Genomic DNA, 72,089 nt, shown 5'->3' with positions numbered 1-72,089 from the left:
ATTATCTCTCCCAGTGAACCCATTCTTGCCCAGCAAACTTAAATTCACTAAGCCTCGCTGGGCGACCAAGGCAAATTTTGCGCTTGGATTTCATCTGGTCTGTCTCGCCCCAAGCTCACCAAAGCTCGCCCGTCGAGTATCTTTTCCTTCGCCAGCTCTTGCCCAACGAGCATGCCGAAACTTCTCATATTGGCTTTGTTCCTTGTTCTTTGAATTGTGTCTTTTTCTATGTTTTCTTGCAACACTTTCCTACACATTAACATACATATCAAGGATACCAAAGTCAATTGCAATTTATATGACATTTGTTGCAAACATAGAGAAATTAATCCAAGAAACCACAAAATAGTTCAAAAAATGCCATGTTTTTATCTATTAATTATAACCCAATTTCGCATTCATCAAACTCTCCCCGACTTTGAAATTTGCTTGTCCTCAAACAAGAATTTTACTAACCTAAAGGAACAAGAGAAATTATCAAGAAATCATGATCAAACAATTTTTTACAAACGGAACAAATGCATGATTCAAATTTTAAAAGTACAAGTAAAGTAATGCTTACCACTATACTACAGCGAAACCATGATCATGAAACACATTCTAAGCACAACACACAAGTAAAAAATCTAAAGCAATACATATTAAAGAATGAATCACACCTAACACACAAATTCATCAAGGGATGAAAAACAAACGTGAGAGACTTAATTCACACCCAACAATCTTGCCAACATCTTAATCAAATTATACATTCATCTAAAAACTCATATTGAAAGCATAAAAGCACATATCACTAAGGACTTTAAAGGGTTGTAATGTGGCTTGTGTAACAAATAATGATCTTATCTCAAGGTAATTGTAACAAAAGCATGCTTAATCAAATGAGAGTGATCATTTCTCACAATCTCAAGCATTCACAAATTTCATTCACCTTTCTCTTTGCTCAATTGTTACACCCTTTAACATAACTTATTAGCACAAAACATTTGATCTTTTTTTTCTTTTTCAAGACTTTTTCTTTTATTTTTAACTTTTATTTTATTTATTTATTTTCAAATTTTTATTTTTCTTTCTCAACCTCTTAGCAACCCAGTTTTTCTCCCCAACTTGAATACAATCAAGTCTTGCAATGTGAATGCTCCCAAAATTTCTAAGGAAAAGGTATAAATTCAAACCACAATTCATGGTTGAAGGTTCAAGGAAAAATTCAGAATTCAATGTAAAATTAGTGATGAACTACTCTTTGTGTCCAAAGGAAAAATTGCACAGTTCAAGATTGATATAGATTTGGATACTAAGGCTTAAAGGGGTTAACAAATTCTCAATTCATGGTAGGTTACTTTTGATCAAGTGGTTGTGCTCAAAACCAAACAAAATACCTTGATCATTTTAGTGTTTTCCTACAAATCAACATGAATGCAAGATTAAACATAATTCAAACGAGTTAAAACAATAATTTTTGTCGCTTGTGCATATAGTAGACAATGGAAAGTTTCCTCACATTTGGTTATGATCTAAAGTGATTCAAACATAAGCATGTATAGAAAAAGAATGAATAACATGAAATTTGTACAAAGCTTAAGTTTCATATTCATGTTGTGTTATAGAAAGTATTAAACATGTACCTTAACAATGTAACTTCCTTTCAAACTTTTATCATTACCATGACATTTTCTTATTGATCCAATAAAACTTGAAACATTCATTCCACGTTTCTTCAATCTAATCTAAATCAAGCTTAATAATAAACACAAAATTTTCTAAGTTATAACAACTACAAACTACTAAACTACTAAACACATAACAGGAAAGCTATAAAAACTTATAAACATTGGGTTGCCTCCCAACAAGCACTTATTTTACGTCATTAGCTTGACGCCTTCATTTATTATATGCTCCTCCCTGTCTCCTCTTTTGTGTGGCTAGTTGTTCACTAACAACTACCCTAACCAACACTTTAGCAAAGGTGAAAGGAAACAAAAATATATCCAGACACTTGAAAAAACTTGATGGAAAACAAGTATATACAAACACTTCAAAAACATTATGAAAAACAAGAATATATATACAATATAAGCAATTATGGAAAACAATTACAAAGAAAGTATATATACAATATATAGAAGTTTATATACAAGTATCTATACAAGTATCTATACAATATGCAAAAATGTACAAAACTTTAAAAAAGATAGAAACAAATGCGATGCTTTCAATATTTAAACACCAATCCCCAACAATAGCGTCGTTTTGTTGATTGCAGTACGAGTGCTCTCATGGGTAAGTAGTTTTTTATCGTCTACATATAGATTAGTGCGATATCAATTTCGTTCAACAGTTACTAATATTTTAAGCTTATGTTTGCAAGTTTTAATTTAAAAGCTACGCTATATAAAACGAATAACTGAAAAATAAAGTTTGAAAGATGTGAGAACTTGTCAGGATTGAATTTCATCCAACGATCAAATATGTAGTTTACCAATCAATTATACACAATCTAAACATTTATCAATATCACCAAGTACCTCCCACAATAGAGTTCATGTCTAAACTTCCGTCGAGAGTTCTATCGTATTGTTTAATTGACAATCTCTCACACTATTAAACAATGCAGAGCATGAAGACTCGATACTCCCGTGAATGTTAAATCTAAATCTATGTCTAGAGTTTAGCGCTAACAAATGATTATCCTAGATCTAGATTCGAAGAGTATTCCTCAATAACGGTTCCAATCAATAGATAAACAAGCAAACAAGGATAACATCGATATAGATTTATGAATAGATTATACATAACACAATGATTAATAAAAATACATACTAAAAAGTGAATTTACATCCAATCCCAACAAGAAAGGTATTTAGCTACACAAAGTAGCTATATACAAAGAGAAAAATGAAGAGGAGCAAGCATCCATCGTGATTTCCCAACAATAGAAATGAATCCAACTTCGGATCTTCAAGAAGCACCTTAACTTGTTGTTCCACTCTATCCAAAAATGACTTCTATTGTCTATTCCAAAAGAGCGATGAAAATAATATCCGAAAAACTAGAGAGAAGAAAAAAAAGGTCACAAATATGATTTGGACCTATTTATACAAAGTTGAGAATTTTTGTCTCTCCCGATGAAAGTCACATTTATGGCCCATCACTCAGTCAGAACGCATCAAACTGCCCTTGAGCCAAATATCTTGTCTCGCCCAGCGAACCCATTATCGCCCGGCGAACTCAAGTTCACCAAGCCTCGTTGGGCGACCAAGGCAACTTTTATCCCTGGATTTCATTTGGTATGTCTCTCCCCGAGCTTTCTCAAGCTCGCTCGACGAGCTTGCTTTTCCTTCGCCAGCTCTCGCCCCGCAAGTATGCTGAAACTTCCCATCTTGGCTTTGTTCCTTGTTCTTTTGATTGTGTATTTTTCTATGGTTTCTTGCAACACTTTCCTTCACAATAACAAATATATCAAGGATACCAAAACAAATTGCAATCTATATGACATTTGTGGCAAACATAGGGAAATTAATCACTGAAATCAAAAAATAGTTCGAAAAATGCCAAGTTTTTATATATCAATTATAGGCCAATTCGGTACTCATTAAATATTCACTTACTGCAACAAACCAGGTCATACCATATATGTTTGTTATCATAATCATGGACTCCTGCCAAATCATGGCAAGAAACAAGTATTCTACTAATTCATCCAATGCTTCCAATGGTGATGTGCAACCTGTGATTCTCAATGGTGGAAAAGGTGCACCAAGTGACCAAGCTACTAGTATCATTTAAAAACAATATTCTCAAGTGATTAGTTTGTTCCTAATCCAAGTTTGTTACGACAAACAAACTTGTAGCTACGCATACATGCACAATCAATTTTTCAATTCAATTATACCTCACCAATGTCTTTTGTAGTCCTGATTTTTTCTTAAATTTACTATCAATTTCAGGATTACGTAAATCTTTTAATTGAATGTTTTAATTTTTTAAAACAAGTATATTATTTTTGATGTGTTATCCTAGAACACAGTTGGTTTAGCTAGTCAATCTGAAGGCTTGTACAGACTGTTGATTGATAATGGTTCCCTTGCTCAAGATACATTTCAACTAAAATCTACCACCCATAGAATTTCCCTTCCCAAACAAATTTTTTCTAGTGTATGTACTGATGACTGTAAATTGATTCCTCTTTGGGCCTTATGACACTTTAGACTAGGGCATTTATCCCATTATTGATTGTACAAAATGTCTCAGTTGTATCCACAAGCCATTCATTATAATAAATCCATTTGTAGTGTTTGTCATTTTTCTCGACATAAGAAAAATCCTTATAATTCAAGTTGTTCTAAATCTACTCATAAGTTTGAAATGTTTGACCTAAACATATGGGGTCATATAACCATTCATTTAATCCATGGACATAGATACTTAGTCCCAGTACTAGATGACTAAAGAAGGTTTTTTTGGTTTATATTACTCAATTCTAAAGTTGAAGTGTCTAACCATGTCAAACAACTCATCATTCTTATAGAAAACCAGTTTCAAACTTGTCCAAAAGTTTTGAGGTCTGACAATGGACCCGAATTTCTCCTAACACTATTTTATGATTCTAAAGGCATGGTGCATCAAAAATCTTGTGTTGAATATCCACATCAAAATGGCATGCTAGAGAGGAAACATCAACATTTGATTAATGTAGGAAGAGTATTTTTATATCAGTATAATTTACTCAAAACATTTTGGTCTTATGCAGTTTCTTGTGAAGGTTTGGTCATCAATCGAGTAAACACACCTCTACTCAATCATAAATCTCCATATTGGTTCATATATAACACATTACATGATACAAAACAAATAAAGGTCTTTGGCTCTCTTTTCTTTTCATCAACATTATCCAATCATGGATCTAAACTTGATGTTAGAGCTAGAAAATCTATATTTCTAGGATATGTTATTGGAAATAAAGGATTAATTCTGTTAGATATCCATTTTCTTGTCATTTTCATTTCCAGAAATGTTACTCATCATGAACACATGCTACCATATCAAACTTCATCTACTTCTGCAACTCAAATTGAGAATATTTCAGTGACATGAGCCACAAGTCAGACCCAATTCTACTAGATCCTCATGCCATCCATATACACGCCCCTTCCACTCAACCACACAATCAATAAAACTATGAATATTCACCTCACACAATCCCTATACCCAACCCTCCACCTGTGAATCATAATCATGTCTAGCGTGTATCTTCATAAGTAAGACACCAACCATCACATTTAAAAGATTATGTTTGTACATCCTTCAATGTTACACAAAATCAGTCATCTTCAGGTACTTCTTATCCTATTTATAATTTCATTACATACTTTAATCTTTCCCCATCTTAATATCATTTTAGCCTCTCTCTCACCACACACACTAAACCTAAAACTTTTACTAAGGCTTCTAAGTTTGAATGTTGGAATCCAACTATAAAAGTTGAGCTAGACGTCCTTGAGAAAACTAGTACTTGGGAATTGGTGGATCTTCCATCTAATTTGAGGCTAATAAGATTTAGACGGGTCTGCAAAATCAAATATATGTTAGATGACATCATAAAGAGATCCAAGTCATGAATTGTTGCCAAAGGATATAATCAAATTTAAGGCTTAGATTATCCAGACACTTTCTCACTAGTTGCAAATCTCACAAAAATTTGACTTGTCTTGGCTTTAGCTTCTTTCAATAATTGGAACTTATATCTACTTGACGTATATAATTCCTTTTGCATGGTGAGTTGCATCAACATGTATTTATTATGATCCCTCATGGTGTTTAAACTTCCAAACCTAATCAGGTTTGCAAGTTGGTTGAATCTCTCTATGACTTGAAACAAGCAAGTAGACAATGCTATGAGAAGTTAGTTTCACATCTAATTTATCATGGCTACACACAAGTAGTTCCAGACCACTCATTGTTTGTCAAAAAGACAACATCCTCATTCATTAGTTTGCTTATTTATGTTGATGATGTCATATTAGCAGGTGACTCCATGATTGAATTCCAACATATGAAAAATGCTCTACACCAAGCTTTTAAGATGAAAGACCCTGGTATACTCAAATTTTTCTTTCGATTTAAGTTTACACATTCCAAGAAAGGAAACTTTATTTTCCAAATAAAGTACTTCCTTGAATTGTTGACTAATTCAGAACTCCTTGGCTATAAACCTGCTAACACTCCACTTGATCCATCAATCAAGTTATGCAACGATAACAATCAATCTTTTGAAGATATCCCAATAAATCAAAGGCTTATGGGAAGGTTAATCTATCTCAACACAACTAGACCTGACATCACATTCATTACTCAGCAACTCATTCAATTCTTGTCGAAACCATCCATGATACACTACAATGTTGCATGCAAAGTGTTACGTTATTTGAAACACTGTCTAGGCCGAGGCCTCTTCTTCCCTAGAGATTCATCGATTAACATAACTAGATTCTCTAATGCAAATTGTGCAGGTAGCATAGTGTAGCGGTAAATTCATGACCATTAAGCTATGGATAAGCTCAACGTCAATAAAACCAGATTCGACACCGCGCTTTTTATTGTTTCCAAAGGAAAGGGGAAAGGTATGAACAAAATCCAAAGATATTAAGTTTTCAAATCAAAACTAGTAAAATGCCAGAGATTACAAGTAAGGGGGTTGGTTACACGGAGGGAAGGTGTTAGCATCCAAAGTGTCCTAGGTACTCCTAGGGAGCCCTTTTCTATGTGTTTATGTGTTTTTGGCATAAATGATGTTTGGTAAAAAGTAGCGCGTGGGGATGAGAAAATAATTCATTGATTATATTTTTGTATTTGACAAGACCTTCAGTCTTGTGCCCACGTACCAACATAAAAATAAGGGATCAAAACCTCGTAGTTCGTGGTAACAATTTCAAAGTTGGTGAATTGCTTTTTAATCAAAAGGTTAATAAGAAAGGCACATAGGGACAAAAGTTTGAATGGAGTTGTTAGTTATTTTTGTCTTTTGAAATTTTAAGTCAATATGATTAAGTTTATTTACAAATTTGATTTAAGAAAAGAAGTTTAAAAATTCAATGGCATAAGGCCAAAGTTTCTAATCATTAAAATAAAGTCTAAGTTTAAAATCACAAGCAAAGAAGGTTTTTGAAAAGGGGGAGAGATTTTGAAATTTAAGAAGTGGGAGGAGATGAAGAGGCTATCCTAGGCATAAAATTAAAAGTTAAAAGTTGAGAAGATCTGACCAATGGGATGTAATCCAACAGACAAGAATGTCATATAGAAAACCCACTTTCCCTTTGGACTTTGAATCAAGCAATAATCAACAAGAAATTAGCAATATCCAGACATCATGAAGATCAAGGCATCAAATAGAGATAGCCACATCCAAGAAAGAAAATCCCATAGCTAGCAGTCTTCTTTGTCTTCTCATTTACCAGATGAAATATTCCTTGATCAGCTCAGAACAAAGCATCAGACACAAGATCAAAATAACAATTAGCACTAAGACAAAGTAACAGATGAATTTAAATAGAGCCCAAGGCTTGCATCAGATGAAGGCGCTGTTCAAAATAACTTGATCTCAAAATGTTAACATTGGTCAAGTCTTTTTTGCATAGGTAATGTTGCCTAACCTAAGTCCAAGAGTTCAAATCAAGATCAACAGTCCACCAGATATTTTTTAGGGTTTTTGTTGTTATTAAGTATTTTAAGGTCCTAATACCACAATAAAAAATCAAAGTACACAAACAATATATATAATCACAAGATATGACTCAAATGAGCAAGTGAAAATGACATAAGTATAAACAATTTAAATGAGGTGTAAATGGCAATGACTGGTAAATGACTGAAATTTAAATTGCATAAAGTAAATGACTTGAAAGTAAAGCAATATTAACAAGAGTTAGTCAAATATTAGTCAAAGGTTAGTCAAGTGTTAGTGGTGTTTTTTTTAATTGATTAAGTCATTCTTTGGAGAACACTCAACCATCCATTCACAAGCATGGATCCTTGAACCAAGACATCTTTCATGAGAAGTAAAAAAGGTCAAGTTTCCACACAATACCATGAAGGATGGGAGACTTACAATCTCACTTACTAGAATGCTATGCCTTTAGGGTCAAATTTAGCTCTACACTAACCAATCGTAATTGGACTTATGTAGAAGTCAAAACTATCTGAGGCCGAGCAATAAAAATTTAGGTGTTAATGCATGTTAAAGATTTGGTATAATGAACCAAACTCCTAAAACATATCAAACACTAAAAGAAAAGTTCCAGAGGCTATAGACCTATCTCAGTCATACTTGTATTGGTTCATCTGACACAAGGTCATTGATGAATCAATTAGCCTTAAGACATTAGAGATTTCATTGTTCAAATGAGGGAATGGGAAAGAATAGCGATGAAGAGGGAATGGAATGAGAGAAACACAACTTGATCATGGGAGGAATTTTATCAAATTAAAACCATCCATTCATTTTGGAAGATGAAATGTACATTTCATCAATCCCCTAAATCCAATGGTTTTAATCCAACAAAAGTAAAATTAACCTTGACCAAGGCCCAAACAAATAGTGAAACATCACAAGACCATAAAAATGACTCAACATAATTTTTATACATTTAATTAATTAAAAATCAATTTAAAAATGAATTAAAATACATTTTAGTTTGGTCAAAATCTAAAATCTCTTCAAAACACCAAATAAATGGCCAGGAAATTTATCATAGGTGAAACAGGGTCAAAGGACCTTAGGAAAAAAGTTTCATGATTTTTGAAAAGTCGGAAGTATTTTTAAACAATAAAAAATATGCACAAAACAATTTAATTCATGAAAAATATCAAAATTAATCCAAAAAATAATTTTAATTCAGAATATGAAAGAGAAAAATATTTAAAGATTTTTGGTGAAAGTCCCATATTTTTTGGATTAAAAATGAAATTTTTATGAATAAAATAAAATAAGTGGATTAAATGTAAATTCAGAAAATACAAAAAAACGAGGGTCATCACATCTCCCTCATTAAATGAGGTGGCAGATCTGATGGTCAAGCGCGCACTTTCCACAAGCTACTTAGTCAACTGCGCCACACACTTGGTAATTAAAAGGAAAAGCTGAGATTAAAACATGAGACGATGATCAAATGGTTCTGGACACGCCAACACACCACTGGAGCTAGGGCTCCGGTCATCTTCTCAAGTGGACCTCACCGGACTGGTCCACCTTCATCTTAATGAAAAATGAAAAACAAGGACACTATTTCAAATAGAAAATGCTCATGATCTCGAATCTGGCCTCAATTTTCTGCAATTTCAAGTATATAAAAAGATACAGGGATTTGACTTTTAAGGATCATGAACTGAGTTGTTTCGATTTTATCTGAAAGAAACTCAATCTTGTTGCCTACATTAGTAGGACTTCAGCCAACCAAAAATCACAAAGAATAGTGAAGAATTGAGAGAGAATCGAATAGATGAAAATTCTGGAAAATCACCTTTGAATGAGCTTCAACATTACTTGATCTTGCTTCTAATTGGCCTTGGCTTGGCTTCAGAAGCTTGTAGGAGATGAATTGGATCAAAGAAAAGCTTTGACTCTTGGAGTTTCAATCTTAAAACAGAATGAGATTTGAAGCTCGATTTTCAAATGAAAACCTTCAAGATTATCCTTGATTGCTGAGGGTTTGGATTGAAGGTTCAAAGCTTGGGCATGAGGTCCTCAATTGTGAGGCAAGAGGGTTGTATTTATAGGCCTTGCATTTGATTTTCACACACTTCCAAAATTTGGCAAATTTAGCAATTTCATTGCATGCTTGCATGGGCATATGATAGGCCCATCAAATGATGCTATCAAGTCCAAAATTACCAATGTGCAATGCTGAAATCATGTCATGTACTCATGCAATGGAGATTGCAGAGTGAATGTGAAATCCATCCAAATGAAACCTTGAAAAGAACCCATGCGCAAGTCCTTCATTTCTTAGCCAAATGAGATGATCTTGGACCTTTTGGAAAGGTGAGATCCAGAGGAAAAACTTTCATGTTAAACACTTTTCCATTTGAAGCTTGGATCATGATGAATTTTGAGGTGGAAGTTTGTCTTCTTCCACCTTGAATAACTTTTGCTATGGGCTTCAAACGAAAAGTGTTTCTTCATCAAAGTTATAGCTCTTTAGATCCTCTTCAATTTTATAATGAATTTGACCTCATTTTAATTTGGCATGAAGGAGTTATGCATTTTAGAAGTTGAGGAAAATCACTTGTTCAATGGGAATGACCCAAAATGACCTATAATGTTTTTTCTTGACACATGAATTTGCAAATTGAATTTGATCTTATTCCAAGAATAAAAATTTGGAGAGGACATCTTGAGTTTGATCATGGAACTTGAATGGCTTTAATATCATAAAAATTTAGTAAGTTATGGTCCTTGGAAGTTGACCTTCTAACTAGGGTACATACAAAATGACATATAATCTTACACCATAAAAAATGATTTTTCAAGCAAAAATAGATCTTGACTTCAACATGAGAGTTGTTTGGAATCTCATAAGGAGTAACTTTTCTCTTGCAATCATTTTAATATGATAAAAATTATAGTATAGAGGGTCTACGAAACCCAAGTTTTGACCAATTAACTTTCTCTGGTCAACCACCATGAACCATCTTGCTACCTTGACATTCTCTTCATATATGAGACTCATGGAAGATCATATATGTGTAAGATGATGTAATATGAAGTATCCCTTGAAATATTTGATCAAATGATAAAGAAACTTGTTAAGGAAGTCACACAAGATACCCGGATGAATTAGGGCTTCCAAGGCAAACAAGCTTAAAGCTCTTGATGAATTCTTGATCAAAATGATATTTGAAAACCATAGGGACCCGTATATGATGTCTAGAACCAATATGCACCATCTCTTGATTAGTCTCCTTGCATTGAGGGTCTCAAACCCTAGATATGAACTTGATGGAGCATAGGTGAACACACACACTACCTACAAATTATGATACAATCAATTGTATTTGGTGACCTCTCCCAATGAATGATGGGTAAGGAGGATGCCAAGGTGTGATCCCAAAGCTAATGCATATGATAAGATAACATGAGGGATCTTAGGGTCAAAATTGGGGTCTTACACATAGATACTAGAATATATGTATCTGGTTCGTGCTTCTATATAGACTTATCTCTTATTTCATGGAGAACCAAAAAGCAAAATACCGTCTCACGTTCTTCCTTGGAACCTGAATATCGAGTTTTGATTGCAGCAACTTGTGAACTCCGATGGATTCTATATTTTATGAATGACGTACATATCAAATGTTCCAAGCCACACATCCTCTTTTGTGATAGTCAATGAGCCTTCCACATAGTTGCAAATCTGGTTTTTCACGAAAGAACCAAACATCTAGAGATCGATTATCACATTGTACATTAGAAGTTCTTGGTTGGTGTTAAGAAGCTTATTCCAGTTTCATCACAAAATCAACTTGTCGATTTCTTCACCAAAGCATTACTTCCAAAACCATTTCATGCACTTATGTCCAAGTTTAACTTGCTCAATATTTACCAAAGTTCAACTCGTGGGAGACTCTCAACTACTTTGGAAGAAGTTAGTGTTAGTTAGTATTAGTTATAGTTTGTTCTAAAGTTGGTTAGAAAGATAACTTTTATCCTAAGCAACTAGAATATCAATGTCTTCTAAATAAGCTACACTAAACGTTAATAAATGCACGAGGACTCAATCTCTACTTTCATTCTTCAACTTTATCCTTCTTCTTAAAATCATGAATTCATATAAGTTTTCACATTATAATAAGAAGATGTGATACTGCTAGGAAAGTTTTTAAAAGGCTGAAATTGATACCCTAAATCTGAGGAAGAAAAAATCTTTCGTAATCATAATGTAAAGCATAATATCCAAGGATATTTATAGAAGATGATCTTCTATTATTAGACTGATTAATAACTTAATCAATTCATAAGATCAAAGTTACCGTTAGAATACAAGAACTACTTTTCTATTTTATGTTGCACTGGTGATACTATTCACACGCGGTAATTATTGTTTACATTGTATCACCTCTCATTTCAAGTTAATGGATAAGGCATGGAAATTGACATTTGTTTACACTTAAAAGTAAATAAAATGTTAGCTGAGAATGGAAAACAATAATATATAGAATTAGTCGATTTCGCCTCTACCAAATAAAGATTATATATATATATATTTCCTTCGTCCCATATTATAAGCAAATTTCACTTTTCTAGATTCATTAAATAATTAATGTAGCTGGTTTATTATATAGATCAGATACATTAATTATTTAATAAATCTAAAAAGGTGAACTTTGCTTATAATATGGGACGGAGGGAGTATATATTTGTGTGTGTAAGATAGCCTAATCATTATGAAGTCTACATATTTTCACAAAGATCGTGAGAGTAATTAAGCAAAGTATAGTGAAATTTGACAATTTGATGATTTATTCGAATTCCTTGTTTATAGTGTCATTAACTGAAGTATATATTGACAAATAGACGCACTCTAAAGAGGAAAGTGTGTGTGGATAGAAGAATTGGAATATATCTCGAAGGAGAAAATATGAAGCTAAATGTGGAGCGTCGTGTACTTCAACTAATTGGAAGAATTATATACTACCCATGAAATTAGTAGAGCAATGCTATATTTTATAAGTCGCGATATTTTGTATAATATAACCAATATTTTCTATAAATATCATACTCGTACATTTTTCATAACATGCACATAGACAAACAAAATATTTATGCATTTTCATCTTTTTCTCCTTTTGCAATATCTTTTATTTATGCATTTTTTTATTCGATAACTTAAAAAAACTCATAATATTTTTGGAAGGATTAAGAAATTTATAATTGAGGAACAAAGCAATTTTTTTAGCATAATGGCTTGAAGTGAAAGAGAATAACACATGGAAACTATTAATCAATACTTCAATTAACTTTCAAATTCAACGTCTAATATCAAAATTTCGAAATTTGATTAGATGTTAAATAGTACTATTTGATATTGTTTAAAACATTTAATAATATCTATATAATTACTATAAAATATCTATATAATTGCTATAAAATTCACTAATTTGTTGATTATAATTACATTGCTGGATGGATAGATAGTGTAAAACATATTTACTAAATACTTGATACTATAACTAAAGAATGTGCTATTTTTCGATTCCACACATGGAAATTTTGTAAGGAAAGCATCTAGGGTTCAGCCATTACTTAAATAACTTGTCAGAGAAAATTAAGATCTAGTGGGTCATCATTATACCTAATAGTTAGGCCAATTTGCATATATAGAATTACATCCTTTCAATATTCAGTAAGGCCATGCATTGATCTTTCTTTATTTGCAGATGGTAGGAGAGAAGCTACTTGTAGTAACAAATTACTAGTATAGTACGCACCACGTGGTTTAATATAATATTACCAAACAAAAAGGACACACTATATTAAAATTGTAATACAATAATAGTACATTATGAAATTAAATAGTATAGGCTTTCAAGATCTTCTCCTTATAGTTTGCATGTGCTATTTCAAAACAAATCTATACTTGGTTATGAGTGTAATCAAATTGCTCTAGGAATCAGTGAATATTCCATTGGAAATTGCATGTTATAATTAAATCAAACTAAGTTGACCTATAGATTAAACATCGTTGGAAGATTAATTAGACATAAATATGTATATGATTGGAGATGATCATGATACAATTTGATTTCTCTGTCAGGGAATGTAATTTAATAAGAAGCAAGTTGATGACAAAAGTTAAAGGATACCATTCTAAATGGAAAAAAGAAAAGCTATATATAGATAGTTAACTAATTAATTAAGCAAGCAAGTGAACAAAGGTAAATAAACTGATCATAATCACTGCAATCATTATATGGTTTCTATAACTATATATAAAGCAATAAATATGGTTAGGGGGTGCTTCTACATGAAAGACTTGTGTGTGTCTTCCTACGTGCATGTTTGATAGGATCAGTATCTATAGTGAAAAATCATTCAAGTTATTACTTGGCCCAAGTCTATTGGCTATGTCACATGGTTTATACATTTTCAAAGGACAGTCCCCTACTAAAAATTTGATGAGATGGAGCATATCAGTGATTCCATATATGATTTGGACATCATATCTATCTTGAATGTCATTACTCATACGATGATAGTTGTACAAATAAATTTTAATATATAGGTGAACATCCTACGTTTTAGATTTTGATTTGTTTCCACCAGTTTACGTAAATCGGATGCAAATGGAATGATCGACGAATTGAGTTTTGTGAGATATTGAATCAAACTCTAGTATGGTCGAAGAGTAGCTTCTTGGTTCGACAATCCGACAGGACCATTAACATGTCGTCGAAGTCTATTCACATGTTGTAGTCGAAGTATGCTAGGATTGTTAGCATGTCGAATTGAGCTTGTTTGTTATGCTGAATTGTTTAAGTTAGTTTGTTCTCTAAGTTAGCTTGTGTAATGAGTATGTGTGTAAAAATCCTTTAGTTTAGTGTGCTAGTTTTCTTATAAATAGCATACTAGTCTCTCATTATTGCATAATGCAAACCTTAATTAGGGTGAGAGAACTTATTTGCTATTATGTAACACTTGTAATCTTGTTTTAAATAGAAAGTAAAGAATAACAGTTTATAACCAACTTGTTGTGTTCTTCTTGCTTTCCTTTTTTCTACCTTTGTGGATATCGTGCTGATCAAGAAACCTATTATAGTTTGTTATTCTGATATAATTTTCACAACAAATTGGTGATGTGACCATGGAGAAGATGTCGTTAACAAAGTATAAGATTGAAAAGTTCACCGGAGTGAACAATTTCGGTCTGTGGCGCTTGAAGATGAAAGCTCTACTGGTTCAACAGGGTTGTTTAGAATGTTGAAGGGAGCCGAAGCCATGAACGTTGTGTTAACGGACAAAGAAAAAACGATTATGGTAGAGAAAATCCACACCGCAATCTTATTGAGCCTTGGTGATAAGGTTTTTCGACAGGTTTCGAAGGAGACAACGACATCGGGGATATGGGTGAAGCTCGAAAGTTTGTATATGACAAAATCGTTGGTCAATCGCCTCTACCGGAAGCAATCTCTATATTCATTCAAGATGCATGAATACAAAGTTCTAGATGAGCAGTTAGACACTATGCCAAATAAGGGAAAAGAGGACGCTTTTTTTGGCCTATAACAGCGCTTTAAAGCGCCCTCTAATCTGGCGCTGGCATAGGTAAAGACAGCGCTTTTTTTCCTGGTGAAAGTGCTCTCTAAAGTGGCTCTTTAAGCCCTTTAAGGGCCACTTTAGAGGGCGCTTTTTAAAGACAGCGCCCTCTAAAGTGGAAACTTTTAAGGGTTTAGAGGGCGCTTTTACTGGAAAGCGCCCTCTAAAGTGGAAACTTTTAAGGGTTTAGAGGGCGCTTTTACTGGAAAGCGCCCTCTAAAATGGAAATTTAAAGGGTTTAGAGGGCGCTTATTTTGGAAAGCGCCCTCTAAAGTGGGTGGTTATTTATATTTATTTTTTTAAAAAGCGCTATATTTTTTTATTTATTTTAGACAACCTGTATATTGAAGCAGTACACCTAAAACTGTATATTCTTATCATTTTTCAACATACAAAATATTATAAAATAACAATGGGAATGACCAAAGCAAAAACATCAAAATATATTCTTATCATTTTTCAACACACAAAATATAAAACAATTCGAGGTATATGTTTTAAATCATAAACTAATGATTGAATATCTATTTTAGACAGTTTGCATCAGTGATTTACAGTACAAATTCATCTGGCACTGAAGTTTCTACAGTACTTGTTAAATGATAATTCATCTAGAAGTACAAAATATACAGAAAAAATTACTATGATAGTTGAAATTTAGAAGTTTCAAGTCTTAAAATCAAACTATAAGTGGGGGCATTTCAATTCAAGAACATTTCTCTCTTTCACAAGACTGTTATCAGAAATTGAATGGAAACCTATTTGGAACGTAAACCAGGGATATTTTTAAGACCCATCTTGCCAAGGACAAGATTAGGAATAGCTGGAGGGCTATCAAGCCTCATGCATCGACTGAACTCATTTGCAAGCTCCACTAACCTATACTTATCTTTCCCCACTTTCTTGTTAGAGTTGTAGTAACCAAGCCATGCCTGATATGCTGTTTCTTTATTTTTCATCTCCACATTGGATAGAGCCCTTTCCACCTGTTAACAATTTAAAATGTAAGTGCATCGGTGGAATCACAGTGAGTTTAATGAACTCGAGGTGGCATTGTAATTTTGCTAAAGCTTTAAAATTTAGCTTTTGCCAAAATCATGGTGACACACCACGATCCTGCCAAACTCGTAGCTAATCGTTGCTCCACATATTGGTTTGTTTGTCTAAAAACTAGCTAAAGTATTAGAAGAAAATCAATAATTGTCTCCCTTGTATATCCAAGTATACCTTTTTCTTAGTGTCAGGATCAACTGAAGGGACCAGAGCTTTCCCAATAGGTAAATCTTTTGCAGTAGCTAAAAAGAACTCTTCCCAAGGAGCTAGTAGCAGTATGCCCTGCCCTTCTTTTCCTCTTCGCCCCGTTCTACCTAGTCGATGTATATATTGTTCTCTATCAGCCGGTAGACCAACCTGTTCATTGTAGAAATGGAAGAAACATGACAATTTGAAATCAATAAAAGCGTTAAATAATTTGGCAAATCATAATCAAAAAGGCTTGCACTTTTAGCAAATGTATGTATTGAGTGTCCTTACGAGTATGCGTTAAACAGGACAGAAATTCATATGGACACGAGCATGCTGGTAATATAGTCACAAGTGAAACAAGGAAGGAGATCCAAATATACCTGTACAACAAGAGTAACATCTGGATAATCAACTCCACGTGCAGATACATCCGAAGTAACCAATATGAGACCCTTTGACTTCCGGAATTCATCAGAAACTCTGGGTCTATAACTCTGAGGCTTTCTTGAATGGATTTCTCTCACATTCAAGTTCAACTCCCCAAGGAGATCAGTAACAAGTCTTGTGACCATAGCGGTTGTGCAGAAAACAAGAACCTGATAAACCAATAGCTACATTACATATCCTCCAAATCCATGTAAACATGATTGTAAAAGTTAAACTTTGTTGTCAAATCACAGTTTACTAATCCAAAATACTAATCTAAACAGTTCATAGTGAAAGGACAGAGAAAAAATTAAAATACAGTTGGTTGCAGATTAGAAAGCAAACCTTGTAGTCAACATCATCTGCAATGTGCTCCTTCAGGATAGCATAGAGTACCTTTGATTGGTAGAAGGTGTTTTAGATATTGCTGCCTCCTTTATCTACATCGAGAAACAAATGGAACAGTTGGTGAAATTTAACCCATAATGCCTAGTCTCCATTGCTAGCATTGCAACACAATAATTATTGTTGAGAATACTCAATAAATGTATGAACCAAGAAAAATGAAACAAAAAATGAACAATAGCGAACGTCAGAAGAGAAACCAAGTAATATGAAGATTAGAAAAATACCTATGGTGTCAAAATCGAACAGCTAACAACGAATTAATAGAAGGAGGAAACGTCGTAGATCTAACAGAGGTGGAAGGAGAACGCCTTAGAAGTAGCGAAAATCGTAGAAGTGAGAATCCTAACGTGAAAAAGAACGAAAATAACAGAGAGTGAAATAACAAAACGCGCAGTATGTTATAATTTTAATGTTTACTAAAGGGGACCTTAGAGGGCGCTTGTGGAAAAAAAGCGCCCTCTAAAGGAGGCCTAAGAGGGCGCTTATGAAAGCGCTCTCTAAGGCTTTCCAAAAGCGCTTTATAAACTGGAAATGCACATGGACTTATAGAGCGCTTTTTTAAAAGCTCCCTCTAAGGGTAACCTTAGAGGGCGCTTTCTAAAAAGCGCCCTGTATTGTTGTCCCTCTATCTCCTCCTTATTTTTTCGCTTCACCTTAGAGGGCGCTTTATTACAAAAGCGCCCTCTAAAGTGCGCTGTCTATTCCAGTTGTTCGCTCCTTATTTTTTCGCTTCACTTTAGAGTGCGCTTTTGTAATAAAGCGCCCTCTAAGGTGCGCTGTCTATTCAAGTTTTTGGCATAGTGAGATATGTTCAACAAACTAATTATTTGAAAATATTGATGTCAAGATCGAGGATGAAGATCGAGCCTTGTTGCAGTTGTGTGTTTTGCCTAGATCATATGCTCATTTCAAAGAAACTCTCTTGTATGGAAGAGATTCTCTGACCTTTGAAGAAGTTCAATTAGCCTTGTATTATAAGGATTTGAACGAACAAAAAGAGAACAAGCCATCTTTCACTCGTGAAGGCATGTCGGTTAAGGAGAAGTTCACAAAGAGAGAAGGAAAGTTCGACAAGAAGAATGGTAAAAGTTAGTAGAAGTCTTATAATAGTGATACATATGGTATTCAATGTTATCATTTTAAGAAGGATGGTCATACAAGAAAAGTGTGTGTTGAACGCCTGAAAGATCATGGACGTAAGGATAATGGCAACGCATCAATTGTTCAAGATGATTTCGACTCATCTAATGTTCATGTGGATTCAAGCGACGACTCAAGTAAAAAGTGGATTATGGATTCAGGTTGCACTTGGCACATGACTCCAAACAAAGATTTGTTCGAGGAATTATGTGATCAAGACGGTGGACCTGTATTGCTTAGAAACAATAAAGCTTGCAAGATTGCTAGTGTTGGATCTATGAGTTTCAAGCTCCATGATGAGCCAATAAAGTTGTTGACTGAAGTCAGGTATGTGTAGCGGAAAATTCATGACCATCAAGCTATGGATAAGCTTAACATCAATAAAACCAGAGTCGCTACCACGCTTTTATTGTTTCCAAAGGAAAAGCGAAAAGTACGAACAAAACCCAAGGATAAGATGTTTTCAAATCAAAACTAATAAAATGCCAGAGATTACAGGTAAGGGGGTTGGTTTGACAAACGGAAGGTGTTAGCACCTAAAGTGTCATAGGTACTCCTAGGGAGCCCTTTTTTATGTGTGTATGTGTTTTGGTATAAAATGATGTTTGCAATAAATAGAGTGTGGGGATGAGAAAATAATTCATTAATTATATTTTGTGTTTGACAAGACCTTCGGACTTGTGCCTACGTACCAATATAAAAATGAGGGATCAAAACCTCATAGTTTGTGGTATCAATTTCAAAGTGAGTGAATTGTTTTTAAAAAAATTTAAGTTTGAAAGAGGCACAAAAGGCCTAAAACAGTTTTAATGAGTGTTAGTTCTTTTCGTATTTTGAAATTTTAAGTCAATATGATTAGATTTATTCACAAGTTTAATTTAAGAAAAAAGTTTAAAATGCAATGGTATAAGGCCAAAGTTTCTAATTTGCAATAACGTCTAAGTTTAAAAATCACAAGCAAAGAAGATTTTAAAAAGGGGGAGAGATTTGAAATTTAAGAAATGGGAGGAGATGAAGAGACTAATCCTAAGCAATAATTTAAAAGTTAAGAGTTGAAAAGATCTGACCAATGGGATGCAATCCAATAGACAAGAATGTCATATAGAAACCCACTTTTCCCTTGGACTTTAAATCAAGCAATATCAATAAGCAAGTAACAAAGTGAAGAGCAAGGAATCAAATAAAGATAGTGACATCCAAGCTAGAAACTTCACAGTCTTCTTCATAGTCTTCCTGTGTATCAGACGACATACTCCTTAAATGGCTTAGAATAAGGAATTAGACACAAGTTCAAAGTAACATCTTCATCAAGACCAAGTTGCAGATGAACTCATAAGGATTCCAACACTTGTATCAGATGGAAGCTCAATTCACAAGTTTGACTTTAGAATAGTTGGCATTGGCCATGTCCTTTTTCATAGGTAAAGTTGCCTAATTCTAAGTCCAAGTCTCAGATCAAATCCAACAGTCCACACAAACATTTTTTTAGGGTTTTTGTTGTTTATTAATTATCTTAAGGTCAAAAGACCACAAACACAAACAAAAAATGCACAAACAAGTATATACAATCACAATATATGACTCAAGTGAGCAAAGTAAAAATGACATAAACATATGTATAATGACAAATGATAAATGGCTTGAATTTAAAGTGCATAAACATAAATGACTTGAAATTAAAAGTTAGTCAAATGTTAGTTGATTAGAAGTTAGTGGAGTTTTTCCTTTTTATTGTTTAAGTCATTCTTTGGAGAACACTCGACCCTTTATTCACAAGCATGGATCCTTGAACCAAGACATCTTCCAAAGGAAGGAAAAAAGGCCAAGTTTCCACACAATACCATGAAACGGGGGAGACTTACAATCTCACTTACTAGAATGATATGCCTTTGGGTCAAAATTTAGCGCTATATTAAGCAATCGTAATAGGACTTATGTAGAAGTCACAACTATCTGAGACCGGGAAATAAATATTTTTGGTGTTAATGCATGTTATAGATATGGTATGATGAACCAAACTCCTAAAACATACCACACCCAAAAAGAAAATGATCAAAAGGGTGGACCTCATCTCATCCATACTTGTATTGGTTTATGAACCAACTAGCCTTAGGATATTGAGATGTCATAGGCCAATGAGAGGAGTGGGATAGAAATAATTGAAGATGAGGGGGGGGGGGATATGATACAAACACAAATTGGTCATGGGAGGAAATTTATCAAATTAAAATCATTCATTCATTTTGGGAGATGAATGGTACATTTCATCAATCCCCTAAATCCAATAATTTTAACTTAACAAAAGTCAAATCAACCTTGACCAAGGTCCAAACACATAGTCAAACTCCACAAGTTAATAAAAATAGCTCAAAACAAATGGCCAAGTAAATCTAAATCATAGCTCAAAACATATGTTTGATCAAAAATCTAAAACCTCTTCAAAACACCAAATAAATGGCCAAGAGATTTATCATAGGTCAAACAAGGTCAAAGGACCTTTGAGAAAAAATGTCACTATTTTTGAAAAGTCATAAGTATTTTTAAACAATTAAAAATATGCACAAAAACAATTAAATCATGAAAAATATTAACATTGAACAAAAAAATAATTTTAATTCAAAAAATGAAAGAGAAAAATATTTAATTAAGGTGGACCACATTTTTTGGATCAATATAAAAATTAATATGAATTAATGAAAATAAAGAAAATAAAATATAAATTCAGAAATTATAAAATACGTGGACCATCTGATCTCCCTCATTAATTAAGGTGGCAGATCAAATGGTCCAAAGTGCATGTTCCATGTGGTCATTAGTTAACTGCGTAACACGCGTGGTAATCACAACCAACGCTCAAGATTAGAACAAATTGAATGGATCATGTGGTTGGGAAGCTTGCCAACACATCGCCGGAGCCAGAGCTCCGGTCTTCTTCTCCAGTGGACCTCACCAGACTGGTTTACCTTCAACCATCACCAAAATGGAAACGAAAGACATGGATTTAAAGAAAAAAATGCTCTTGTTGCTTTGATTTAAAAAGATACAGGGAGTTCAATTTTGAGGATCATGATCTGAGTTGCTTCGATTTAACCTCAAAGCAACTCAATCTTGTTGTCTACATTGGCAGGACTTCAGACAACCAAATATCAACAAGAATAGTGGAGAAATAAGAGAGAATCGAAGAGTGGAAGTTTATGAAAATTCACCTTCAAGTTGATCCAATTCGGCTTGATCTTGATCTGGATTTGATTGCTTTCTCCTCCTCTTGCTTGCAGAAACCAAATGAACTGAAAATGGAAGTGAATTTCTGGAGTTTGAACTTCCAAACAGATGGTGAAATTCAAGATCGATTTCAAAGAAATCTCGAAAAATTCTATGGTAGTGAGGGTTTGTAGAGGTCTAGCAAAGTTTGGGCAAGATGTTGATGATGAATCTGAAGCTGTAAGCTTGTTTAAATAGGCATTATTTTTTATATTTGCACCACTTGAAAATTTGACAAAAATAGTAATTCACTTGCATGGGTGCATGGGCAATCATTTGGGCCTTGAGAGTGATGTAATCCAACTCCAAATCATGCATAAAGTCTACTGAACTTATAATGTGAAAGCATGCAAAAGCAAATGGTCATTTGAAGTTCAAACTTGCCAAAACACTTCCCATAATGAAGCCATGCGCAAGTCCTTCAATTTTGATCGAAATGAGATGATCTTAGATGTTTTGGAAAGGTAAGATCAAGGGGAACAACTTTCTTGTTGAACACTTTTTTATTTGAAGCTTGGATCATGATGAATTTTAAGGTGGAAGTTTGGGAAATCAAACATATTTGAAAATTTTCTAAGTCCCAAGTCAAATGTTCACTTCTCCCACCTAGAATAACGTTTTCTATGGACTTAAAATGAGAAACGTTCCTTCATAAAAGTTGTATATATTTCAAACCTCTTAAATTTGGTCACAAATTTGACCTTATTTGGATTTGGCATGAAGGAGTTATGCATTTTAGATGTTGAGGAAAATCACTTGTTCAATGGTATTGGTCCAAAAGGACCTATAATGTTTACTCTTGGCCCATGCATTTGCAAGTTGAATTTGCACTTCCTCCAAACATAAAAGTTAAATTACACATCTTGAAATTGATCATTCAATTTGAATGGATTACATATCATAAAAATTGAGCAAGTTACGGCCTTGGGAAGTTGACCTCCAAACTAGGGTTTAGACAAAATAACCTATAATTTTTCACCATAAAAAATTGACATTCCAAGCATAATTAGCTCCTGACCTCAACATGAAAGTTTCTTGTAATTTCATTTAGTGTAATGTTTCTCTTGGAATCATTTTCATATGATAAAAAGTGTAGGAGATAGGGTCTAGGGAACCCCAGTTTTACCAGTTGACTTTCTCTGGTCAACCACCATGAACCAACTTGCTAGATTGATATTCTCTTGACTTTTGGGACTCATGGAGGATCATATATGCATAAGATGATGAATTTTGGAATATACCTTGAAATATTTGATCAATTTCTAAAGAAACTTGTTGAAGAAGTCACATAAGATACCCATATGAATTAGGGTTCCCAAGGCAAACCAACTTCAAACTCTTGATGATTTCTTGATCAAAATAACATGTGAAGATTATGGGGATACTTATATGATAATTACGGCCAATGTAAACCAATTCTTGATTTAGATCCTTGCATTGAGGGTCTTAAACCCTAAATATGAGCTTGATGGAGCATTGGTGAGCATACACACTACCTACAAAAGAGTTAAACAATACAATGACATATTTTTGGTATTTTGGTTAATAAATAATGAAAAACAAAGTATGATACAATCGAAAGTGCTTGGTGATCTCTCCCAATGCAAACCTAATGAATATGGGGTATGGAGAATGCCAAGGTTTGATCCTAGTGTTAATGCATATGATGAGATAATATGAGGGATCTTAGGGTCAAAATTGAGGTCTTACAAGGACGTTCTAGCTAAGGGGATGAAGGTTAAAATCTTCGTATCGAATCAGTAGAATGGGCTTAAATAACAACATAGAAACAAATTTTGGTCCCTAAGAGACCTCATGATGCATATGATATGAATGCTAAAAAATAACCTCTGTTGGGAAAATTTTGCCTCAAGAGAATTTTTTTTAGAAAGAATCAAAGTCCGCAGGAGCGTAATGCATTCCAAATGGATAACTCACTAGGGAGACAAAGACTCTAGGGGGATAAGAGGTTGTGAGTAGGCCAGGCTAAGACTTAAAACTGCTGGGGGACACGAGAGATTCCATGAAAATAAGTCAATTGAAAGACTCAACCAGCAAATAAAAGAAACACCTATAGGGGAAACTAGTAAATTAGAACAAAGCTGAAATACCCGAACCAAGCAGGAAAAAGCGATCTCACTGAGGAAATACGCACTCAAACTCCATTGGGGAATAAATGATCTTCAACATATGAGTAACAGAAAATTATTATCCATAATCGGTTACTGGCTATGGGGATAACAAGTTCTGATAGAGAGAATATCCATTACCGGTTAGGGTAAACATATCAAGGATGACTCGTCGAGGACAACGAGAGGTGCATTCATTACCAATTACTGGGTGAGAATAATATGCCGAGGAAAAATCTATAATAGGATTTACAACTACTAGGTACTGGGTAGAAGACCAAAGAGAGAGAATATTCATCACTGGTTAAAGTGAACATATCAAGGATAAACTCAAATGGAAGAATATCCGTCATTGGTTAGGAACGACATATCAAGGATAGACTGCCAGAAAAAGTGGGGATTACATGTATCAGTTACTGGATAGAATACCGAAAAGAGAATATCCATCATCGGTTAAGATGAACATATCAAGGATAGACTCAGAGGGGAGAAATAGGAATTATATCTATCGATTACTGGATAGAAAACCAAAAAGAAGAATATCCGTCATCCGTTAAGATGAACATATGAAGGATGGACTCCGAGGGGAAGCAAGATTTACAACCACCGGTTACTGGGCAGAAAACCGCAAAGAGGAGGAAACCTGTCATCGGTTAGGATGAACATATCAAGGATTAACCCTCTGGGAACAAAATAGGGATTATAACTACCCTTTTACTGGGTATAATACCAAAAAAATAGAATATCCGTTACCAATTAAGATGAACATATCAAGGATAGACTCAAAGCAGGGGAAGAAAATATTTGTGATCGGTTAGGATGAACATATCAAGCATAGACTTCCTTGGGAAACGTGAAAACGAACCCGCTGGGTAAAAAGGTTACTTTTGTCGGGTATTGACCAAAAGCAAAATGCTCGCAAATCGAGAAGAATATTACCAGTTACTGGGTAATAGACTCTGAAGGGGACCAAAAGTATCTATCTAGGTAAGATCTGAAAAGAAACGGTCAATCAAAGACTCAACCCAATGAGGATATATCTAAGGGGGAGTGCTGTAAGACCCCAATTTTGACCCTAAGATCCCTCATGCAATTTCATCATATGCATTAACATTGGGATCATACCTTGGCATCCTCCTTACCCCTCTTTCATTGGGTTTGTTTTGGGAGAGATCACCAAACACTATGTGATTGTATCATACTTATATATTATCATTTTTACTAACCAAAATACCAAAAATATGTCTTTGTATTTTCCTAACTCTTTTGTAGGTAGGGAATGATCTCCATTGATCTATCAAGTTCATATATACGGTTTGAGACCCTCATGACAAAGAGCATAACCATTGAATTGATCAAAGAATGTTTATAAGCATCATATATGAGTTCCATTGATTACTACATGTTATATTGATAAAGTTTTCTTTAAGAGTTTGGAGGTGATTTTCCTTGGAAACCCTAGTTTGACTGGTATCTTGAGTAACTTCTCCAACAAGCTATCTCACCAATTGATCAAATTTCTCAAGGGACACTTCAAAATTCATCATCTTATGCATATATGATCTACCATGAGCCAGGAAAGTCAAGAGAATTGAAGGTTAGCAAGTTGGTTGATGGTGGTTGGCCAGATGAATTCATCTGATCAAAACTGGGTCTCCTTAGACCCTATCTCCTACAATTTTCACCATATGAAAATGATTACAAGATAAACGTTACTCTAAATGACATTACAAACAACTTTCATGTTGAGACTTAGAGCTAGTTTTGCTTGGAAAATCGTTTTCTATGTTGAAAGATTATAGGTCATTTTGTCTAAACCCTAATTTGAAAGTCAACTTCCCAGGATATAACTTGCTCAATTTTTATGAGATGAAAGATTTCCAAGTTTCATAATCAAATTCAAGATGCCTACTTCAACTTTTATGTTTTGAGTGAAAGCAAATCCAACTTTTATAAGCATGTGATATGAGGTTACATTATAGGTCATTTTTGACCTATACCATTGAACAATTGATTTTTCCAAACTTCAAAAATGCATTACTCTATCATTCCAAATCCAAATGACATGAAGTTTCTGACCATGTTTAAGGTCTTTGAAAGAGCTACAACCTTGATGAAGACACTTTTCTCATTTGAAGCTCACATAAAAAGTTAAGTAAGGTGGAATATTAAGGTATATGGTTGACACTTAGAAAAATTTTCAACATGTTAAAATTTCCAAAATTCCACCTCAAAATTCTCCATGTTCCAAGCTCCAAATGAAAAGGTGTTGAACATCAAACTTGATCCAAGCTTTTCAAAGAACCCAAGTTCATGCACTTTGGATGAGGTTTGCTAGGGCTGCATCATTGGAAAGAATCAATTGCATAAACTTGAGTTCACAATGCCTTGCATTCAAGCTTCATTCAGACCTCAATTGGAATCATTTTGGACCTTTTTGCATTGTATCATGGGCCTGTACATGACCATGCACTCGTGCCATCAACATTGATAATTCTTGACAGATTTTTGAAGTGTGCAAATATCATTCCCTTTGGTTATAAATACATGACCTCTGTGCTCATTTGAATCACACTTTGCGCGCCAGCTTTGCCCCCCATTGAAACCCTCTCATTCTAAAGGAAAACCTGAGAAATTTCAATTTGAAATTTGAGTTTTAATCTCAACTGCTAGAGATTCAAGAACTCTAGGATCCAAAGCCTTGTAACCTCTTTAATCACTTCTTGCTAGCTTCTCAAGTTTGATCATATCGTGTTTGGAGAAAGCAACATCAAGAACTACATAGCATTGAAGGTAATTTTCAGAAAACTTCATCTCTTAGATTTTCACTCAATTATACTCAATTCTCTTGGATCTTTGGTTGTCTGAATTCCTACCAACGTAGGCAAGAAGATTGAGTTGCTTAGAGGTCAAATCGAAGCAACTCAATTGACACACCTCAAAATTCAACTCCTCATATCTTTCTATATATGTGGAGTTAGTTAAAATTGAGGTTAGATTCGTGCTCTACGCCGTTTTTTCTTTCAGATCATGTCCTCCTTTTTTATTTTGGTGATGGTTGAAGGTGGACCAGTCCGGTGAGGTCCACCGGAGAAGAAGCCTGGAGTTACAGTTCCGGTCGTGTGTTGGCACGTCTTCAACCACATGATCTAGTTAAAATGTTTTAATCTCACGCATCCATTGTGATTACCATCCCTGCAGCGCGCTGACTCGTGTGTTTGGTGGAACGCGCGTTTTAGGCCACTTAATTTGCCACCTCAATTAATGAGGGAGACCAAGTGGCTCACGTTTTTTCACATTTAATTTTAATTCCTTTTATTTTTATTAATTCATATTAATTTTAATATTGATCCAAAAAATATGAGAGTTTCACCAAAAAATTTCAAATAATTTCCTCTTTCATTTTATTTTATTCCTTTTATTTTCATTAATTCATATTAATTTTAATATTGATCCAAAAAATATGAGAGTTTCACCAAAAAATTTCAAAAAATTTCCTCTTTCATATTCTGATTGAAAATTATATTTTGGATTCTTATTAATATTTTTCATGATTTAATTGATTTTGTGATTATTTTTAATTGTTTAAAAATACTTTTAAGTCTTTGAAAATTCTGAAATTTTTTCTGCAAGGTCCTTTGACCTTGTTTGACCTATGATAAATCTCATGGCCATTTCTTTGGTGTTTTGATGAGGTTTTAGGTATTTGACAAACCATATTTAATTTAAATGCATTATTTTAGTTTTTTTAAATTGAATAAATGCCAAATAATTTCGTTGACCTCTTGTGATGGTTTGTGTAAGTTTGACTTATGTTGTTGGGCCTTGGTCAAGGTTGATTTGACTTTGTCATGTTAATATCATTGGATTTAAGGGATTGAAGGAATGTACGTTGCATCTCCCAAAATGAATGAATGATATTAATTTGGTAAAATTCCTCCTTTGACCAATTTGAGTTTTAATCCATTCCCCTCCCTCTTCATCTCATTCCCATTATTTATGCATTCATCTCATTTGGCCTATGATATCTCAAAGTCCTAAGGCTAGTTGATTGAAAATTCAACATAAGTATGGATGAGATTAGGCCACCTCTTTTGCATATTCTTTTTTGTGTGTGGTATGTTTAATGAGCATAGTCCATTATATTATGTCTCAAACATGTATTAACACCAAAATTCTATTGCCCGACCTCAAATAGTTGTGACTTCTACATAAGTCCAATTACGATTGCTTAGCATAGAGCTAAATTTGTGACATAAAAAGGCATAACATTCTAGTTAGTGAGATTGTAAGTCTCCTCTTTTTCATGGTATTGTGTGGAAACTTGGCCTTTTTTCCTTCCTTTGGAAGATGTCTTGGCTCAAGGATCCACGCTTGTGATAAGTGGGTTGAGTGTTCTCCTAAGAATTTCTTAAAATGAAAAGCAAAAGCAAAATAATACTAACTTCTAACTCATTAACAACTAACTTTTAATTTCAAGCCACTTACTTTAATGTCGTTTAATTTTAGTCCTTATTCATTTGCCATTATTCATACCATTCTAATTGTTTATGTTAATGTAATTTTTACTTTGTCCACTTGGACCATATTGTGTGATTTATCTTATTTGTGTATCCTTTGCTTGTTTGTGTGGTCTTTGACCACTAATGTACATAATAACAACAAAAACCCTAAAAAAACTTTTGTGTGGACTGTTGGCTTGATCTTGGATAAATGGACTTAGAACTTAGGCAACATTCCTATGCTAAAGGGCTTGGCCAATGCCAACTTTCTGTGAAACCAAGTGCTTGCAATTTGAAACTTCATTTGATACATCATTCAAGATCCCTCTGAGTTCATCTGCAATATGATCACTGTGAAGCTATTATTTTGAAACTGTGACTTATGGAATTCATCTGTTACATGGGCTAATTTGAAGAAGATCATGGAGTGGCTATGCTTGGATGTGGCTATCTTTATTTGATGCCTTTGCTCTTCAAGATTAATATAATTATGCATTGGTGTGTTGCTTGATTCTAAATGTCCAAGGGAATTTGGGTTTCTATTGACATTCTTGTCTATTGGATTGCTACCCATTTGGTCAGATCTTTCCAACTCTAGACTTTTAATTTTGTGCATAAGATAGTCTCTTCATCTTCTCCCCATTTCTTAAATTTCAGAATCTCTCCCTCCCTTTTTAAAATCTTCTTTGTTTGAACTTGTTTTGTTCTAAACTTTGGCCACTTTGCAAAAAGATAGAAACTTTGATCTTATGCCATTGCATTTTCAAACTTCTTTTCTTAAATCAAAATTGTAAATAAACTTAACTATACTTGACTTAAACTTTTAGAAAATCCAAAAAAAAGAACTAACCCATTCAAACCATTTTTAGGCCTTTGTGCCTTTCTAACTTAATTTTTGTTAAAAGCAATGCATCCACTTTGAAATTTATATCACGAACTACGAGGTTTTGACCCCTCATTGTTATGTTGGTACGTAGGCACAAGTCCGAAGGTCTTATCAAACACAAAAATATAATTAATGAATTCTTTTCTCATCCCCCCCATTCTATTTATTTGTAAACATCATTTTTGTATCAAATACATATGCACACAAAAAGGGCTCCCTAAGAGTACCTAGGACACTTTGGGTGTTAATACCTTCCCTCTGTGTAACCAACCCCCTTACATGTAATCTCTGACATTTTATTAGTTTTGATTTGAAAACTTCTTACTTTTGGGTTTGTTCGTACTTTTTCCCTTTTCCCTTGGAAACAATAAAAGCGCGGTGGCGACTCTTGTTATTTGATCTCTAGCTTATCCATAGCTTAATGATCACGAATTTACCGCTACAAGTGGTTCCATCCAGACAAGTAAATGGGGAGGAAAAGAAATAATGATCATCCACGAGGAAATAACTTAGTGGGGAATGAGAAAGGTTAAATTCTTTCTGCTTAAGAGGGTTGGCACTCTATAATTGAAAGAGGACATACACACCAAATCTGTGTGGGGGAAAAAGATACCACCATAGCAGAGGATCAGAGAAATAATGAATCATAAAGTGCAAATAACGTAATAATGAAATCTGTGGATGTATATGTATATGTATATGTATCTGTATTTATGATGATTATGCTGACAAAACGATCACAAAGGATAAAACTGTCGCTGGTTTGAATCATCAATACAACAGTTGGCCAATCTCAACAGGAGGAAACCAACTAGAGAAAGAGAGGTGAAAGAAGAACGCGAATCAAACATCTCAAGGGCTTGAACCTGGCTAGGGGAGAGAGAAAATCAGTTAAGGATCTGCACCATCAACTCTACAGGGATTTTTAGGTCAACACCATATCAAATGGTGAGACAACCTCGTAGATGATCGGACAACTGCTATAGAATCCGTGCTGAATGAAGTCCGTTGGAGACTTGAGGGAAACAATAATCTGCTGATACAACGCGCCTACAACTCGAGGGAGGCATTCACAAACTCAGCTGGGGAAATCAACAAAACTCGGTTGGAGATGCAGAAATGATGTTGGGAATGAAATAGAGATCTCGCCAACTTCTTGGGTAAAACCAACAATGCTTCGCATTTTAGGGCTCACCTGTTCTTGGACCGCTCTTGAGATTCCTTAAATGAAATTGATTGCTTTTAAAAAGTAATTGCTCTTATTATTTCAGAAAACATGATTTTGATTTAAATCTATTTGGCTGAAAGATAAGTAAGAGTAGAAACAATTGTATAAAAAGCTCAACTTTATTTAATAGAATGGTAGTCTGTAAATGACAAGACTTCATAAATCTTTACAAAAGTTGAAAAATGGTAATTTACATGGAGAAGGGCTACATTGAATACAATGATCTTTAATCCTTCTACCGACTTCAATATCCATTGTGCTCTTGGCTTTGGTTGAAGTTGAATCAGAAGCAAAGGTTGTGCTCAAGAAAGTTTTCAAGACTGAAGATCAACAGGATGCAGTTACTTGCCACGATCCCTAATTTTTTGCATAAATTTCCCCAAGGTGGGGTACTCAATTTATCGGGATAATTTTTCTATTTTATGTCCCTAACTTTTGCCTGGATCTCCCTTTTGGGTTTTCAATCCATCGAGATGCTCATTTTTGCCTAAGCCGCCCTTTTGAGTTTTCAACTTAGCGAGCTGTTCTTTTCTTTTTAGGCGAAGTATTTCTTGACTGCATCGACATTCACAGGATGCGTGAACTCTTCACCATCCATAGTTGTAAGAATCAAAGCGCCGCCTGAGAAGGCTCTCTTAACATCATATGAGCCTTCATAATTAGGAGTCCATTTTCCCCTAGAATCTGGTTTGAAAGATAAAACCTTCTTGAGCACAAGGTCACCTTCTCTGAACACACGAGGTCTGACCTTCTTATCAAATGCTTTCTTCACTCTTTGCTGATATAATTGACCATGACACATGGCAGTTAACCTCTTCTCTTCAATAAAAATTCAGCTGGTCAAATTTGGTCTGACACCATTCAGCTTCTGTCAACTTGGCTTCCATCAAAACACAATGATGGGATCTCAACCTCAACTGGGAGCACAACTTCCATGCCATAAACAAGTGAGAAAGGGGTTGCCCCTGTTGAAGTGCGGATGGATGTACGATACCCATGCAAAGCAAATGGGGGCACCTCATGCCAATCCTTGTACATTACAACTATCTTCTGAATGATCTTTTTAATATTCTTGTTTGGAGCTTCAACAACCCCATTCATATTAGTTCTGTAGGGAGAAGAATTATGATGTGCAATCTTGAAGTATTTGCAAATACCTTCCACCATATTATTATTCAAGTTAGATCCATTATCAATAATGATCTTACTTGGCACACCATAACGGCATATGATCCGATTCTTGATAAACCTCACAACAACTTGCTTGGTTACATTCGCATACGATGTCACTTCAACCCACTTTGTGAAGTAGTCAATTGCCACCAAAAAGAAAAAATGTCCATTTGACACTTTAGGCTCAATCATACCAATCATATCGATTCCCCACATGGAGAAGGGCCATGGGGAGGAAATGACGTTCAACAGTGTCGGAGGAACATGAATTTTATCTGCATAAATTTGACACTTGTGGCATTTCTTCACAAACTTGCAATAGTCAGATTCCTTTGTCAGCCAATAGTAACCTACTCTCAACATCTTCTTAGTCATAGCATGTCCATTGGAATGAGTACCAAAAGAACCTTCATGGACTTCGGTCATCAACAGGTCTACTTCGTGTCTATCCACGCATCTGAGCAGAACCATATCGAAGTTTCTCTTGTAAAGTACATCACCATTCAGGTAGAAAATGACAGTTAATCTCCTCAAAGTTTTCTTATCTTTCAAAGATGCCCTAGGCGGGTAAATATGACTTTGGAGGAAACACTTGATATCGAAATACTGAAATTCTAGTTATCAGACTTTGGATGTCACACGGGTTGTTATGACATCCAATTCTGCACAGACAGGAATTATGCAGAACTTAAAAGTAAGTGTAGTAAATAACACAAGTGATTGTTTACCCAGTTCAATCCAACATGACCTACATCTGGGGGCTACCAAGCCAGGGAGGAAATCCACTATTAGTAGTATCAATTCAAAGCTAAACTCACCCGTTTACAACTTATCACTTAATCCCTACCCAATGCAATTTCAATCTTACACTAAGATCAGAGTTCTTATTCACTCCCCCTCAATCACCTCAGTGATTACTATCTTTAAACAATATTAAAGACAAGTTGAAGTCACACTTCAAACAACTCTTGATTGTGCTTCACAGCTTTAATCAAGATACACAACACTCACGCTTAAAAGCTTTGAGCGACACAACACTTACAACTCAATGAACACCCTATGCCACAGCAATCATCTACTTGATAATGGCTTGGCTTACAAGTTACGTCTAATACAAGACTCACAAAAATACAGCAGTGAAGTATGATGGACACATAAAATTTTCACGCCTCAAAATCCCCGAAACTGAATGAAGGAACGCCTTCCTTTTTATATTGCAGTACCTGGGCTTTTGCACCTGTATTCTCCTGAATTTAAGGTCACACGAGTTCCCATAAATTCAACATTTAGGTTACTAACAAATAGGCTATTTGTTAGGTTCATTGAATGTAACTTGGTTGTTGGTTTCCTGGTTTTTCTCTAAGCCGTTGACTTCCTGAAGAATAGCCCAAGAAAAGCTGAAACAGAAAACTGAACAACCTACAATTTAGCATATGCTGTCAGGAATGAATGTCACGACATTCAGCTCGACATCAAGGTCCATATGCTGAGTCTGTTTTTCCAGAAAACAGACTGTACAATTTTGCTGACCTGTACATGATCAAAATGACCATACTACCGTAACAGCTTACATTAGTAAATGTTAAAGTGTCCAACTTAACATTTACACATTTGGCCTTAAATTAGTTCTGTTATTCTCTTGAAGAACAAACTAAGTTACATGCTGAAGTATAGCAGAACATCACTCTGTCTAATGTTCAGTAGCTGCTGTCAATGATGAATGTCATAACATCCAATTTGACATTCAGTTAGTAGGCCTTATTCCAGGTCTGGTCTTTCCTTGATAACCAGACTGGAAATAAATACTAAGTTCTAACAGAATTCCAGCTGTTCTATTCCTTAGTATCTGATGACAGGTATGAATGTCACATCATCCAGTTTGACATTCAATAAATCCTGTGTTAGCTAATCCTGCAGTAACTACTCAAGTGTGTCATGACATCAGTCAAGACATCAGAGTACAGTTAGATATTCTAACCTACAATGTAGTCACACATACATACCATGTCATGACATCAGTCAAGACATTTGTAACCAGCTAGTGTTTTACCATATAATGCAGCCAATTAAACACCTACAAATACCACGGCTTTTCATCCTTAATCTCTTTAACAGCAAACACATGCACTGGCCTATCATGACGCATCACAATCAAATTAGGAACTTTAGTCCAAAACTTCACCACAATCATTGAAGCCAACGTTGCAAGAGCATCTGCCATCCGGTTTTCATCTCGAGGGATGTGATGAAATTAAACCTTTGTAAAGAAAGTTGAAATCCTCCTCGCATAATCTCTATACGGTATCAAACCGGGTTGATTCGTCTCCCATTCACCTTTGATTTGATTCACAACCAAAGTTGAATCTCCATAGACGTCAAAATACTTGATTCTGAGATCAATGGCCTCTTCAAGACCCATAATGCAAGCTTCATACTCAGCCATATTATTTGTACACTTGAAAGTCAATTAAGCTGTAAACGGAAAATGAGTGCCTTGATGAGTATTAATCATTGCCCCAATTCCATTACCATACTGATTAACAACACCATCAAATACTCTGCCCCAACGTGAACCAGGTTCTGGCCCTTCTTCAAGCAATGGTTCATCACAATCTTTCATTTCCAGGTACAAGATCTCTTCATCAGGAAAATCATATTGTGCTGACTGATAGTCTTTAATAGGTTGGTGTGCCAAATGATCAGCCAAGACACTACCTTTGATAGCTTTTTGAGATCGGTATTCAATATCATACTCTGATAACAACATCTGCCAACGGGAAATCCTCCCAGTTAAATAAGGCTTCTCAAAAATATACATGATTGGATCCATTTTGGATATCAACCAAGTAGTATGATTCAACATATATTGACGCAGATGCTTAGCAGCCCAAGCCAATGCATAATAAGTCTTTTCAAGCATAGAATACCAAGTCTCACAATAAATGAATTTCTTACTAAGCTAATAAATAACATATTCTTTCTTTCCAGTTTCATCTTGCTGACCCAGAACATAACCCATACTTTCATCAAGCACAATCAAATACATGATCAACGACCTTCCTTCAACAGGAGGAGACGGAATCAGAGGCATAAGAAGATACTCTTTGATACTGTCAAAAGATTTATGGAAATCCTAAGTCCAATTACAAGATTGATCTTTCCAAAGAAGCTTGAATATATTCGCATATGTGGCAGTCATGTGCGAAATGAATCTTGAGATATAATTCAAGCGGTCGAGAAAACCTCTGACTTGCTTCTCAGTTTTTGGCACAAGCATCTCTTGTATTTTTTAGACAATGGCAGGACCAACTTCAATTCCCTTCTCGCTGATAATAAAGCCCAATAACTTACCAGAACAAACACCAAATGTACACTTATTGGGATTCAAGTGGAGTTCGTACTTTCTCAAACGCTGGAATAGCTTCAACAAATGCTCAACATGCTCTTCTTCATCACTGGATTTAACAATCATATCATCAACATAGACTTCAACCTCTTTGTGCATCATGTCATGAAAAAGTGTGGTCATTGCTCTCTGGTAGGTTGCACCAGCATTCTTTAACTCGAAAGGCAACACTCTATAACAGAATGTTCGCCATGGTGTAATGAATATGGTCTTCTCCATATCTTCGGGTGCCATCTTAATCTGATTATAACCGGAAAATCCGTCCATAAATGAAAAGACTTTGAACTTAGCTGTATTATCTACCAACATATCAATGTGTGGCAGAGGGAAATCATCTTTCGGATTGGCTTTGTTCAAATCTCTATAATCAACAAAAATACGGACTTTTTCATCCTTCTTAGGAACATGCATGATGTTGGCCACCCACTGCAAATACTCAACAGTAACAAGGATAACATCGTCAATCTGCTTTTGTACTTCTTCTTTGATCTTTACTGCCATATTAGGATGAGTCCTCCTCAACTTCTGCTTGATTGGCGGGCATTCTGGCTTCAACGGTAATCTATGCTCCACAATTTCAGAATCCAAACCAGGCATGTATTGATAGGACCAGGAAAACACATCTGAATACTCTCGGAGAAGATCAATCAACCACTTCTTAACCTCTGAACATATTCGAGATCCAATCTTGACTTTTTTCACATCATCTTCGGAACCCAAGTTGACTAACTCAACCTGCTCAAGTAGACGAGACAATTCATCAGTGTAACACCCCGAATAAAATAAGAGAATTATTTAAATTAAGTTAATAATATATTTATTAATTTAATTAAATAAATTGAATTATTGGATTATTATTATTATTATTATTTGGAATAATAATTAGTGGAAAATATATAAGTTAGAATAAGAGAAAAGGGTTTTTATTTTTGGTAAAGAGTTTTCACGTGAAACAGAGAAGCGGCTGAAAAGTGGAAAGTGGAGAAAGGGCAAAGAGGAAGAGCTAGAGAGCAAAGGTTGAAGAACGGAAAAGCTTGAAGCTTAGAGATTGCCGGATTATCTCAGGTAAGGGGGGTTTATCGTCGTGTAATGGGTATTATAGATTAACATGTCATGGGTGGTGATAAACCGTTGAAGTGACCCTAATTGGGATGTTGAATGCTGAAATATTGTGATGAATAAGTTGTATTAAAGCTGTAATTGAGTCCGTAATTGTGTGAGTCGTGTTCCCCCGAACGTATAGCTTTTTACGGAAATTGAATCGGAGGTCCGGAAGTCCTCCAACGGCGGAAAATGCGGAGAACTCTGCATTCTGCCTTGTGTTAGCGCAGGAACTACTGTTTTGTCTGCGTTAACCGGTTAACCCAGGGCGTTAACCGGTTAACACTGTTATATTTTGTGGAAATGTGCTGTTTTGCCTGCGTTAACCGGTTAACCCAGGGCGTTAACCGGTTAACACTGTTGCGTTTTGCCAGAAAGTGTGTTTTGTCCTGCGTTAACCGGTTAACCCAGGGCGTTAACCGATTAACACTGTTGGAAATTGGAAAAATTGATATTTTAATGTTGTGAACATAATTGGTTATTGGCCTATTATCGTTAATTTTGATGAGTAACTTTGTTGAGTTTATGTTATGAAGTGTTGATACAAATATGTTGATAAGTTGTGTTAAAGTTGTTGAAAATACTGAGTTGTAGGCTTGGTGAGCCAAAGTTGATTATAAGTTGATTATAAGTTGATTTTGTTGAAAACATTGTTGTATTGCTATTCTTATTATGTTGTCGACAGTTTAACGTCGTGTATGCCATGTACATTCATATGCATTAAGTCGGAGCTTTGCTCACACCACGTTGGCCTGGATTGGCAAAATTTTAAGTTGAAAGTTGAAGGCTTATGCCTTGATGCCCAATAAAATGGCAATGATTTTAAGTTGGGAGTTTTACTCCGAATGGTACCACATGCATGACGAGTCGAGTCTCATTTGAGTTGCATTTTATGTTGTTATTGAGTATGATATTGGAGTTGATGTGCCGTTACTGAATGTGTAAATCTGATTTGGGTGATGAAACGTGTTAAATTACTTAGCATTACATGATGATTTATAATGCTTATTATATCGATTGAAGAACTCACCCTTACAACTATTTTTCAGGTAACGAGCAGTGATTGAGTAGAAGCTAGTGCTTGGAGTCTAGTGTAGTCTACTTAGAGGGTCGTGCTCTGATAGATGTAACATCGGGACGGGATGTTTTAATTGTTTTATGGTTGGTTGTTGAACCTTGTTACCTGTAATATGTTATATGTTTGAATGGTTGGTTGATTTCTATCCGCTGCGAATTATGCAAAAATGTTATTTTGAATTAAAAAAAATGAGCATGACTGAATTTTATAGTGAAATGTGTGAAGTGTTGTGTGACACCCTTGGTGCATAATTACTCTGATATATATTTGTTATTGTTGTTTTTATTAAATATTTAGGGTATTTTAGAGGGGTGTTACATTAGTGGTATCAGAGCAGGTCGGTCTGTCCGGCCAGTTGTCGTGTCGTTACTGTCTAACAATTGTGTATTGTTACTAATCTAACTTTTAAGTTGTGTTGTATTGATAAGTTGGAATGGCTGGAAGGAATGACGCTGCAATGGCTGCCGCAATGCAAGCGATGGCACAAGCTGTGCAGAACCTGCCAAATGCTGGTGGTGATGCTGGATCACGTAGCTTGGCGAATTTTCAGAGAGAGAATCCGCCGGTGTTTAAAGGGAAGCATGATCCAGATGCAGCCTTGGGATGGTTGAAAGAGATTGAGAGAATCTTCCGTGTTATGGATTGCACTCCAGCTCAGAAGGTTCGGTATGGTACTCACATGCTAGCAGTCGAAGCTGACGACTGGTGGCTAGAGACTCACGAGAGGTTGACCGTGGCAGGTGAAGTCATTACTTGGGATGTATTCCGCAGGGAATTCATGAGAAAGTATTATCCGGAAGATGTCCGTGGTAAGAAGGAAATTGAGTTCCTTGAGCTGAAGCAAGGAAACATGTCTGTCACTGATTATGCTGCGAAATTTGTGGAGCTGTCCAAATTTTATCCTCATTACACTGGTGCTGGTGCTGAATTTTCAAAGTGCATCAAGTTTGAAAATGGACTGCGCTCTGAAATTAAGAAGGTTGTTGGGTATCAGAAGATACGCATTTTTACTGAATTGGTTGATAGCTGCAGGATATTTGAAGAAGACAATAATGCTCATTACAAGATTGTCAGTGACCGCAGGGGCAAGCAACATCAAAATCGTGGCAAGCCGTATGATGCCCCAGTGGGAAAAGGGAAACAAGGAGCTGCTCCGGCTCAGAGGACTAGTAGGGGAGGTGCTCCTGCTGGTATAGTTTGCTTCAAATGTGGTCAGGCTGGTCATAAGAGTAACGTATGCACTGCTGAAGTAAAGAGATGTTTTCGTTGTGGTAAGACTGGTCATGCAATAGCTGATTGCAAGCACAAGGAGATGATTTGTTTTAATTGTGGCGAAGAAGGGCATATTGGAAGTCAGTGTCAGAAGCTAAAGAAATCTCAAACTGGGAAGGTGTTCGCATTGACCGTAACTCAAACCTCCAGTGAGGACAGACTTATCCGAGGTACGTGTTATATTAATGGCTTTCCTCTTGTAGCTATTATTGACACAGGTGCGACTCATTCCTTTATATCTTTGGATTGTGCTGTGAAACTTAAGTTAGAGATATCTGAGATGTTTGGTAGTATGGTAATTGATACTCCTGCGAAGGGTTCAGTGACTACTACTTCGGTTTGTTTAAATTGTCCTTTGAGTATTTTTGGTAGAGACTTTGGGATGGACCAAGTGTGTCTTCCACTAGTGCAGATTGATGTTATTCTGGGTATGAACTGGTTGGTGTTTAACCGAGTTTCGATCAATTGTTTTGATAAGACGGTGGTCTTTCCTGAGATTGAGGAGGGAAAGAGTTTGTTTCTATCAGCAAGGCAAGTGAATGAGGAAGTAGCTGATGGGGCAGAGTTGTTTATGCTGTTAGCGACTTTGGAGGCTAAAGATAAACTGGTGATTGGCAATCTAGCCGTGGTGTGTGATTTTCCTGATGTGTTTCCGGAAGAGGTGAATGAATTACCGCCAGAGCGCGAAGTGGAGTTCTCGATTGATTTGGTACCTGGTACTAGGCCGATATCGATGGCTCCGTACCGTATGTCTGCTGTTGAGTTAACTGAATTGAAGAGTCAGTTGGAAGATCTGTTGGATAAGAAATTTATTCGTCCGAGTGTGTCACCGTGGGGTGCACCAGTGTTATTGGTTAAGAAGAAAGAAGGTACTATGAGGTTGTGTGTGGACTACAGGCAACTGAATAAAGTGACGATCAAGAATCGGTATCCTCTGCTGAGGATTGATGATTTGATGGATCAGTTGGTTGGTGCAAGTGTGTTCAGCAAAATAGATTTGAGATCTGGATATCATCAGATCCGTGTGAAAACCGAGGATATTCAGAAGACTGCTTTCAGAACAAGGTATGGACATTATGAGTATTCTGTAATGCCTTTTGGTGTGACTAATGCACCTGGAGTATTTATGGAGTATATGAATAGGATTTTCCATCCGTACCTAGACAAGTTTGTTGTGGTGTTTATTGATGATATTTTGGTGTATTCGAAATCTGAAGAAGAGCATGCTGAACATTTGAGAGTGGTTTTGGGCGTTCTACGAGAAAAGAAGTTATTTGCTAAATTGTCCAAGTGTGAATTTTGGTTAGGAGAGGTGAGTTTTCTTGGTCATGTGATTTCAAGAGGTGGCGTTGCTGTTGATCCTTCTAAGATAGAAGCGGTATCTAAGTGGGAAGCTCCGAAGTCTGTTGCTGAGATTCGAAGTTTCCTTGGTTTGGCTGGTTATTATAGGAAGTTCATTGAGGGATTTTCTAAGTTGGCATTACCATTGACGATGTTGACTAGGAAGGGGCAAGCGTTTGTTTGGGACTCAAAATGTGAAGAAGGTTTCCAAGAGTTAAAGAGAAGGTTAACTACTGCTCCTATTCTAATATTACCGAGTTCGTCGGAATCATTTGAAGTTTACTGTGATGCTTCATTGTTGGGTTTGGGTGGTGTGTTGATGCAGAATAAGCAGGTTATAGCTTATGCTTCAAGACAGCTGAGGGTTCATGAGAGGAACTACCCGACGCACGATTTAGAGTTGGCGGCTGTGGTGTTTGTTCTGAAGTTATGGAGGCATTACTTGTACGGGTCAAGATTTGAGGTTTTTAGTGACCATAAAAGTTTAAAGTATTTGTTTGATCAGAAAGAGCTGAATATGAGACAGAGAAGATGGTTAGAGTTTCTGAAGGATTATGACTTTGGTTTGAATTACCAACCGGGTAAAGCAAACGTAGTGGCTGATGCATTGAGTCGGAAATCATTACATATGTCTATGCTAATGGTTAAGGAATCGGATTTAATTGAGCAGTTTAGAGACTTGAGTTTGGTGTGTGAGAGTACTCACAATAGTGTTAAATTGGGAATGTTGAAGTTAACAAGTGGTATTCTGGATGAGATCAGAGAGGGTCAGAAATCCGATGTGCTTTTGGTTGATAAGTTGACTCTAGTGAATCAAGGTCAAGGTGGCGAATTCAGAATTGATGAGAATGATGTTTTGAAATTTGGTAATCGGGTGTGTATTCCGGATGTTATCGAACTTAAGAAGAGTATTCTTGAAGAAGGACATCGTAGTGGCCTGAGTATTCATCCTGGAGCTACGAAGATGTATCATGATTTGAAAAAGTTATTTTGGTGGCCGGGAATGAAAAGAGAAATTGCGAGTTTTGTTTATTCCTGTTTGACTTGTCAGAAGTCAAAGATTGAACATCAGAAGCCGTCTGGGCTAATGCAACCGTTGGCTATTCCAGAGTGGAAGTGGGATAGTATCAGTATGGATTTTGTTTCTGGTTTACCGAGGACAATTAAGAATTTTGAAGCTATTTGGGTGATTGTTGACAGATTGACAAAGTCGGCTCATTTCATTCCGATCAGAATGGACTATCCGTTAGAGAGATTAGCTGAGTTGTATATTGAAAGGATTGTAAGTTTGCATGGTATTCCGTCGAGTATTGTTTCGGACAGAGATCCTAGATTTACATTGAAGTTCTGGGAAGGTTTGCAGAGGGCTTTGGGAACTAAGCTGAGATTGAGCTCTGCATATCACCCGCAGACTGATGGTCAGACTGAGAGGACGATTCAGTCACTAGAGGATCTTTTGAGGGCTTGTGTTTTGGAAAAGGGAGGTGCTTGGGATTGTTATTTACCTTTGATTGAGTTTACCTACAACAATAGTTTTCATTCGAGCATTGGTATGGCGCCGTTTGAAGCTTTGTATGGTAGGAGATGTCGGACACCTTTATGTTGGTATGAGTCCGGTGAGAGTGCTGTGGTTGGACCGGAAATTGTTCAACAAACTACGGAAAAGATTAAGATGATTCAGGAGAAGATGAGAATTGCTCAGAGTCGTCAGAAGAGTTATCATGACAAGAGGAGGAAATCACTTGAGTTCCGAGAGGGAGATCACGTGTTTCTTCGTGTCACTCCGATAACTGGGGTTGGTCGAGCTTTGAAGTCAAAGAAGTTGACACCTCGATTTATTGGTCCTTATCAGATTTTGGAGAGGATAGGAGAGGTAGCCTATCGTATCGCTTTACCGCCGTCACTTGCGAATTTGCATGAGGTTTTTCATGTGTCTCAATTGAGGAGGTACATTCATGATCCGTCGCATGTGATCCAAGTAGATGATGTACAGGTGAGAGATAACCTGACTGTTGAAATATCGCCTATGAGGATTGAGGATCGAGAGTTGAAGCAGTTGCGGGGTAAAGAGATTGCCTTAGTGAAAGTAGCTTGGGGAGGACCAGTCGGTGGCAATGTGACTTGGGAACTGGAGAGTCAGATGAAAGAGTCTTATCCAGAGTTATTTGCTTGAGGTATGTTTTCGAGGACGAAAACTCTTTTAGTGGGGGAGAGTTGTAACACCCCGAATAAAATAAGAGAATTATTTAAATTAAGTTAATAATATATTTATTAATTTAATTAAATAAATTGAATTATTGGATTATTATTATTATTATTATTTGGAATAATAATTAGTGGAAAATATATAAGTTGGAATAAGAGAAAAGGGTTTTTATTTTTGGTAAAGAGTTTTCACGTGAAACAGAGAAGCGGCTGAAAAGTGGAAAGTGGAGAAAGGGCAAAGAGGAAGAGCTAGAGAGCAAAGGTTGAAGAACGGAAAAGCTTGAAGCTTAGAGATTGCCGGATTATCTCAGGTAAGGGGGGTTTATCGTCGTGTAATGGGTATTATAGATTAACATGTCATGGGTGGTGATAAACCGTTGAAGTGACCCTAATTGGGATGTTGAATGCTGAAATATTGTGATGAATAAGTTGTATTAAAGCTGTAATTGAGTCCGTATTTGTGTGAGTCGTGTTCCCCCGAACGTATAGCTTTTTACGGAAATTGAATCGGAGGTCCGGATGTCCTCCAACGGCGGAAAATGCGGAGAACTCTGCATTCTGCCTTGTGTTAGCGCAGGAACTACTGTTTTGTCTGCGTTAACCGGTTAACCCAGGGCGTTAACCGGTTAACACTGTTATATTTTGTGGAAATGTGCTGTTTTGCCTGCGTTAACCGGTTAACCCAGGGCGTTTACCGGTTAACACTGTTGCGTTTTGCCAGAAAGTGTGTTTTGTCCTGCGTTAACTGGTTAACCCAGGGCGTTAACCGGTTAACACTGTTGGAAATTGGAAAAATTGTTATTTTAATGTTGTGAACATAATTGGTTATTGGCCTATTATCGTTAATTTTGATGAGTAACTTTGTTGAGTTTATGTTATGAAGTGTTGATACAAATATGTTGATAAGTTGTGTTAAAGTTGTTGAAAATACTGAGTTGTAGGCTTGGTGAGCCAAAGTTGATTATAAATTGATTATAAGTTGATTTTGTTGAAAACATTGTTGTATTGCTATTCTTATTATGTTGTCGACAGTTTAACGTCGTGTATGCCATGTACATTCATATGCATTAAGTCGGAGCTTTGCTCACACCACCTTGGCCTGGATTGGCAAAATTTTAAGTTGAAAGTTGAAGGCTTATGCCTTGATGCCCAATAAAATGGCAATGATTTTAAGTTGGGAGTTTTACTCCGAATGGTACCACATGCATGACGAGTCGAGTCTCATTTGAGTTGCATTTTATGTTGTTATTGAGTATGATATTGGAGTTGATGTGCCGTTACTGAATGTGTAAATCTGATTTGGGTGATGAAACGTGTTAAATTACTTAGCATTACATGATGATTTATAATGCTTATTATATCGATTGAAGAACTCACCCTTACAACTATTTTTCAGGTAACGAGCAGTGATTGAGTAGAAGCTAGTGCTTGGAGTCTAGTGTAGTCTACTTAGAGGGTCGTGCTCTGATAGATGTAACATCGGGACGGGATGTTTTAATTGTTTTATGGTTGGTTGTTGAACCTTGTTACCTGTAATATGTTATATGTTTGAATGGTTGGTTGATTTCTATCCGCTGCGAATTATGCAAAAATGTTATTTTGAATTAAAAAAAATGAGCATGACTGATTTTTATGGTGAAATGTGTGAAGTGTTGTGTGACACCCTTGGTGCATAATTACTCTGATATATATTTGTTATTGTTGTTTTTATTAAATATTTGGGGTATTTTAGAGGGGTGTTACAATCAGACACCTCTTCATCACTTTTTTCCTCAGCCTCAAACACAGGGAATTCAAAGTTTGGAGAAGGAGTAGGATCATTGTATTCAATGGGTTTAGAAACCAACCTGCATAATGATTTGATATTTTGATTTTAGAGAAGTGGACCAAATATTATGCAGATGGATAACTTTTATTTATTTATGTTTTTTGTGATTACCATTTTCAGAGCAGAAAAAAGTAAAACTAAAGCATAATAGGTGTGGATGAATAGAATTGCATTTTATTGATGATCAATTTGAAATATTCCCAATAATGTTCACTTCTCCCTTAGGCATGGGAGAAGGATTTTCAAAAAATAATAAAAGTAATTACTTAGAGCGATGAACAATAACAGGAACATCAACAGTGATCCAATTGTTGCAAGCTTTTCCATGCGTCACAAAATCGGTGCAGTCTTCATCTTCGTCCCCCTTGATCACTGCAGTTGAGTGTTGTTCATTTCCATGAATGAACCCTCCGCTACGGAAACTAGGTTGCATATCTTCAACTTTGACCACAGACGACCCTTGTTGGAAACCCAAACCAGCTCGGTTTTTGTTCTTGGTGACCTCTACCCTCCGGCCCCACTGATCAGAACTACCATCTTCGAAAATCTTTTGAGCGTCTTTAAACGAGGACATAGGTGCCCCAACTCTCTTTTCTTCAGCAATAGAGAGAGCTTAGAATGGAGTTCCAATCTCATCCTTAGCTTCCACGTATGAGAAAGACGATAGATGACTCACCAATATAGCTTTCTCTCCACCCATGATGACGAGTTTACCATTCCTCATGAATTTCAATTTCTGATGCAAAGTTGATGTAACAGCTCCCGCCTCATGTATCCATGGCCTTCTCAACAAGCAGCTATAGGTCGGGCGTACGTCCATTACTTGGAATGTAATTTGGAAATCATCGGACTTATCTTCACTGGAAGGTCCACTTCACCAATAACAGTCTTGCGAGAACCATCAAATGCTTTGACGATCACACCACTGTACCTCATAGGGGCGCCTTGATATGATAATCGGGACAGAATTGACTTGGGGAGTATGTTCAACAAAGAACCGGTATCAACCAACACATTTGGCAATGCATCCTCCTTACAATTCATTGATATGTGTAGTACTAGATTATGATTTATGCCTTCCTCGGAAAGTTCTTCATCACAAAAGCTTAAGTTGTTGCAGGAAGTGATGTTAGCCACAATATGGTCAAACTGATCCACTGTTACATCATGTTCAACATAAGCTTGCTTCAATACTTTTTACAATCCTTCTCTGTACGCTTCAGAATTCATAAGTAGAGACAACACTGAAATTTTTGAAGGAGTTTGGAGAAGTTGATCCACCACATTGAATTCACTCTTCTTTATTAACCGTAGTACCTCATCATCATCACTAGGCTTCAAACTGCTGGGTTCACCAGACTAACACTTTGGAGCACTAACCAGATTTGTTGTAGGTACCTCAACCTTCTTACCAACATCTTCTACATCTTTTGGGAAAACAGGACCAAAAACACGACCGCTGCGGGTCACCTGCGTAACATCAACAATGTTCACAACATAATTGGTCGTAGACAACGAAACCTCTTGACCATTCTCAAATATAGTAGCATTATACTGATACAAAATAACTCTATCGGATGCATATGGGACGGGGCCCGCTAACCGTATTACCAACAGCGATACCGATCTGTTAATGATATTATTGTTGCTGCTATCAAACTTGTTTACCACCCGCTCGGGGGTCTTAAATACCGACACTATCACGTTCACATCATCTATATCCCTCGAGTGTTGAATCTGGATTATTTTCTCATCCATCAACTTCTGGATATCTCTCTTGACAACTGAACACCAACGGGAGTTTACACTACAAATTGTACAAACGTCATGGTCATGATCACAATCACTAATGGTACACAAAGTTCTATGCATCTCCACCAAGGACCGATGAATACATCGCATATCAAACACTCGGAAACTCCCTAGAAAACCATTTACCATATTAACATAAGAATTACCATGAGCAAGCAATGGGTTAACTTTCACGTTTGGCGCACGGTCCTTAAAGGACACCATCCCATTCTTCACTAGCTTCTGGACCTCGTACTTCAACGGGTAGCATTTTTCAATATCATGGCCGGGAGCTCCTTGATGAAAGGCACAATGAAGTTCAGGCTTATACCACCATGGAAGTTGTTCTGGAATTTGCGGAGGATTTCTTGGTTGGAAAAGGTTCTTGAGAACCAAGGATGGGTATAATTCAGCATATAGCATAGGAATAGGGTCGAAAGAGACCTTCTTCCTCTCAAAATTCGGTTGTTCTTGATTATTGTTAGTGTTATTGTAGTAGTTGTTTGTCCTTTGTTGTGGTTGTTGTTGACGTTGTTGTTGAACATGCATTGATTGATTTTTGGAAAATATTGGAATAATGGGTGATACTTGATAATGGTGCTGACGCGGTTGCGGACTTATTTTCACATGAGGCCTCCTTTGCCTCCCAATTGATACTGCATTGGTTTCTCCTTCCTTCTTTCTGGCGAACCCACTACCATACTTCTTGCTCGATGACACCTCTTCCTTAGACAAACGTCCCTACCGGACACCTTCTTCTAATCTCATCCCCATATTTCTCATTTAAGTAAAGTCACTAGGGGCACTAGCAATCATGCGTTCGTAATAAAACGAACTCAGGGTGTTAAGGAAAATCTTGGTCATCTCTTTCTCTTCCAATAGAGGATTGATCTGAGCAGCAAGCTCTCTCCATCTTTGGGCATACTCTTTGAATGTCTCTTTGTCATTCTGAGACATAGACCTCAGCTGGTCTCTATCAGGCGCCATGTCCACATTATACCTGTACTATTTCACAAAAACTTCACCCAAATCATTGAATGTACGAATACTTGCATTATCCAATCCAATGTACCACCTCAGAGAGGCACCAATCAGACTGTGTTGGAAATAATGAATCAATAACTGGTCATTATAAGTTTGGTCGAAATTTTCCTGACATACATGACAAGATGGCTAAGTGGGCAGGTATTTACCTTATACTTTCCAAAGTCAGGGACTTTGAACTTCATTGGGATTTTAACGTTGGGAACCAAGCAAAGTTCAACATCACTTTTGCCAAACAAATCTTTTCCCCTCAAGGTCTTCAACTCCTTTCGCAGCTCATGGAATTGGACTTTCATCTCATCCGTCTTCTCATAAAAATCTGGGCCTTCAGACGACTCAAAGTGGTAGGTGGTGTCCTCAACACGAGGCAGAGTGTGAACAATAGGAGGCGGAACAGACATGACCAGGCTAGATGCCGACATGGAAGCTAAAGTAGGAGCAAACCTCTCGGACACAAAGTTTGGCAGCATCCCCCACGGGAATCCGGCAGGCATAGTAGGAGCAAACTGTTTGGCAGGCACGATTGAGGTAACAACTTCTGAAATGATAGTCCTCTCAAGATAAGGAGTTGCAGGCGTTGGAGAAGACTGACTCTGAGCAGCTAATACAGACTCCATCATGGTAGTCAAACGAGTAATTTCGTCCTTCAGCTCTCGGTTCTCTTGTTCCAAATGTTCCATGATTCTCAGTTGATTGGCGCAAGTGTTGTATCAGTGAGTCAGCTTGGCTGAAGCACAGAAGAATAACCAATAAGACATCTGGCGGAAGAAATACCCATTATGCAAATGATGCATGAAATGCAATGTTTTGATTATTTTTATTTTCAAGGAACGTACTATTTTATTTGCAAATACATAATAATAACAATTGTGGCAATTGGATTAACCATAAAATCTCTTTTATTCATATAATTTGGAAGGATTACACCGAGTACAATTTCAGAAACCAAAATACAAATATAAGAGAAAAGGAAATTAATCATCCTAAGGATCCCCTAAGAACAATGTTAGATGATCTGACTGCAGGCGCGTACTTCTTTAGGATGCGTCGAATCTCGAACTCAAAAGAAGTCTTCATCTTAGCCTTCTCGAGGACAAGCTGATCAACAATCTTCTTCCAAGCATCATAAGGCTAAGGCATACTAGAGGAAGATGGACCATCTGGCTCTCTCTATCTCTTTACTGATCTGTCTTGAAGAAGCTCAATAAGTGCATCTTTGTCCTTAGACTCAAGCTGCAACTCCTCATGCTTTCGGCTCAAACCATGGAACTGCTCTTCCCACATATCCTTCTCTTGCTTCATCTTGGCGAGTGCATCTTCCAACTCCTCTGCATCTTGATTAGGGACAGTTAATGGCTCAGCCACAACCAAAGACATAGGTCTTTCACAAGCATACGACATCTTCAACTCCAAAGCTCTTTTCTTCACCCAAAGAGTGTATGCTTCCCAAGCTACATAGTTGTGCAAACCAAGCTCGGATCTTCCTTTCCTATGCACATTATGCCAAGCATGCAAAATCATTTGCTTCAAATGTTGGGGATCTTTACTCTCTTGATAGAAAAGACCTTATAACTGAGTGTTATTAGGTTTGTCTCTCAAGGGGAATCCAAGTTGACGACGAGCCAAAGCAGGGTTATAGTTGATTCCTCCTCGTGTACTAATGAGGGGTACATTAGAGAATTCACCACAACTATCAATAATATCCAAGATACTCAATGAGGAGTCATACCAAACTTTATCATCATTAGTGAGAGATATAAGTCTTTGAGACCACCGTAGACATTGTTTGTTCTCCACAGAAGCAGGTGTCTGAGGCAAGTGCGAAATAAACCACTTGTACAGAAGGGGAACACAGCACACAATAGTCCCACCACCTTTAGAATTTCTCAAATTCAAAGAGAAGTACATATCACCCAACAAAGTAGGCACAAGATTCCCAATCAAGAAGATTATAATGGTGTTAACATCCACAAAATCGTCAATGTTAGGGAACAAAGCCAAACCATAGATGAGCAACACAAAGATCACTTCGAAAGCATCCACACTACCGGCTTGAGCAAAAGCAGTAGCTTTCCCTATAAGGAAATCAGAAGTCAACCCAACCATTCCTCCTTTCTTCACCCAATGAGCCTCAATCTCAGACTTCTTCAAATGAAGATCTTCATCTATAAGATAAGATATGGGAATCTCCCCTAATCCACTAAAAGGCACTTTGTCAGAAACATGTATTCCCAAGATATGGGAATACTCCTCTAACGTAGGCATAAGCTGATAATCGGGAAAAGTGAAGGAACGGTAGAGAGGGTCATAAAACTGAACCAAAACACTCAAGAGTCCTTCTACTACATCAAAAGATAATACAGACAATAGCTTCCCATGACATTGTGTGAAGTCCAAGGGATCTAATACAAAAGTTGATAGCTTCCTTAGCTCTTTCAAATCGGGACATCTGAAACTGTACTTCTTAGTGTTCCTTCGTCCACAATCCATGGTCTGAAAATATTTACAAATAAAACCTCAGTTCCTTGAAGTTATTTTTGTGTGATGAATGTTATGATGCACATGAATGCGTGAATGCAACAATCACAAATCAGAGATCACACACAAGGCAAACAAACAAAGGTCAAAGGATGAATCAAGTCATTGTCAAGATCAATCATCCATTTTGGTGGATTATAGTTTTCACCTTATCAACACTCAAGTTCCATTGATATTGACAAGACTTGATTGGATCAACTAAGAATCAAGGGTTTGTTATTAGTCACGAGCATGGAGTCAGGTTAAGAACCATCCCAAAGGAGTGTACTAAGGATAAGAATTTGTAGATCATGTTCTAAAAAGTTCCCAGAGTCTTAATTCCATCTATTAGATATTATAGGTTAGGATGACTGACTCATCATTCCATAACATTCTCAAGAGAAACTCGTCTGAGTGTAGTATCGCGTAACAACTGTTATCAAGTCTACACTTGAGCAGTCTCCGCACTACATCCTAAATAGGCCATGTTGGGTTAAATGTTTTACGATCCTCAGCTTCTCGGACCCCAAATTAGAGAAAGTAATGCATAACCACAAATGACTTGTGTAGCATTAGTAACTCCAAAAGGGTCTCCACTGAGTATATGGGTCTCAAGCCAACTTGTTAAGGACTACTCCACACAAGTCGAACATGACTATACCATCCTCCTATCTTAATTGCACTCAAGTTCGGGTTAGAATTTATCTCACCACCCAGAGATCACCAAGCACAACAAGCAGATTATACCACACATACAAATATACAAACATCAAATATACAATTATATACACACATAAAAAAGTAGGCTACACCCACAGGAGACTACTCCCTAATAGAGTCGCCACTTAATTTATGTAGCGGTAAATTCATGACCATCAAGCTATGGATAAGCTTAACGTCAATAAAACCAGAGTCACCACCACGCTTTTATTGTTTCCAAAGGAAAAGGGAAAAGTACGAATAATACCCAAAGATAAGAAGTTTTCAAATTAAAACTAACAAAATGCCAGAGATTGCTGGTAAGGGGGTTGGTTACATAGAGGGAAGGTGTTAGCACCCAAAGTGTCCTAGGTACTCCTAGGGATCCCTTTTTTATGTGTGTATGTGTTTTGGTATAAAATGATGTTTTCAATAAAGAGAGTGTGGGGATGAGAAAAGAATTCATTAATTACATTTTGTCTTTGACAAGACCTTCGGACTTGTGCCTACGTACCAATATAAAAATGAGGGATCAAAACCTCGTAGTTCATGGTATCAATTTCAAAGTGAGTGAATTGCTTTTAACAAAAATTTAAGTTTGAAAGAGGCACAAAAGGCTCAAAAGAGTTTGAATGAGTGTTAGTTCTTTTTGTCTTTTGAAATTTTAAGTCAATATGATTAGATTTATTCACAAGTTTGATTTAAGAAAAGAGTTTAAAATGCAATGGCATAAGGCCAAAGTTTCTAATTTGCAATAACGTCTAAGTTTAGAAATCACAAGCAAAGAAGATTTTGAAAAGGGGGAGAGATTTTAAATTTAAGAAATGGGAGGAGATGAAGAGACTAATCCTAAGCAAGATTTTAAAAGTTAAGAGTTAAAAAGATCTTACCAATGGGATGCAATCCAATAGACAAGAATGTCATATAGAAACCCACTTTTCCCTTGGACTTTAAATCGTGCAATATCAATAAGCAAGTAACAAAGTGAAGAGCAAGGCATCAAATAAAGATAGCCACATTTAAGCTAGAAACTTTACAGTCTTCTTCATAATCTTCCCATGTATCAGATGACATACTCCTTGGATGGCTCAGAATAAGGCATTAGACACAGGTTCAAAGTAACACCTTCATCAAGACCAAGTTGCATATGAACTCAGAAGGATTCCAACACTTGTATCAGATGGAAGCTCAATTCACAAGTTTGACTTTAGAGAAGTTGGCATTGGCCAAGTCCGTTTGCATAGGGAATGTTGCCTAATTCTAAGTCCAAGTATCAGATCAAATCCAACAGTCCACACAATTTTTTTTAGGGTTTTTGTTGTTTCTTAGGTATCTTAAGGTCAAAAGACCACAAACACAAAAAAAATGCACAAATAAGTATATACAATTTCAATATATGGCTCAAGTGAGCAAAGTAAAAATGACATAAACATATGTATAATGACAAATGATAAATGGCTTGAATTTAAAGTGCATAAACATAAATGACTTGAAATTAAAAGTTAGTCAAATGTTAGTTTATTAGGAGTTAGTGGAGTTTTGCCTTTTTATTGTTTAAGTCATTCTTTGGAGAACACTCAACCCTCTATTCACAAGCACAGATCCTTGAACCAAGATATGTTCCAAAGGAAGGAAAAATGGCCAAGTTTCCACACAATACCATGAAAGGGGGGAGACTTACAATCTCACCTAATAGAATGTTATGCCTTTGGGTCAAAATTTAGCGCTATATTAAGCAATCGTAATTGGACTTGTGTAGAAGTCATAACTATCTGAGGTCGGACAATAATTTTTTTTGGTGTTAATGCACGTTAGAGATATGGTATGATGAACCATACTCCTAAAACATACGACACACAAAAAGAAAATGATCAAAAGGGAGGAACTCATCTCATCCATACTTGTATTGGTTTATGAATCAGCTAGCCTTAGGATATTGAGATGTCATAGGCCAATGAGAGGAGTGGGATAAAAAGGATCGAAAATGAAGAGCGGGGGGGGGGGGGGATGATGGGAGGAAATTTATCAAATTAAAATTATTCATTCATTTTGGGAGATGAAGTTTACATTTCATCAATCCCCTAAATCCAATGATTTTAACTTAACAAAAGTCAAATCAACTTTGACCAAGGCCTAAACACATCATCAAACTCCACAAATTAATAAAAATAGCTCAACACAATTTATTTTCAATTAAACAAATTAAAAATCAATTAAAAGTGCATTAAATTAAATTATGTTAGATCAGAAACCTAAAACCTCTTCAAAATACCAAATAAATGGCCCAGAGATTTATCATAGGTCAAACAAGATCAAAGGACCTTGGACAAAAAAATTGCACTATTTTTGAAAAGTCATAAGTATTTTTAAATAATTAAAATTATGCATAAAAACAATTAAATCATGAAAAATATTAATATTAATCCAAAAAATAATTTTAATTCATAAAATGAAAGAGAAAAATATTTGAACTTTTTTGGTGAAAGTCCCATATTTTTTGGATCAATATTAAAATTAATATGAATTAATGAAAATAAAGCAAATAAAATGTAAATTCTAAAATTACAAAATATGTGGACCATCTGATCTCCCTCATTAATTGAGGTGGCAGATCAAATGGTCCAAAGCGCGCGTTCCATGTGGTCATTAGTCAACTGCGCAGCATGCATGGTAATCACAACCAACGCTCAAGATTAGAACAAATTGAATGTATGTTATGGTTGGGAAGCTTGCTAACACATCGTCGGAGCCAGAGCTCCGATCTTCTTCTCCGGTGGACCTCACCAGACTAGTCCACCTTCAACCATCACCAAAATAGAAAAGCAAGGCATGGATTTAAAGAAAAAATGCCCAGGAGCTCGAATCTGGCCTCAATTTTGTCTAACTCCAAGTATATGAAAAGATACAGGAAGTTGAATTTTCAGGATCATAATTTGAGTTGCTTCGATTTGACCTCAAAGCAACTCAATCTTGTTTCCTACATTGGTAGGACTTAGACAACCAAAAATCAACAAGAATAGTGAAAAAATAAGAGAGACTCGAATAATGGAAGTTTCTGAAAATTCACCTTTGAGTTGATCCAATTTGGCTTGATCTTGATCTGGATTTGATTGTTTTCTCCTCCTCTTTCTTGCAAAAACGAAATGAACTGAAAATGGAAGTGAATCTCTGGAGTTTGAACTTCCAAACAGATGGTGAAGTTCAAGCTCGATTTCAAAGAAATCTCAGAAAATGCTATGGCAGTGATGGTTTGCAGAGGTCTAGAAAAGCTTGGGCAAGGTGTTGATGATGAATCTGAAGCCTTAAGCTTGTTTAAATAGGCATTGTGTTTGATATTTGCACCACTTGAAAATTTGACAAAAATAGTAATTCACTTGCATGGGTGCATGGGCAATCATTTAGGCCTTGAGAGTGATGTAATCCAACTCCAAATCGTGCACAAAGTCTACTGAACTCATAATATGCAAGCATGTAAAAGCAAATGATCATTTGAAGTTCAAACTTACCAAAACACTTCCCATAATGAAACCATGCGCAAGTCCTTAAATTTTGATCCAAATGAGATGATCTTGGATTTTTTTAAAAGGTAAGATCAAGGGGAACAACATTCATGTTGAACAATGTTTCATTTGAAGCTTGGATCATGATGGATTTTGATGTGGAAATTTGGGAAATCAAACATATTTGAAAGTTTTTTAACTCCCAAGTCAAATGTTCACTTCATCCACCTTGAATAACTTTTTCTATGGACTTCAAATGAGAAACGTTCTTTCATCAAAGTTGTATCTATTTAAAATATCTTCAATTTGGTCACAAATTTGACCTCATTTAGATTTTTCATGAAGGAGTTATGCATTTTAGAAGTTGAGGAAAATCACTCGTTCAATGGTATTGGTCAAAAATGACCTATAATATTTACTCTTGGGCCATGCATTTTAAAGTTGAATTTGCAATTAATCCAAACATAAAAGTTGAAGAGGACATCTTGAAATGGATCATTCAATTTTAATGGCTTTCATATCATAAAAATTGAGCAAGTTATGGCCTTGGGAAGTTGACCTCCAAACTAGGGTTTAGACAAAATGACCTATAATCTTTCACCATAAAAAATGACTTTAAAAGCAAAATTAGATCTTGACCTCAATATTAAAGTTTCTTGTAATGTCATTTAGAGTAACTTTGATCTTGGAATAATTTTTCTATGATAAATATTATAGGAGATAGGGTCTAGGGAACCCCAGTTTTGATTAGTTGACTTTCTCTGGTCAAACACCATGAACCAACTTGATAGCTTGATATTATCTTGACTTTTGGGATTCATGGAGGATCATATATACATAAGATGATGAAATTTGTAATATCCCTTTAAATATTTGATCAATTGCTAAAGAAACTTGTTGAAGAAGTCACATAAGACACCAAGATGAATCAGGGTTCCCAAGGCAAACCAATTCCAAAATCTTGATGATTTATTGATCAAAATAACATGTGAAGATTACGAGGATCCATATATGATACTTAGAGCCAATGTGAGCCAATTATTTATTGAGCTCCTTGCATTGAGGGTCTTAGACCCTAGATATGAGCTTGATAGAGCATATGTGAGCATACACTCTACCTACAAAAGAGTTAAATTATACAATGATATATTTTTGGTATTTTGGTTAATAAATAATGAAAAACAAATTATTATACAATAAAAAGTGCTTGGTGGTCTCTCCTAATGCAAACCCAATGAATGAGGGGTAAGGAGAATGCCAAGGTGTGATCCCAGTGCTAATGCATATGATGAGATAACATGAGGGATTTTAGGGTCAAATTTGGGGTCTTACAGTATGTACCTGATTTGAAGAGAAAATTCATTTCTCTTGGTGAATTCAACAAGAAAGGATATATTTTCCTAGGAGAAAAAATATTCTAAAAGTCATGGAGGGGTCAAAGGAAGTCTTAAGAGGCGTGAAGAAACAAGGCTTGTATACCCTTGAGGTTGAAGTTGTTAGTGGTTCTACAGATGTTGCATCCACGAAACCTTTGTCAATGACAAAAAGTTGGCACATGATATTGGGCCATGTCAGTGAAAGGGGTCTAGTCGAATTGGGGAAACAAACTCTACTTGGTAGAGACAAAGTCGAAAAGCTGAAGTTTTGTGAACCCTGTGTACATGGAACATCTTGCAGAGTGAAGTTCAATAAAGGTAAACAAAGAACACATGGATCCTTTGATTACATCCATGCTGATCTTTAGGGGCCTGCAAGGTGTCCATTGAAGGAGAATAGTGATCCAAAATGCAGCAGAAATTAAAAATTTCTCCTTTAGTGATCCTTACGAATGAGCATGATCAGTGATAGAATCGCTACCTCTTGTGGAGATTGAAACATTTGATACAGATCTAAGGAGCGTTCACGAATGTTGAATGTTGACATTGTAGGTTTTCGCGGCATTTGCAATTATATTAAAGCACGTATTTAACATAATAAACAGTGAGCGGTATCTAGCAACACATCATTGCTACCCAAGACACGAAAATGTCATGTGATATGACAAACCCTTTTGTGATAATACTTGCGTGTACAATTACCCCTTTTTCCCTTGTGTTTATATTGAACACAAGGCATAGACCATGTAATCCTTGTCCTGTTCAATATTGGGCCCGTAGACGTTTATCCTATTACGCAGGATGGGAAAATTCCATCTAGGTCACTCGTGTCCCTCAGCATGCTTCGTGGAGTACCCATCAACTGTCTTTATGGTCATCTAGTTAAGGACAACGCTTGATCAGCAATAAGGCACTCGACTCTACATCTAGGGTCCATAGTGGCTTCAGGTCGAAGGGTGGTATACACCATTATCACCATGAGAATAGCTTATGACACTTTGCATAACATTCTATATAGTATTCTCATAGCGGGTCAATTTTGTATAAATATTACTCTTAATATTCATACCTATGTTTAAAACATGATAACTCCTTATCTATGATCCATGATATGTGATCATTAGTCTATATACATAATAGTCATAATGCTTTAATTTTGTCCCACTTCACAACAAAGCTCGATTATAGATACTTTAAGAATAATGTCCTTATGGTTAATGGGATCTCATGATTAAGTCACACTTGATACATTAAACGGACTAGCTATTTTAGGGACTTTATTAAGTAAACATAATAAATAAAAAGTCTTTTATTATTAATAAATAACTCGATACAAGTACCAAAAGTATTGACCTCTAGGGATTACACCAACATTCTTCCACTAGCAGTAGAGCCAATCAGGCATACCCCTAATGCCCATAGATCTAGTATGGCCATCATGCTTCTACTACGCAAGAGGCTTTGTCAGTGGGTCAATAATATTGTCAAGTGTAGGTACAACGCATATTTTCACATCTCCTTTATCTATTATCTCTTGAATGAGGTGATAATGCCTAAGTATGTGTTTGGATCGTTAGTGAGATCTAGGCTCCTTAGCTTGTGCGATAGCACCTTTGTTATCATAATAGAGACCACTGGGATGCACAATGCTAAGAACTATGCCAAGTTCACTAATGCACTTTTTGATCTAAACAACTTCCTTTGATGCACTTGAGGCAGCAATATACTCGGGCTCGATTGTGGAATCAACAACTGTGTCTTGCTTTGAACGTTTCCAGCTCCCAGCACCACAATTTAAGCAAAACACATAACCATTTTCCGATCTAAAGTCATCCTTACCTGTCTGGAAGCTAGCATCGGTGTATCCAATTACAAAAAGCTCTTCCTGACCTCCATATATCAAAAATGAGTCCTTAGTCCTTCTCAAATACTTAAGGATACTCTTGAAAGCTATCCAATGAGCATCACCGGGATTAGATTGGTACCTACTCGTTGCACTGAAAGCATACGAGACATCTGGTCGAGTACATAACATGACATACATGATATATCCTATTGCAGATGCATATGGAATCTTATTCATGCGATCCCTTTCTTCCTTTGTTGAAGGGGATTGTGTTTTTGATAGATACAAGCCATGTTGCATAGATATGAATCCTTTCTTGGAATCATGTATATTAAAGCGTCTCAACACTTTGTCTATGTATGTACTATGACTTAGGCCAAGTAGTTGTTGTGATCTATCTCTATAGATCCTTATTTCTAATATATAGGCTGCTTCACCTAGGTCCTTCATAGAAAAGCATTTCCCCATCCAAGACTTTACTTGTTGCAGGGTAGGGACATCGTTTCCAATGAGTAATATGTCATCTACATATAATACCAAGAAGACGATCATGCTCCTACTAACGTTCTTGTAGACACAAGGCTCGTCTTCATTCTTGATGAATCCATATTGTTTTACAGTTTCATCAAAATGAAGATTCCAACTTCTAGAAGCTTGCTTCAGTCCATCGATTGATCTTTGTAACTTACATATATTTTGGGCTTCTTCTGGTATGTCAAATCCTTCAGGCTGTGGCATGTACACATCCTCAAGAAGATTCCCATTAAGGAAAGCAGCTTTGACATCCATCTGCCATATTTCATAATCATGATATGAAGCGATAGCAAGTAAAATTCGAACAGATTTAAGCATTGCAATTGGTGAAAAGGTTTCATCATAGTCAACCCCATGAATTTGTTTATATCCTTTTCCAACCAGTCTTGCCTTATAGGTATGTGCCTTACCATCCATATCAGTCTTCTTTTTGAATACCCACTTGTATCCTAAAGGGTTAACTCATATAGGAGGCTCTACCGAGGTCCAAACCTGGTTTATGTACATGGAATCCATTTCAGATTTCATGGCTTCTAGCCACTTCTCAGACTTAGGACCAGTTATGGCCCCTTGGTAGGTCACAGGCTCATCTTGATCCATGAGTAATACATCACCTTGATCAGTTATGAAATATCCATATCTCTCAGGTAGGTGACGTATCCTGCTTAACCTACACTGGTTTTATTCTAATTGAGCATGTTGCTCTTCCACAACTACTTGTGTTTCCTGCTCTAATTCCTCCATAGGTGTATCAATGCTTTGTGATTCTTGAATTTCTTCAAGCTCTACTTTCCTCCCACTGATTCCTTTGGAGATAAAATCCTTTTCTAGGAAAACTCCAGTTCGAGTGACAAACACTTTGCCCTCAGAAGGATTGTAGAAGTAATATCCTTTTGTTTCTTTAGGATACCCCACAAATAAGCATTTGTCATATTTGTGCTCACGCTTAGTTGAAATTTATCGTTTCACATAAGCTTCGCAACCCGAAAAATCTTCATGTAAGACATATGTGGTTTCTTACCACTCCATATCTCATATGGTGTCTTCTCAACCTTTTTGGATGGAACACGATTAATTGTGTAAGTTGCTGTCAATAGTGCATGCCCCCAAAAGGAGTTTGGAAGATCGGCGTGACTCATCATGGATCGGACCATGTCTAACAAGGTTCGATTTCTTCCCTCAGATACACCGTTTTATTGGGGTGTTCCAGGAGGAGTAAGTTGGGATAGAATTCCACACTCTATCAGATGATCGTCAAACTCTAGGCTGAAATATTCACCACCTCGATTTGATCAAAGAGTTTTAATATTCTTACCTATTTGGTTTTGTACTTCATTCTTGAATTCCTTAAACTTTTCAAAGGACTCTGATTTGTGTTTCATTAAATACACATAACCATATCTACTGAAATCATTAGTAAATGTGATGAAGTACTAAAAACCTCTTCTGACTGGTATGTTCAATAGTCATTAGATCATTAGATTTTTCACATTTTCCTGTGAATGGAGACTTTGTCATCTTTCCAATTAAACAAGATCTATATGTCTCATATGATTCATAATAAAAAGAGTCCAAGAGTCCATCTTTATGGAGTTTGGAAATGCGTTTCTCATTGGCCTGATCTACAATGCCAAAGGTAAGTTGGATTTAACTCATTAGGTTTAGTCCTTTTAGTATTAATGTTATAAATAGGCATTTCAAGATCAAGGACATATAGTCCGTTGTTCATTTATGCAGTAACATAGAATATATCATTCAAATAAATAGAGCAACAATTGTTCTTTATTATAAATGAAAAACAAAACTTGTCTAAATAAGAAACGGAAATAATATTCCTGCTAATTGCAGGTACATAATAAGAGTTCTCTAACTGAATTATTAAACCACTAGGTAAAGGCAATACATAAGTTCCTACAGCTAAAGCAGCAACCTTTGGTCCATTGCCAACTCGTAGGTCAACTTCACCTTTTGCCAAATCTCTTCTCCTTTTTAGCCCCTGCACATTGGTACAAATGTGAGAACCGCATCCAGTATCTAATACCCATGATGCAGAAGTAGATAAATTAATTTCAATAACAAAAATACCTGAAGTTGAAGTCTCTACTCCATTCTTCTTATCTTCCAGGTACATTGGGCAGTTTCTCTTCTAGTGTCCGGTTTTTCCGAAATGGAAGCAGGTGCCTTCCTTTCCTATTCCTCCACTTGGCTTCAAAGCAGGAGCTATGGGTTTGGGTTTGTAAAATTCCTTGCCTTTCCCTTTACCACTCTGCTTGGTGGGTCTTTTGTTCTGTCTCTTTCCATTTCCGATCATCAGAATGGATTTCCCTTTTGACTTCAGATTCTGCTCAGCAGTTCTTAACATGGCTAGAAGTTCAGGAAGATATTTGTCCATATCATTCATATTGAAATTAAGTATAAATAGACTGAAGCTATATGGCAACGATTGTAAGATCAAATCAGTCGCAAGTTCCTTTCCGAGGGGAAAACCCAACCTCTCAAAGTTCTCCAAATACCCAATCATCTTTATCACATGGGGACCTACAGGGGCTCCCTCAGCTAACTTTCCTTGAACAAGGGATTTTGAAACTTCGAACATTTCATGCCTTACCTGCTCTTGATAGAGCATCTTCAGGTGTTCGTTCATATCGAACGCTTCCATGTTCTCATGTTGCTTTTGCAACTCTGAGTTCATGGTAGCTAGCATGAGGCAAGCAGTTTCATTGGCATTATCGTCATGCTTCTTATAAGCATCTCTTTTTGCCTTAGGTGCAGAACTAGGAGGTTCCTCTTCAAGAACAGGTTTCTCCAATACATACAACTTTCTATCATGTTTGAGGATAATCCTCAGATTTCGGTGGCAATCCAAAAAAATTGTCCCAGACAATTTTTCCTTATCAAGGATTGATCGCAAAATGTTGTTAGAGGTGTTTTTTGTCATGGTAATCTACATGAAAATAATGAAAATATAAGTATCACTAAAATAACATATTTAATTAGGCCTTTAATTAGATATGCTCCCACTATTTTACACAAAACAAATGACCTTCACCATTTGATTCGGAAAATCTTGTTAGAAGATTTTCTAGTGGGTCGAGATCCACATTTCACTTTGTTTTAAGTCCGCGTAGGTGGATTACATCAAAACTAGGTTATTTAGGTAGAAACTCCTTCCAATTGTATCTAATACAACTCTAGAATATTTTAGTTGGGTGAATAACTCCTTATTCCAATCCATCACATGGATCATTTCCTACTCTTGCTTCTAAACGTATATAATCTTATTATAATTTATTTAGTTAAGTTTGACCCATTATTTTAGCAATTGGATATTACAATTATCCCATCGATACTAGTCTTTGTGAGTGCTAAAACTTGGAAAGCATAAACTTAATATTTAATTTGAGGGAATTTGCAATTATTCTGATCTCACCAGCTTATTTATCATATAAATCGTCTCTCATATGCATCAACATACATACAAAATGAAACAGTTATGGCCCCTAGCGCAATTGTTCTCCCAAGCCAATGAGAGAACCTAAGCTAACCAAATAACGATCTAATCTTCTCCAAGCAAGATCTTCAAGGTTGTCCTCCTTGATGCAAATGTTACTTGGAACCTGTGTCCAATGCCTTATTCTGAGCCATTCAAGGAGTATGTCATCTGATATATGGGAAGATTAAGAAGACAGTGAAGTTGCTTGCTTGGATGTGACTATATTTATTTGAAGCCTTGCTCTCCATCTTGCTACTTCATTATTGATGTTGCTTGCTTCTAAAATCCAAAGGAAAAAGTGGGTTTCTATATGACATTCTTGTCTGTTGGATTGCATCCCATTTGTCAGATCTTTTCATTTCTTAACTTTTAATTTTATGCTTAGGATTAGTGATCAGTAAAATAGCAAGTGTACTATTTGCACCGATGTAGTAATAAAATGGGACTTATCCCGAGTATCGATCTCGAGGACTGCGTATTAAGTACAAATCTTTACAATAATTGAGTTTGTTGATTGTTTTCGAAATGATAATTACGAGAATAAATTACACAAAGTGGTAAAAATCTTTTAATCGATATAAGAAAGCATGCTAAGGCAAGATGTATGAACTGCTTTGTACTACACTACTTCCACATTATACAATACCTACGTTGTAATTATTCAAAGCCGATTCTTAATATTGTTTTCTCTAATTCCTTAGCCGAAAACCGTTAACAGTCAATTTAAATCCTAATTCCTTAGCTATTCAAAATGACGTTAAGAAATACGCAATCGAACAAGAATTAACGGCTACTACAATTTGATCCTTATTCCTAAGCGATTATACCGAAGTATTATTATACAAAAATCGATAAGGTGGTTTGTCTGACCTAAACCTTAACCATAGATCAAAATTCTATTTGTCCGATAAAATAAAGCATTAAGAACTTTGTATAATCATTTAAATTAAGAACAACGTTGATGATCACAAAAACATAGAAATATTGTTCATACATTAGCAATTTAGGGACACCCCTATAGCATTGAGGGGTTTAGCTTCTCATAGTATTCAAAGAAAGCAAATTACAAAATAGAGACATTACAATTCTTTGGTGATGAAGGTTGATCTTCAATCTCTTCCGTTCTTGAAAATCTCTTCTTCTCCCTGGCCCTTGAAAGCTCTCTTCTCTTTTTTGTCTATTCTTCGTACGATCCAAAAAGTCCCTTTTCTCTTTAGCAACAGTAGACTAAATAGTTCCAAATCATCTAAAAGCATAGTGAAATACCAAGACTGCCCTCCCGACTTACAAAAAAGACTTTAACAATAAAAATCAGCAAAATGGGCGAATTGGCCAACACGGGCCGTGTCAGCTGACACGGGCACCTGTTTTGTGCATATTTCGCTTTGCAAACTGTTTTTGACTCCCGTTCTTCCCTTACATAACTTTTGGGGTTATTGTTGGACCTAAACCAAATAGACCTACCACGGAAATGCATAAAATGCGACAAAAAGAGAGGAACCACTAATACAACCTAAAACAAGAAGGAAATTATGAAATGCGATAAAACTTAGGAAATCAACTAAAAGAAAGAACAAAGTGTTACCGATTTTTTAAGATTCATGTTGGATGGATGATGAAAACTAAATGCAAATGGTGACCGATTACAACCCCAAACTTATCTCATTGCTTGTCCTCAAGTGATGTAAGAGACAACACAGAGGTCAACCATGGATTTTCTTCTTTCCACAATACAACTGATGTTATTCGCAACTTATCTTCCTCCTTCCCGATTAAGCTTCTTGTTCACCCATTCGAACTATCCACTGCATTATCATATCAGAGTGTTTCTTCACCTGCAAACTTCTTGACACCACTCACCAAATCTCTCGGGGTTAAAGTGTTTAGCACTAATAATATCAAGGTATGCAATATCAACTTTTAATTTTTGAATAGATTATACGTTCACTACACCAACCAAATACACACACTTTTAAAGGTCTTCGGGTTGTAACTGGGCTTAGGTACGGTGGGGATAGACAAGGAAATGAGTGACAAGGGTTTAAAAACTCGGCATTCATGTTGTTGCTTTTCTTTGTGCACAATTTATTTCATGGGGTGTTATCCAATCTTGACTCTCTCTTTTTTTTCACTCAATTTTTCTTTCTTTGAGTATCTCATTATGGCATGAGTCTTTGACTTAGGCAAGTGCTTTCATCTCATCTCCATTTTTCATTTTTTTTCTCTTTTTTTTTTCTTTCGGTAGAAGTAGATATTTCTACACACTTTTTTTATCTTTTGTTGCACTTGCCATTTTTCAATTTTTTTAAGGATCACCACCCCAAACTTATCTTTTTGCACGAATTTGGCACTACAAGAGTCATGCCGAGCGAAGGTAGGAAGTGTTTGGCTTATGGTTAACATAATGGTTTTCACAAACAAGGGAGCACAGGATCAATGGGGTTAACAATGGATAAATACAACATTACAGATGGCTAGAAATGCTAAAGGGTGAAAACAAACAACGTGCCTCAGTGTGCGTCTTTATATTGTGTTGTATCAGTAGAACTTACGCAAAATCAGAGAGATAAAGTCATACCTGAATGCACTCTTTTGTGTTTGGTTTTGTTGAAATCTTACCATGTTGGATAAGCTTGCAGGCTCCAAACCACTCTTCATGACAAACAACTTCTTTTTCAGCTTGGGTCCACCATCCCCTATTTTGGTCTAGAGTCGCCGAGTTGCGTCCAACATTTTCTTTCTCAGCTGTATCAACTTCCAGGTTGCCTCGGGAGCAAATCCGGGGTTGCATCTTTCCCTCACTGGTCACTAGTCCATCATTTATCTAGTAGAATCCACTTTTATCTATAACACATGGAAATAAAACAGACACACAAAAACAAAACAAAGCAAACAAACACAACTTAAATAAATTACAAAACAATAAAAACCCCCCCACACTTGAACCAAACATTGTCCGCAATGTTCATTGTTAAGATAGGAGGGGTACTCACAAAGTCTACTGAGGAGGTGGAGGAGGATACGGATAATGCAACATCATGCGTTGCATCATCGCATTCATTTCATCCAAAACCGTCCCTTGGCGGTGTTGTTCAACCCCGAAACTTGTGAGCTCCTCACCTTTCTTAGATTGCTCTATGCAAAGGTGACCAATCTCATTTTGAATCCAACCCCATTGGTCTTGTGGCATGGAGTAGGAACCTGAAGCTTGGGTCGTTTCTTGTGGTTGTTGGTAAAACTGCTCCTCAGTGCTAGGTGCACCTTCCATATGGTCATCTGTAGGAAAGGAATCAAGAAAATCTTCGTCCCCCTCATCCAGGTCGGGACACTCATAAAGCCAGTTGGCTTTGTTAGTAATACTAATGAAATCATAAGCGGGTAAAGCAAGAATATGAACTTTTTGGAAGACAAGAGAATAGTAATCTTGTTTTACCTCAATCATGCCTTGTTGAATCAACGCGACCATGTCGAGTTTATTCTTACCTGGCACCTGTGGAGCTTCAGCAAGCGCAACACCAAACTCAAAATGGTCGGCAATTTGGTGATCATTCCGCCAACCGAAATGTCGCCTGAAGTAGCGCGACCAACTCTGCCTAGGTAGTCAGCTGCAAATGTTGCTACATTGATAGGTGTTTGTGCTGCCATACTGTGCAAAAAGAAAAGCTCCCTTTGGGTGGCGACATCGGTGCTATCATTGCGATCGAACATGGTATACGCCAAAGCCTTCTGAGCGTACCTGAAACAAGGGTTATGGATACCCGATGCTTTTGCTCCCTTGGAGATATATTTAGCATTACCTGTTATAGCGGTCCAGAATTCAGGCGGAACAAAAGTATCGGGCACCGTTCCAGGGCCTACTAATGGGAGTTTTAGGATACTCCCCAATTCATCCACAGACAATTCCAGATTAGTATTAAACAAACGAAAACGCAAAGTACCATAATTTTCTTTCTCAGTTCCATTCCAGCGATTTTTCAGTTTAAATTCAATGGTACTTAAAAATCAAGAGTAATACGCGCAAAAGATGGCGCTTCTAACTGCATGAATTCCAACATACCTAAGCTATGGAACATTCGGTGGATTTCATCCTGCAATCCCAATTCCTGCAAAGTGCTATCACACATATATCTAGTGGGCGTCAATTTTCTCTTAAGATGAGCAGTATACCTTTTTTGGTGCTCTAAGTCTTCAAACACAATATCGTGCTCATTCAGAGTCCTTCTTGCCCTTTGACTTGGTCGGGATGATTCCATCATGTTCGTGCTTCTGTCTACTCGGCGAGACATGTTATTACCTGCACACAAAGAAGAGAAAAAAACTTGAAATTGAAAAGAAAGATTAGGGAAAAATATTATCGTAGAAAGGTAGAGGATGGAAAATGAAGAAGCTTTTGTGAAGGTGGATGGAGATTTGATGGAGTTTTGAGGGAAAAGGTTGAAGCTTTTTGTGAAGAAAAATGGAGGCTCTTAGGTGTTCTTCAGAGAGAGAGAGATGAAGGTGAGAGAATAGGTAACAGAAAAGGTTTATGAGGAGTGAATGAGCGATAAAAGGTAGTTAGTGGGTGTAATTGGAGGTGGGCCCCGTGTAAAAACGATAAAAAAATTCAATTTTTTTCAAAACGCGCTTGCTGACACGGCCGTGTCAGCTGACACGGCCGTGTCAGCTGACACGGGCGACCGTGTCAGCTGACACGGGCGACCGTGTCAACGCTCTGCCCATCTCTTCCCCTTTTTTTTTCAAGTTGCTTCAAGAGGGGCTGACACGGCTGACCGTGTCAGCACCCTGGAAAAATTTCTTCTCCCCTCTCTTCCTGACACGGACCGTGTCAGCTAACACGGGCACCCGTGTTAGGCCCCTATTTTTCTTTTTCTTTCATTGTTTGTTTCAATCTTCGTGCCGGGCTTCTACTTCCGATTTTTTTCAGAGACTTTTTGCACATGAACTTTTGGCTCCTCTAGCAAACATTGTCCAAACCTACAAGTCAATAACACACAATAATACAAAGGAAACAATTAGACTTAAAAGCATGGGTTGCCTCCCACGTAGCGCTTCGTTTAACGTCGCCTGGCTCGACGGTTGTTCATCTTATCAGACAAGATGAACAACATCAATTTGACCAACTTCTTGCTCCACATTATAAGGTTTTAACCTTTGGCCATTCACATTAAAAATTTCCCCATTGGATTAATTTTTTATTTCAATTGCTCCATGGGGATATACCTTGTGTACCATAAACGGTCCCGACCATTTTGATCTCAGTTTTCTCGAGAACAACTTCATCCTCGAATAAAAGAATAACACCATTTGTCCTTCCCAAAATTCCTTCCTTTGGATCCTTCTATCATGCCATTTTTTTCATATGCTCGGTTCCTAAATTCTTCTAACTCATGGAGTTGAAGGATTTTGGACTCTCCCGTTTTCGAAAGATCCAAATTAAGGAATTTTGAAGCCCACAAAGCTATGTGTTCAAGTTCTAAAATTAAGTGAGAAGCCTTACCATACACCAATTGATAAGGAGATATACCAATCGGTGTTTTGAACGCAGTTCGGTATGCTCAAAGTGCATCATCAAGCTTACTTGCCTAATCTTTGCGAAATGAGTTAACCGTCTTCTCCAGAATTTGTTTCAGCTGCCTATTCGACACTTCAACTTGACCAGTTGTTTGTGGATGGTATGGAGTGGCTATACGATGTTTTACATTATACTTCAAGAGTAGCTTCTCCATTAGGTGATTTAAGAAATGAGTTACCTCGTCACTTATTAAAGCTCTTGGCACTCCAAACCTGACAAATGTGTTTTCCTTTAGAAACTTGACTACCACTTTTGCATCATTCATTGGTAGAGCAACTGCTTCTACCCACTTGGATACATAATCCACTGCCACCAAAATGTAGTTCTTTCCAAATGAAGGTGGAAATGGTCCCATAAAATCGATACCCCAAACATCAAAGAGTTCAACTTCCAACATGGGGTTCTGAGGCATCTGATTTCTTTTCGAGATGTTTCCCATCCTTTAACACTTATCGCACTCTTTGATTAATTGCTCAGCATCTTTGAAAAGTGTAGGCTAGTATAAGCCTGACTAGAGGACTTTGGCTGCGGTTCTATCACCACTAAAGTGTCCACCATAGTCAGAGTCATGGCATGCTTTCAGGATATCTATTTGTTCTTCTTCGGGAACACATCTTCTAACCAACCCGTCTACTCCTTTCTTGTACAAGAATGGGTCATCCCACAAGTAAAACCTGCAATCGTGCACAAACTTTTTCTTTTTGTTAGAGTCAAATTCGCTAGGGATCACCCCACCTACAAGATAGTTCGCATAGTCTGCGAACCATGACATTCCAATAACAGCAAGGATGTGTTCCTCAGCAAACTCATCCTTTATTGGACGCTTTTCCTCATTATCCTCTATAGGGGACATCCGAGAGAGGTGATCGGCCACAATATTTTCACACCCTCTTTTGTCACGAATTTCCACATCAAACTTTTGGAGGAGTAAGATCCATCTCAATAGTCTTGGCTTAGAGTCCTGCTTAGCAAATAAATACTTCAAAGCAGCATGGTCAGTATAAACAATGACTCTAGAACCCAACAAATATTGCTTGAATTTATCGAAGGCATAAACAACCGCTAGCAACTCCTTCTCGGTAGTCGCATAGTTCATTTGTGCAGGGTTTAAAACATGACTAGCATAATATATGACATGCAACAGTTTATCTTTACGTTGCCCAAGAACTGCTCCCACTACAATGTCACTCGCATCACACATGATCTCAAAAGGTAGAGACCAATCTGGGGCAATGACAATTGGTGTCGTCACCAATTTATTTTTATAGTTTCAAATGCAATGGCACACTCTTTATCAAAAGTAAAAGCCTTGTCCTTAACCAAAAGGGTAGTTAAAGGTTTAGCTATCTTAGAAAAGTCTCTTATGAACCTGCGGTAGAAACTCGCATGCCCTAAGAAACTTCTTATACCTTTTTTGTTTATTGGAGGGGGCAACTTTGCTATTACCTCGATCTTGGCTTGGTCCACCTTTATTCCCTTATGGGAAATTTTGTGACCCAAGACTATGCCTTCTCGCACCATGAAGTGACACTTCTCCCAATTGAGAATCAAATTGGTCTGTTGGCATCTTTCTAAGACAAGGGAAAGGTTAGTCAAACAATTATCAAAAGAGAAACCAAATACCGAGAAGTCATCCATGAAGACCTCCATATGATTTTCAAGCATGTAAGTAAAAATGGAAGTCATGCATCTTTGAAATGTGGTTGGCGCATTACATAACCCAAATGGCATTCTTCTGTAAGGAAAAATACCATAGGGGCATGTAAAAGCTGTCTTCTCTTGATCTTCTGGTGCAACCGCTATTTGATTATATCCAGAGTAGCCATCAAGGAAACAATATTAGTCATGACCAACCAACCTTTCCAACATCTGACCGATGAATGGTAAAGGAAAGTGATCCTTTCATATCGCCAAATTCAACCTTCTGTAATCGATGCAAACACGCCACCCCGTGAATGTCCTTGTAGGGAGAAACTCATTTTTCTCATTCTTTATCACGATAGTCCCTCCTTTCTTTGGAACCACATGAACAAGACTTATCCAAGAGCTATCGGATATGGGATAAATTAACCCCGCATCTAATAGTTTAAAAACCTCCTTCCTAACCCCTTCCTTCATTGCGGGATTCAGTCTTCTTTGGGGTTGCACCACTGGTTTGTGACTGATGCGTTAGAAAACTTAATGCGGTGTTCGCAAGTATACGAACGCGTCAGAGTAATATAAAAGATTAACGAACCACAGAGACCAAGTGTCAATCTATCATTATCTGTTGTTATGGTGTTTATCAAAGGCAATTAAAATAGGTATTTTTTGTAGTGTGCAATTGAAAAATAAAGTACTGAAATAAGATATAATTAATAAAGACAGGGTCGAATGTAATTCACGTAATCAATTGATAATCCAAGTATTTGTTAATAGAACTACTTATGGGCAATGTTTCCTACTTTGAAAAGAACTAATTTAACAGGAACTGTCGCTTTCGCGTATTCAGAACCGAGTTGTACTCCCTAATCAAACCCTCTTATTGTCACTTATAAAAAGGCGCGCATTGCGTTAGAGTAGTAAACCTATTTTTAAGAAATATAGTATCTTGACTAAGTTGAAAAGTATTATAACCTGGATTTCTTAACCAAAAGAGGTTCTCACGAACCAGACTCTAAACTTATAAATGCGTCCGAAAATAGTTTTAAAAACTCTTTTCTTCTTGATGTTAAAAACTTCTAATGAACTAAACAAAGCGCTTTCGCTGTTTTTGAAATAGTTAAAAACAATTAAGTTTAAGAAGACGTTGGACGGCTTTCGATCTTACCCAACGGAATTGAAGTGCGGGAAAACTTAAGTTGAAAGTTAAAATAGCCCTTTAAGTGTTTCTACAAACAATTGTATGGATTACTGGTTTAATTACGGTCCTTACATTCTAGCCTTATAAATTTAGCTAGACATGGTAAAGTAAAAGTGCATTAAAATAAATAAAAGTAGTGCGAGTGAGGAAAGTAAATAATTTAAAGCGAGTGCGGGAAATAAATAATTTAAAGCGAGTGCGGGAAATAAATAAAGTAAAAGCGAGTGCGGGAAATAAATAAGGTAAAAGCGAGTGCGGGAAATAAATAAAGTAAAAGCGAGTGCGGGAAATAAATAAAGTAAAGGCGAGTGCGGGAAATAAATAAAGTAAAAGCGAGTGCGGGAAATAAATAAAGTAAAGGCGAGTGCGGGAAATAAATAAAGTAAAGGCGAGTAATAAAAACCTGCTCCAATCAGAGGGCTGAGTAAATTGCAATGTGGAAAAGAAAATGGCGGCAGGATTAACTTCCTTCCGAAGTGCTCCAAACTCGAGTACAGACTCTATCACAGACTCAATTACACAATTGTGGTAACACTCCAATGCAAAGCTATTACCACTTTATAAAACTGAATATATGCCTAAGTGAAACAAAGTTGCTTCTGATTTCGCCTTGTTCCAACGTTCGGATCTTCGTCTGCTCTAAGTTTGGGTGATTGTAAAACTGAATTCGCGTTTCTATTTATAAGCAAATAAAAAAGGTGGAATTGACTTGGTTGCCCTTCAACTTGAAAATAGAGGAAACCGTTTTCCTCTTGTGGCGCCCGCCACAAGGCCGTGGCGCCCACCACAAGCACAAAGTGGGGCGCCTTAGTGGAAGTGGTGGGAAAACGTGGGAGTTGATGGGAGTTTGAATTGGACACGTCATGGCTTGGACTGTGGCGCCCGCCATTGGGTAGGCCATAAGAGCAAAATGTTGATTTTTAGGGTTTTTGGCTCTTTTTCGCTCCTTTTCTCGATCGGGGCTCCTATTAAGGTAAAAACCTGAAAACAAAGGAAAACACAGTAATAACACAACAAAACGATAATAAAATAACCAGAATGCATGCGAAATCGGAGTCGAAAATACGTAAATTTTAGTGTGATCAGTGACCCTCCTCCATGAGAATTTTATGCATACATACTGTAGGACTAATCCCCTTCAAGTCTTTTATGGCCCATCCCATTGCACTTTTGTGCTTCTTCAGAACCTTGACGAGCTTGTCTTCTTGGGAACCTTCTAAATTAGAGCTTATAATAGCCGGGCATCTCCTTTCAGAATCTAGAAAAGCATACTTGAGATTTTCAGGCAGTTGTTTCAGTTCAACTACTTTCTTGGTCTCATCTTTCTTTTCCTTAAACTGAGGTTCCCTCAAGTTTTCCCATCGGAGTGATCGGGATCCTTTAAAGGGTGGTTGTGTTTCCATCCTAGCTAACACTTCCCTCTCCTTTTCATCAACTACTTGAGTGTCTTCAGAAATTGATAGATTTAGAACTCTCTCTAAGGGAAATTATGGTTCACCTAAAGGATTTTCTTGTAGAACCACTTGATCAATCACCTCTATGTGTTGACTAGTGGCCACATCATCTTTGTATCTCATGGTGTTTCGCACATATATTTTCAACTCTTCATCATAAACTTTTAGAGTCATGGTGCCCTCTTCTATATCTACCAAACATCTTCCTGTCTCCAAAAATGGTCTACCAAGAATGAGCGGTATCTCTTCATCTTCTGGCATTTCTAAGATGACAAAGTCCACCGGAAATAAAAACTTATCAATCTTCACAAGAACATCTTCCATTACTCCATAGGGTCTCTTCACCGAGTGGTCAGCAAATTGAAGTGTCATTTTGGTATCTTGCACTTTTCTGATCCCCAACCTCTTGTAAATGGATAACGGCATGAGACTCACACTTGCCCCCAAGTCTATAAGGGCCTTTTTGAAATATCTATCCCCAATAGTGCAAGGGATAGTTACCAAGCCTCGATCTTTCTTCTTCACCGGAATCTTCATACCCTGCAAAATTGCACTACAAGTATCGGTTAGTACAATCGGGCCAGTGTCGATGTTCCTCTTCTTTGAAATAATATCCTTCATAAATTTGGCATAAGAGGGCATTTGTTCAAGTGCCTCCAAGAAGGGAATGTTAATCTCAAGCTTTGTGAACATCTCTAAGAATTTCTCGAAGTTCTTCTCATGTTGCGCTTTCTTCTTATTTCTTGTGGGGAAAAGGAGTTTGACAATCGGCTTTTGTTCACTAACTTTTTCTTTCACCACCAGTTTAGGCACCACCACTTCTTCACTCACAACCTCATTTTCTTTTATTTCCAACTCAACTTCAAGCAATTGGTCTTCTTGGTCGTCATCTTTCTCAGGGACTTCTTTCGATTTACCACTCCTTGTGGTTACATCACTCACATTATTATGCTATCTTGGATTTGTAACTGTAGCAGTCGGTAATGCACCCGGTGCTTGAGAACCCACGAGTTGTTGAGCAATCTGACTCATTTGCACTTCCAGATTTTTTATCGAAGCACCAGTGTTTCTTAGATTACTTCAAGTCTCCTCTTGAAATTGGTAACTTTGAGCCGCCATTTTTCAATGGCAATTTCCCAATCTGCTTTTCTTGGTACCTGTTGTTGAAATTGTTGTTGGGGTTGTTGAAACTGCTGCTGGTATGGTTGTTGTTGTTGTGGTCGATACTGTTGTTGTGGTTGGCTTTAATATTGATTGGGCGCTTGCTTCTAAACATTTCCTTGTTGTTCCTTCCAGGAGAAATTTGGATGATTTTTCCATCCAGGATTATATGTATTGGAGTAAGGGTTGTTCTGCTTTAGAAAATTAATCTCTTCTATCTGTTGTGCAGTTGCCACACAATGCATGGCGAAGTCAGGTCCCCCACGAATTTCACAACTAACCACTTGAATTGGTTGAACCGGTTGAACTTGTGCCACCATTTGA

General features: G+C 36.6%; 1 protein-coding gene across 1 annotated transcript; it reads right to left on the bottom strand.

The window, feature by feature from the left end:
- Positions 1-15,899: 15,899 nt before the first annotated feature.
- Positions 15,900-63,527, bottom strand: LOC127123293 (DEAD-box ATP-dependent RNA helicase 31). The gene is made up of 4 exons (XM_051053524.1): positions 63,315-63,527; positions 16,933-17,163; positions 16,535-16,717; positions 15,900-16,293 (listed from the first exon to the last, which is right to left on the bottom strand). Exons 1-4 carry the CDS (start codon positions 63,525-63,527, stop codon positions 16,066-16,068), a joined length of 855 nt encoding a protein of 284 aa, XP_050909481.1. The 3' UTR covers positions 15,900-16,065.
- Between the last annotated feature and the right edge of the window lie 8,562 nt (positions 63,528-72,089).

The sequence above is a fragment of the Lathyrus oleraceus genome, chromosome 2 (assembly GCF_024323335.1).
Source record: "Lathyrus oleraceus cultivar Zhongwan6 chromosome 2, CAAS_Psat_ZW6_1.0, whole genome shotgun sequence".
Lineage (NCBI taxonomy): Eukaryota > Viridiplantae > Streptophyta > Magnoliopsida > Fabales > Fabaceae > Lathyrus > Lathyrus oleraceus.
The sequence above is the reverse complement of the archived record's forward strand: the minus strand, read 5'-3'. Positions and strand labels throughout refer to the sequence as shown.

What these genes read in the sequence shown, in the direction of transcription:
- LOC127123293 (XM_051053524.1), bottom strand. Translation starts at nt 63,527, where the DNA reads ATGCAACCCCGGATTTGCTCCCGAGGCAACCTGGAAGTTGATACAGCT. An exon ending in ATGTTACTCTTGTTGTACAG is followed by an intron (nt 16,718 to 16,932) that starts GTATATTTGGAT and finishes TACAATGAACAG; the next exon opens with GTTGGTCTACCGGCTGATAG. An exon ending in ATCCTGACACTAAGAAAAAG is followed by an intron (nt 16,294 to 16,534) that starts GTATACTTGGAT and finishes AATTGTTAACAG; the next exon opens with GTGGAAAGGGCTCTATCCAA.